The sequence below is a fragment of the Sapajus apella genome, unplaced genomic scaffold (genome assembly GCF_009761245.1).
Source record: "Sapajus apella isolate SASKATOON/1434 unplaced genomic scaffold, GSC_monkey_1.0 scaffold79, whole genome shotgun sequence".
NCBI classification, from domain to species: domain Eukaryota; kingdom Metazoa; phylum Chordata; class Mammalia; order Primates; family Cebidae; genus Sapajus; species Sapajus apella.
This window is the reverse complement of record NW_022437019.1, coordinates 8468367-8540455: the sequence shown is the minus strand read 5'-3', so window position 1 is coordinate 8540455 and position 72089 is coordinate 8468367. Positions and strand designations below refer to the sequence as shown.

At 34.5% G+C, this 72089-nt stretch overlaps 1 protein-coding gene across 3 annotated transcripts; it reads left to right on the top strand.

The window, feature by feature from the left end:
• The first annotated feature begins 14707 nt into the window (after window positions 1–14707).
• GABRA1 (gamma-aminobutyric acid type A receptor subunit alpha1) lies at window positions 14708–71284 on the top strand. 3 transcript variants are annotated; one of them, XM_032252718.1, is made up of 10 exons: window positions 14708–15335; window positions 17692–17780; window positions 21166–21278; window positions 35577–35644; window positions 42865–43085; window positions 45329–45411; window positions 52503–52646; window positions 62208–62360; window positions 66683–66885; window positions 68434–71267. In XM_032252718.1, the coding sequence occupies exons 2-10, from the start codon at window positions 17707–17709 to the stop codon at window positions 68743–68745; spliced, it is 1371 nt and encodes a 456-aa protein (XP_032108609.1). In that variant the 5' UTR covers window positions 14708–15335; window positions 17692–17706; the 3' UTR covers window positions 68746–71267. The 3 variants fall into 3 exon arrangements, with proteins under 3 accessions (XP_032108609.1, XP_032108608.1, XP_032108610.1); XM_032252717.1 differs by lacking the exon at window positions 14708–15335 and adding an exon at window positions 15421–15527 and having other exon boundaries at window positions 68434–71284; XM_032252719.1 differs by lacking the exon at window positions 14708–15335 and adding an exon at window positions 15504–15573.
• Window positions 71285–72089: the final 805 nt, after the last annotated feature.

The following is a 72089-nucleotide window of genomic DNA, read 5'->3' as shown; positions in this document are numbered from 1 at the left end:
AGTTGGTGGGAGTGTAAATTAGTTCAACCATTGTGGAAGACAGTGTGGCGATTTCTCAAGGATCTAGAAACAGAAATTTCATTTGACCCAGCAATCCCACTATTGGGTATATACCCAAAGAACTATAAATCGTTCTACTATAAAAACACATGCACAGTGTGTTCATTGCAGCCCTGTGTACAATAGCAAAGACCTGGAACCAACCCAAATACCCATCAATGATAGACTGGACAAAGAAAATATGGTACATATACACTATGGAATACTATGCAGCCATAAAAAACAATGAGTTCGTGTCCTTTGTAGGGACTTGGATGAATCTGGAAACCATCATTGTCAGCAAACTGACCCAAGAACAGAAATCCAAGTACCGTATGTTATCACTCATAGGTGGATGTTGAACAATGAGAACACATGGACTCAGGGAGAGGAGCATCACACACAGAGGACAGTTGACGGGGGGGTGGGGAGGGAAGAGAGGGTGGGGAGAGATAACATGAGGAGAAATGCCAGATATAGTATGCACCTAAAGTAAAAAAAAAAAAAAAAAATACTTCTGGGTCAGAGACAAAGGACTTTATTATTCATAAGACAGCAAAAAGCATGACATCATGTTTCCATCAGTGCCCTTTACCCCAATATCCACAGGGCAACGTGAAGAGGGCCAGATGACATCTACAGATGAAACTGGATGCATTACAGGAGACAAATCCTCAATTTAGGAAACCTACCTCTTTTACTATAAGAAGTAGGTTTCTCTCTCTGGAGAGAGCAAGGGGCAGATATGCTTACTTCTTATAGTAACTCTATCTTCCATGGTTATAAGGAAATCTGCTCTTTCTTCAGAAGCAGAGACATTATCTCTGTCTTCCAAGGCTGTTTACTACAGAGATATCCTTAAAAAGATAATCTGGAATAAAAGCAGTCAATGTGTTTGTTCAGAGAATATGCAGAAATGCTAGATACACAGAGAATTGTCTGTCAATAAGTCCCTCTAATTCTGATGCTTCAGCACAGAATCTATTTTGTACTTCAAGTTCAATCTTATGTATGACTTTTAGAAACCATTTGTTTTCTCTGAATACTCCCGACCCCCATGGAACTAATGGTCTTGTATTACTAAGTAAGAAAACCCAGATTCCCCAACTCCAAAAATGTATTCCCAGCCCCAACCCATCCTAGTGATCACAGCCTCGTAAGTAGTTTAAGTGCTGCCACTATTTCTCAGACCAATCTCCTGAGTAATGCAGACAGGAGGTAGTCAAGTCATATTTCCCAATGAAACTGGAAGACTGGTTAGCCTTTGAAGCATTTACAAATATTAAACCCAGCAGGAGAAATTAATGCATGATTGCTGTCAGAAAAATCTTCTCATGTGAATAATTATTGGTATTTGTAAAAAAATCCTTCTAATCAGCATGGCTTCAGTACTTTGGAGCTAGAAATGTGCTTCTCTTAGTTTGGAAAGCAGTCACAGTTTATATTTAGAGTCAGGACTCAAAAAGAAATATTTTTAGTTCACTATATACCTAAGCACCAGTACTTGAGCTATCAAATATTTGAAATTAGTCACTAAAAACTTTTTATTTTATCCATAATGAATGTATAAACTGATATATAGGGAAACGATGTTCTTGCTTAATTTCCGCGATAATAGACCTAATCATTAGTATTGAAAGAAGAAATAGAGAGTTACACAGAATTCACAAACATTCATAACATTAGCATATTATTTTTACCTACACAGAGATTCATGTATCCTAGCAGTAATCATGCATTCTAACTGTTATAATATTGGTGTTCCTATTACCTGGATATTTTTAAGCCTTTATGACTATAGAGTATGGTCTTTAAGATGGGGTTATCTAAAACCTATACTGACTGCTCATCCTAACATACATTGGCGTCATTTCTCCTAGAAGATCATTGTTAATTCATTTGTTTAACCCTAAGTTGTAAAGTGAGACAGGTGCTTCTTGATGTGTGGCATTTCCATGGCAATTTTGTAAATTTTCAAGTGACGGTGGCATAATGCATTCCTTAAAGAAAAACATTATGTTAGTGTTTCCAGTAATGGTACCTACAGTGATGCTTTCCTTGAATTACTAATTTCTAACCTTATGATAAATACAAAGTACTAACTTTAATCTATAAATTTAGAAACTGAGTCTCAGGTTTTTAATTATAATTTCATTAGAATGCACATTGTCAGTTAAGGTCTAAAACGTATTTATTGAACATGTATCATGTGCCAGAAACAGTTACTTTAGCTAAGTTATATAATTTAGACTTAATAAGAAAACATTTGAGATGACTATTAACACTTGATTTTCAGGTGAAATATCAGAAGTTAGATGGTTAAGTAGCTTGTCTTGGCTCAATAATTAGCTGAGCCATGTTTGCCTGAAACTGACCTATTGTAACTCCATCCAGACATTTCTTTCATTGTGTTTGTGTTGAATGAAAATCTCTCTGTTATCTTTATGCTCACCCTAGCCTGGAAATTTAGCACCTATCTCCATCCTCTACCCTCGTTTGATCTCAAGAGATGTAGAAAAATTGTCCACTTTACTGTACCATACTACAGGACTATCAAGTTAATCTTCACTACCTACTCTTCTGAAATGCAAACCTATGTAATCTGAGTGATAAACAAGATACACTATCTTTATCCACTGGGACTCAATAGTAAAATGTAAGGATCAAAGTTCTAACCTTAGAAGTGTTTCAATAAAATCTTAAAGAAATATTATTGATGATTTAACCTGATTTTTTTATCTGTTAGACAGAAACCTATGCTCTCAACTCACAGAACATATTTGTATATGTCCAAAATATATATTCATATATGGAAAAATTGTTGTCTTTCTTTTTAGAATGATGTAAAGAAGAGATACTTTTTTCTTGACCATGAAGTTAACCATTTATGTCTCCAGAAACACTGAATGGATGTGGTACACTATGTAGGGTTGAACACAAAGGAACTTGAGACATTTAAATTTATTCTCCATTTTAAAAGTTACTCTCCTTGCTGAGGCTATGTGGGACCAAATATTTGCAAATGAGAGAAAGAGTATCCTTGATGGAATTTTGGAGCTGTTTACTTACATAACTGTTGTGCAAAAATATACAGCCAAATGTAAATGTCCTTCAACACAGGGAATAAGAGGGGTTCATTTAACAATAAGGCTATGAGAATTACACTAGGGAAGAGTTTCAAAGTGCATAGATGGTGAAGTAGACTACGTACTCTGGCTCCTATAAATATGTTGTTAACATACTTAAACATATGTTCCCTAGAGTATGTAGCAAATGGAAAATGATTTCTCCCTGAAACAACAGCAACAACAACAAAAGAAGCAGAAGAAAAAGAAGATGCAAAGGCAGAGGCAGAGGCAGAGAGGCAGAGAGGCAGAGAGGCAGAGGCAGAGGCAGAGGCAGAGGCAAGGCAGAGGCAGTCTATAAGTCTCCATACAGGTAACATTGCAAAATGATTTGGCATTTAAATGTGCACTAGACAGTTTTTCTTACTCAAACATATCTCTTCAGTTGATTGACAGTTTCTATTTCCAATCATTTGTTGTTGAATTTACAGTAGACTTTTAAGCATGTCATTTGGAAAAATGCTTAATATTCTGAACTATCTTATTTCTGAAGAGAAGTGTTGCTTTTGGATGGCTATATAATTAGGAAGACAAAGAAAGTGAGTATGAGCTTCTAGCACTATTCTGTCACTTCCTTCTCAACTTCTAGAAGTGAATGAAATCACTTCTAGAACCCAACTCTTCTTGGGTGATAATTATAACAAACCTGTCTTTTGTAAACCTAGAGTTCAGACTTTGGGATTTTAAGTGAACTCTGGGTGGCACTGATTTTTGTCTTCTATGTCTAAAAATCTAAATCTCATTTTCTTTTTCTTTTGTTATTATTTTATAAAAAATTTTTACAAAAGATATACCCCCAAAAAAATCATGCCATATGAAAAGCATAAAATAAAAAGAAATAATTCATGTCAATAGTTTTATATATATTAAATGCATATCATTTTAGACTTATACTTTATCTTGTATATTACATATATTTTGTAAAATAGGAATAATATATTTCAATCTTTGCTCTTCGAATTAGCTATATGGTGAAAATATATTTTTGTGTCAATGGATAAAGATATACCTCATTTTTTTAAATGCTCATATAATTTCATGATGTAAACATCCCAACATTTATTCAACTATTTTCCTATTTTCATATATTTAATATAGCTCTAATTTTAAAGGCATTCACATTAATTCTCCATCAAACTTCCATATACTTATACCCTTCTATACTGGCATTCAAATATCTGTAGAATGGGTTTTTAAGACTAGGATAGTAATTTAAAATTTGCGTACAGTATATTTATCATTTGATAGCTACTAACAGTTTGCCATTTTTGCTACCAACAACTCAAATAAATACTGAAGACTATCATTTTTTTAAAAGGTTTTCATTAGTCTGATAACTGTGACATCAAGTTGTTTCAGTTTGTGTTTGTATGATCACAAATGCAATTGAATATCTCCACCCATGTTAATTGGCCACTAATGAAATTTCCTTATTGATTTATTATTTTGTCCTGTGCTCTCATTTTTATGTGCATTGCCTGATTTTTTAAATTAATTTCATTAATGCATGGGATATTTGTACGTTCCTTCTTTCACCAGTAAATCATTTTTATTTCTATTTGGGGGTGTGAATTTAATTTTAATATTTTTGTTCATTTGGTTTTTGTTTTATTTTATTGTAATGTCTGTAATCCTGTTCCATGTATTGAATAATAAATTACACTGTTTTGGAAAACTTCCTTTTCATATACAATTGCTGGAATATGCATGGGTCTTTTTCTGGATTCTTCATTGCGATTATAGCTGTACAAGTCTTTCTGTGCCAGAATTATTGAGTTTTATTTACTATGGCTTCATGTATAGTTTCTATCTGGTGGAATCTCTGTGCCTTGATTTGATGGTTTTGCTCACATTAACTCCTTCAGAGAACTTCTGGATTGATTCAATTAGTTCTAAAAGTAATCTGATTAGATTATTTGGTGCATTTTTAAAGATGTTGTATGAAATACATTTTGGAAACTCCAAGGCAGTAAACACATGTGTAGGTATAAATTCTTCAAATAGGCAGGAGAAAGTTGGCCTGAACAGGCATATCCTTTTAATATGGTGTGCCACTAAATGAGGAAATCTCAAATTTGGATTTAGATTTTAAAACTAGATAAAAACAATGATGAGCACAAACGACAGTTACTGAGACTTCTTCAAATAAAAATGTGATTAAGAAATAAATACTTATAGTTTCCAGGAGTCATGCTTATTAAACTGTTATGTAAAATTTTAGTTTTGCATGCTGAACTCTGAGAACTATATTTATTTTAATGTCTGCATTGATATGCTTTAATAGAGTGGCAACTTTAGAGTAACAATTATATTTCAAAAGAATGAGAACAATATTTGTGAATACAATTTCAAATTTTACAAACGCATTCTCTACCTGTACTCATACATTGTTGTAGTAGAGGAGTTACAGTGAAGTTTATAAAAATCTTATTCTAAAATGTTCTTTTTTTTTCTTTCTACATTTTTCTGGTACTTCACAAGCTCTTATCAAAGGAGATGTTAGTTCATCTGTTTTTGGTTTTTAATTTTCTTTTGTTTTTATGTGTTTCTCAGAGTAAATTACACATTGATTTTAGGAAATAAAAGAAGTGGCTCCATCTTGCAATGTTTGTTTGCTTTTGGAATTAAAAGGGACTTCCATGAGCATATATATGGGAAGCAGATGCTCTTCTATCTGAAAACAGTGCTTGTATTTGAGCCCTCTTTAAGACTTTGACAAAGGCTTTCTGAACCTTGACTAACCTTCCCCAACCATGTTCCTGCAAAGCCACAGGGTAATTCTACTGAATTTGCTGACTTGTTTGAGAGCCTGACAAAAATTTCTCCAGGCACTGAAATCATAATTTAAACATATGGCTGTCAGACTAACTTAGCACAGTTCAATCTGTGAAATAGCTAGTTTTCCTAGAGGTATCAAGTCTCCCAAGGTCATCAGAAGAGTAACTACAGTTTTTTAACATAGTTCACAGAGCTAATAATGAAGGATAAAAAGAGAACATTAGTATAGTTCTTAGTTTTCAGTCACTGTTTCTAAGTTTTGATTTTATTCCACATTGATAGTTTAGAAAAAGTATAAACAGAAGTTGATTTTTGTGTTTAGCGTGAATTTAGGAACATTGATAAGATTCACTTGATTCATAATAGAGTGAACTTGCCTGCTAGAATATTCTACAAAAATAAATAAAACAAAAACTATGATATAAAACAGAACCTCTATGATAGTATGCCCTGATTTTTTGTTTTTCTAGTAAAAGTTCCTTTTCATTTCTGAATTTGCTGAATCCAAACTACATGGCTTCTTTTTTGGTATTCCTTTCTGATGGTGTGTGCATTGTTTCTTGCTTCAGCAATATCTACTCCAGTTGTTAATAAACATGTAAAACATGGCAAGCATAAGTTAGTTTCCTTTCGTTTCTCATTTATTGTTTTTAATCTAATTTGTTTTGCATTCCATTTTATTTGATTTGCATTTTAAACACTTCCTTCCTTCTTTCCTTCTTTCTTTCTTTCCTTCTTTCTTTCTTCTTTCTTTCTTTCTCTTTGTTTCTTTTCTTTCTCTAAACCTTGTTGCCTTGTTAGTAAAAAGACTTCAGCAGAAGTTGGACAGAGAAAGAACATATTTTTTCCTGTTGTGGTGTTAAGGTTGAGTTTCACAATAGCTTGTGCCTTAAGCATTTTATGTCTTTGGTCTTACCATCTGCTGAGTTTAGTTTCTCTAAAATAATGAATTCACTCTCCTTGCAAATGTCAATGCTTCATTTCTTCAGGTCACAACTGTATGATGAAAAAAACCCTAATGATCAATCTGGTATGTGATAAATTTTGGCTGAGTTTGAGTGTGGTGGTTAAACTGCAAAGCCTCAGACAATTGGTTGCAATGTGCAAAATCTCAATTTCATTATTCAGAAAGTGAAGAATTATTCTAGGAAAAGTTACTTATCATGGACTGTTACACTGTAATGCCTGTGTTAACAATAACCATACCTACCAACTGTGGAGAACATTTTGTTAACTACTTTACAGGTATTATTTCATGAATATTCCATGTAAAATGAAATCATTAACACTCTATTACAAATAAACATACTAAAATTCAAAGAAGTGGCCCAACTTAGCTTCTGTAAATAATCAACCTAGAAAAGAGAAGAACAGTTTTGGTGCCAAATTTCTTTTTCAAATATTACATTACTTTGGGAGGCCGAGGCAGGCAGATCACGAGGTCAGGAGGTCAAGGCCATCCTGGCCAATATGATGAAACCACATCTCTACTAAAAAGTTCAAAAATTAGCTGGGCATGGTGGCACACGCCTGTAGTCCCAGCTACTTGGGAGGCTGAAGGCAGGAGAATTGCTTGAACCTGGGAGGTGGAGGTTGCAGTGAGCTGAGATCACGCCACTGCACTCTAGCCTGGTGCCTGGCAACAGAGCAAGACTCTGTCTCAAAAAAAAAAAAATTACATTAGACTGCTTTTCTAAACTAAATATTATTATTATTATTATTATTATTTTGAGACAGAGTTTCACTCTTGTTGCCCACACTGCAGTTCAATGGCACGATCTTGCCTCATTGCGTCCTCTGTCTCCCAGGTTTAAGTGATTCTCCTGGCTCAGCCTCCTGAGTAGCTGAGATTACAGGCACGTGCCACCATGCTCAGCTGATTTTTATATTTTTAGTAGAGGCGGGGTTTCACCATGTTGGCCAGGCTGGTCTTGAAATCCTGACCTCAAGTGATCCACTCAAACTTAGCCTCCCAAAGTGTTGGGATTACAGGTGTGAGCCACCATGCCTGGCCTAAATATTTAATTTTTAAAAATTCATAATAACTACATTTTATTGCTGCAGATTTTTGTGATCAGAAATAATATCACCAGCCTCTCATTACAGTTCTACTCCCAAGTTATGTGGAGGGATTTACCTTCACTGCTGTATAAACAGAAATTTTTGGAAGCCACAAAATCTATTCTTACATTCAAATGCAGATTCTGACTTATAAACCATGTATATTTAAGAACGTTCATTAATCTTGCTGAACATAGGTTCCCTAATCTGTGAACAGTATCTTTATAAGAATGCAATTACAAATGCTATGTGGGAAACAAACAACAACCACAAACAGCTAAGAGTGCCTGGCATATTATAGCTACTAAATAATAACTAAACTTTTTATGAGGAAGGGACTGATATTTGGGGGTTTATTCTTTTTCCCTTAAATAAAATTTAAGGATGGCCAACTTTATGTTGAAATTCCAACATTGAATGTGGTTAGTCAAAAGCAGTAAAAATCCACTCAATTTTATTTTTCTTCTTTTGAGATGGAGTCTTTCTTGTCCTGTTACCCAGGCTGGAGTGAAGTGATGTGATCTCAGCTCACTGCAATCTCTACCTCCAGGGTTCAAGCAGATTCTCCTGCCTCAGCCTCCCGAGCAGCTGGGATTAGCTGGCGCCAGCCACCACACCTGGCTAATTTTTGTATTTTTAATAGAGATAGGTTTTCACCATGTTGGCCAGGCTGGTCTTGCACATATATGTATTCATCTGGAGCATGCTACTGGGCCAAACCCCAAGTTTTCATAGGGATCAGTCTATGTTTCTGAGATTTGTATGAGCTTATCATTGTTTGATATATAATTACACAAAAGTGAATATCACTCATTTTAAAACTCTTGATTTCCCACTTCCCAAGTGGATAATCTCTCTCTCTCTCTCTCTCTATTGAGGTCGAGAGAGAGAGAGATAGGAGAGAAGTAAAGATATCAGTATCAGTTTGGAGGTCTAGATATCAATATTATTGACATAGAGATATAAATATAGATACCTGGTGGAGTGTTTTTATAGCTGTAGACACATAGGTATTTATATCCATATTTATGTATCTATATCTCTCCCTATGTATACATAGAGAGAGAGAAGGGATAGTCTATGAAATTTTCTTTACAGAGAAATCTTAGTGAATGTTATTATGAGTAAAATTGGAAATGGGTTAGGTTAAGGGAGATTATTTTATGTAGTTGTAAATTATAGTAAAAATATAATTACATCAGTTTTCTACATTTAACACAAGGGCACTAGTTATGTTTGGAGATATTTATGTAAAGCCATAATAAAAATGCATCTATATCCACAAATTTGTTTTCATTTCATTCCACACAATACAATTATTGTAAACATCAAGAATTGGGAGCTATTGAACAGATGGTGTATTAGTGTCTTAATTCTTGATCTTTATTCTAGTAAATCCTTCCGTTTCATATCCTTTCCACAAATCCCATGGCCACTCAGGGCATGATGAATGGTTTTATAAAATGCTGCTTTAATGTTGATGTCATTGTTTTGTGTTTTATGGTTTCAAACAAATGTGTAAATGCAGCTGTCCAACTGGATAATGAGACCACATTAAACTCTTCAAATATTGAAATTAGACATATCCTAACATACCAGCAGCTCCTGCTGGTATGCAGCTGAATGCAGTTTCTTGCTACCAACATGCCTAATGGTTTTTATTATTTTTTATATATAAGATCTCTAAGTTGATTCTCTAACTTAGAGCAATGTTTCTTTCTGCAAGATAGACACTTAATCATTGTTACTGATTGAATATGTATTCATTGTATTTAAAAAAGAAAAACATAAGTAAATATACATTCTTGTGGTTTAAAAAGAGTTTACACAAAGACTACATGTGTGCATATATTTATGCACTTTAATTTTACCAAAGGAAACACATAAACATCTTAAATGCCTGAATTTTGCTATAATTTTTTAAAAATGCATGTTTCCTCAATCCAGTTATATGGGATACAACATTTTAAAGTATTTAATCTAGAGAGTTGTGACAACATTTCAGTAAATAATATTTATTTTCTTACCTCCTTCCTGACTTATATTAGTCTTCAAGCTACCAACTGAATTTTCAGGGTCAAAAAATACTTGTTCAAAAATTTCAAAAATAATTTATATATTATTTGGACTTTTAAAATAAATAATTGTTTCTAATCATCAGCATATCATTTTTCCTAACTCTGAATAAATTTGCATATGCCTTCTTGGGTTGATGTGTTAGACATCTGTGAAAAGAAACGTCCTTGAAAGAAAATGGGTTACATGTGAGTTGCTCATAAACAGAAAACTGCCAACAGAGCAAAATTGGATAGTGCCCTACTTACATAACTGTTAAATAGTTTCTGATTCTCACATACATATTTTTATTCCTGATGAGTATTTGTTGCATCTTACAGAATAATAATATAAATGTGTCTTTTGGGGAGCCTATGGTTGATTGTACTAGCTGTGGTTTGAACATTTGCTGTGGTTGGTTATATCCTGAGTCATAGTCTCTTCAAATGTTCTGGTTTAACATGTATGTAAAATACTCTATGCCTAAGGCCTATGTAGTGAAAATCTCCTTCACTAAACACCTTAATGGGCCTAGAATTAAGATGGCACAGAGGCTAGCTTTTTCTACTACCTGTCTAAGTGATTGTTTCAATAGTATGCAAAATGTGAACAATATTATGTGTATTATTAGTTATTTAAACATGCTGTAAATAATGCACTAAAATGCCAAGAAAAGAATAATTTTATGGTGAGAAAAAAAGAGAGAGGAAAATGGGCATTCATTAGATGTATATTAGGTGTTACACAAGAGGGCTGTCTGATTCACATTTGCTTTCCCATGTAATGCCACCGCCAGCTTATAAGGTATCATTGCTTCATTTGAAAACTTCAGAAAAGTTCAGCAATGTGACCAGGGCCTTACAGCTATGAAACACCTGTGTCTTCAAGTATAGATTCATGCATAATCATTTACCATGGCATGCTAGCCTGGGTTCTACTTCTGTGAAGATCATGGAAAAAATTACATAAGCTTTGTGATTTGTCAAAGTGGTTGGAGGAAATGACCTCTAAGTTCCACTAGAGTGCCAAACACTTATGATGCAAATATAAATAAATTTTGTCTTTGCTATATTCATCATGTTTCTCAGTATGCTGAGATACCAAACCAGCCTTCCAGACTAAGAAAAATACTTTGTCTAAATAACCCAGATGACAAAGATGTCCAGATAAAGGTACAAAAAATACTGTATTCCTTAAGTCACATTTCTTTTCTTTTCCCCTGATTGAACTACTATTTCAATATCATTTATAGAAGAAGAGATATGCCTCTGGATATGCTAGCATAGTCATTTAAACATGGTGGTCTGTATAATGAACAGATGAATTAGAACAGTAGGACTACTTAAATGAGTGTAACGAAATATTCCATATAAATATTCATTTATATATACATAAATGTGGGTGAACTCATGTTCAAATGCAACCTGTACATATGTTGCTGCAGATTGGTAACCATGTTTCACAGTATAATGTTAAAACACACTTTTAGTGTATATATCTGAGCCATTCAAATACATTTTAAAAGATCAATTTGTTCTGAGTTTCAACTAAAGTTCATTTGATATTTTATTATTTTTATTTATTTATTCTCTTTCACCCTACATTATTTTGTAAATGATAAAAAGACACACTGAATAAAGGAGAACACTCTTGCTATTTTTTTTCTCATTTGGTTCACATTTAGTTGAAGAAAGTACAAACATTTTTCTGTTGAATAGAATCAGCACCACTTCATCAATTAGGTCACGGCTTCCTGCCATTTAAAATTGACAGGAAAGCAAAATGTACCACACTGCAGTATTAGAGATAGAGTTATTAGGCATCCCGAGAATCCCTGGTTCTAGATTTGACCTCAAATTCTTTCTGCCAAAAACTTGTAACTGTTAGAAGGGTCTTGGCCACTGGCCTCGTGAGACAAAAGAAAAATAGCTTAAATCTCTGAAATACTAAAGTAAGCCTGATTTTATGTTGCAGTTGGATGCACTGGATCATCAAAACAAAAGTCTTGCCATAAATAATTAATAATAAATATTCAAAGATTAGTTTTATGTGACTGATAGAAAGATGACAGCATAGACATAAAGAGAATGAAAAAGATTTTACTAAGGAAGCAAAGTAATGTAGAAGTGTGGTTGAAGAGGACAGGCTTTGAAGTCAGAACATATGGGTTTGCATTTTAGTATGGATACTCACTAGTTGTGTGACCTTAGCCAAGTCTTTTGATCTCTCTAGTCTGTAATTTATAGAATGATCTGTAAAACAGAAATATTAATACTATCTCTCAAAGGGACTCATTTTGAAAATTAAATTGAATTATTATGAAAATTAGTTTGCGCGTTAAGTTGCACCAAGTAAACACTCTAAGAATATTAAACACCATGGTAATTATCGTTTAGAAAACTGACATCATTAAATGCACACATAATTTGAAGTGCTTCTTTCTGGCTAAAGCAAAACACACAATATCGAAAAATATACAAAATATTTAATGTTAAAACACAATATAAAGTATTTTCTTATTAATTTATTTTATTGTATGGTAGTATGTGCATATATTGATGACATCATGATGGAAAATAATAAACAAACTCACAATTAGAGTGTCAGTTGTTTTGGAGAACTAAAATACAAATATTTTTAAATACAATTAATAACATATATGTATCAAAGCAAATTATATGCATGTGTGCATGAATACATACATGCATATATATATTACAAGCTGATAGTCACAGCAAATTACCTAGTAAAATCTACCTTGTGAGTATTGTATTTTAAAAAGAGAATAATAGTATAGGTATGTTCATTTCCATATACACACTATGGCCCCCAAATTATTTAATATTTATTTTTAAATGTATGAAAATGCTGTGCAATTGTATCCTGTTTCATAGACACATAAAAAAATTTAATCTGAAGCAGAATATAATTGGCATTGCTCTGAGACTATTGTTCACATGATTAAGCTTCAGTGACTTTGTTTGCAAAACCAAAATCAGTAGAGTGATTTGGTTGTGTTTCATTAATAAAGGATATAAAGTTATTTTCAATTTGTAGAAGATCATAAAATGAGGTGCAACAGTTTAGCCAGGAGAACACTAAAAAATCAGATGTTTATGACTGTTGATTTTCATTAAAACAGGATAAAACTGTGGAATTGCATTGTATATGAAGTAATATAATAATGTTTTCTAATTGTTAGCTTAAGATTTCGTGTTAATTATAAATCTCATTAAATTCAGTTTTATTCTCAAAACCACTCAATAAATTAATTAATTAATGGATAAGCAAACAAATATAAATTGGGTAATGTCACATAGGGAGGCTGTCATGTTTTTTCAGCGAATATCCTTAAGCATACATTGGCATTTATTATATCTGAAATTAATAGGCAATTAACTACTGCCCAGTAACACAGGTATCTTAAGATAATCTTTAAATATCTCTCCCAAAAGTTTATCTCTAAAATCATTTCCCAGTTGACAATCACAAAACTCAGAAGGTAGCAAAGCCCAACGCGAACGTGGTTTTCAATTTTATATTCCCTATTGTTGCAATCACCTTATTTAAGTTTTAATCATTAAGCTGATTGCATTGCTGCACAAGGTCAAGAAGCACTTGTAGAATCAGAAACCCCAAAGTGGTTATGGACTGGCTATTCAGGACTTTCCTTCACTTGCTTAAGCTCCGCCCCATCTGAAACGTCTTCTCTGCTAGGAGCTCACTAGGAGAAAATGACCAGTGCAAAGCTCAGACCTTATCCACCAGAAACCTTGCATGGGACACCTCACCTTTTCAGCACCTCCTGCCTTAACTGGACGAAAGTGCTCAAGGGACAGCTCCCAGTGATTTAGGTCTCAGCAAGCTCTCCCAGAAAGACAGCACCCATCCGCTCTCTGCTACGAACAGCCATTCACAAAATCGGAGGAGGAAACCACAGTCATCGCTGATTCCTTGGAAATTTAGTTAGACTGATGTTGAAACACCTGCCCTTTCCTAGTGTATAATTATTTGTGGGTGGAGAGCTGCCAGGGAGGGCAATAGAAGAGGCCAGAGAGGGGAGGAAAAAAAAAGTAGACGCGGATTTTGTCCTGACTTCTAAAAATTCCTCCTTTCCCTCTCCCATTTTCCTAATCCGAGAATCATGGAGCTCGAGGCAAAGATATGATTCCGAAAATGGAGATGGGACTCTCAAACCTGGAAATGATCGGGGTGATGTATTAGTTAAATATTCCTCGTCCAGGAACCCCGCACAATTCAGAGGTAACAGCGCCTGCGTTTTCTCCATGATAAAATAGACAAACAGTTGTCTCCAAAGATTGAAAAACAACAACAACCCGGATCGGGGGGTGTTTTGCTGTCCTCGAAGCTACAGAAGAAGGTGGGCTGGAAAGCGCTCCCATCCTGGGAAAGTGCGCAAGACTCTCTAAACCCAGTCCCAATTTCCTACCTGCCAGAACTCTCTCCTACCATCCGTCACCATTCGTGACTCTGCAAGACACGGGGACTTAGACATACGTGTGGGAGTGTGTGTGTGAGGGAGAGAGGCGAGACGAGTGCTCTCTCCACACGTGTAACCCTGCATCTCCCTGTTTCAGAGCTTGAGTTCATTCATATGCAGGCAGCGGTTTCATATCTGATCAAAGGCAGAATAGTTGCAGGGAACAGTTGTATTTTTAATGGGCTCATCTTAAAATCGGATGTTCGTAAATGGCAAGAGTGAAAAGACTCCAAGTGCAGTCTGTGTGTCTCTCACCCTTTCTACCCTTCCCTCCCCCATGGCCGCTCCCCGCAAGAAGGGAAAGCTTGCAGCAGATTGTAGAAGGATTTGAGCCTGCAGCTAGAGAGAAGGGGATTAGGGCCAGAGCGGTGCAAGTTAAATTGTGCTGCATATAAAAAATGGGCGGATTGGTCTCCAGATCCAGAGGCTGGTACCACCTTCCTTTCTAAAATAAAATCTCTCTGGCATGAAGTCACCGCCTATTTCACATCCGGTTTGCCCTGGGACGTATTACTACTGTCTTGGTAAAGAGAAATCTTTTGTTGTATAGCTGCAGATTGGATATTGGGAAGCAAATTTGGGTGTGAAATCTTCAGCAGAGGAGCACGCAGAGTCCATGATGGCTCAGACCGAGTGAGTGAGAGGCTGAGCTAGGACGCCCCTCGGATCCGGCGCGCCCGGACTCGCAGACTCGTGCCGGCTCCAGTCTCTCCACGATTTTCTCTCCCAGACTTTTCCCCGGTCTTGAGAGATCCTGTGTCCAGAGGGAGCCCGAGGTAAGTGCCACTTTGGACCACGATACACAGACAGAGCTTGGAACGTGGCTTTTCCTAGCTAGAGAGACAGGAATGTTATAGTTGCGGGGGGTGGAGATGGGGGTAGAGAGAGACAGAGAGAGAGAGAGAGAAGAGGGAGAGCGATCCAGCAAGCGACGGAGCGAGCAGGACAGGAGCCTGATCCCACAGCAGGTAGAAACAACGAAATGTTTTTCTTTCAGGGTGAAACCGCAGCAACATAAGAGCATTATTTTTCCGCTGTCTGTCTTCTTTTCCTCCCCGCTTTCTTAGGCGTATTTGACTGTATTCCGCAGGGTGGGTGGTGGCATGTTGTTTTGGTCTTTTTTTTTTTTTTTTTTTCCTGCAAGGGGGAGCTGGGGTGAGTTGGGGAGGGGCGTTGGGGGCCATCATCTAAAGTTAAGACGCTGAGACAGAAAACCTGTCTCCCTGTTCTATCCTAGGGAAGGCACTCTCAGGTCCTGGCTGCAAAATCTCTTTTCTCCTTTCCAGTGGCCGCCGGTGAAATGCCCTCTGGTATAGGGGGTCTCTCTCATTCACAACACGAAAACTCAACTTATTCTTTGATATGGGTGGCATGGGATGGTGATGTTTGGAGTGTGTGTCTGGGGCGGGGGGTGGGGGGGATGAAAGTAGAAAGTGATAAGACTGCAGCTTAGCCTTTCTTTTAAACTATTATGTTTGTATTTGCAAGAAACTTTCTTACTCAACAACTCAAGTGCCATGATAGGTTTGTTTTTCTCTTTTAAAAATGTCAGAGGAGGGCAAAATCTATGGTGACCTGTCTCAGCGTTTTGCTGTGTTTTGTTTAGCCCTTCGGATATTCAGTATTTTTAAAAAGATCAACAAAAATTAGTAGGACTAAGAGAAGCTGTTTTTCCCTCATAACAAATGCTAAATATTAGTAAGAGTGTAAATTAAAATTTTGCAATTAAGATGTAGTATTTAACATAATTATCCAAGATTTCTTGTCGTAGTCAACTTATCTGTTTCAAAACCAGTCACTAAATTACTAAATTGAGTGAAAGCTATGATGAGGCTCACAATTCTTATCTCTAAACCATTTTGCTCTAAACATATTATGTTTCATTGCTTACATGCCTGCTTGTAATGGTTTTTAGTGATTTAAATGATTCCCGAGAGTGTAGAAAGCATTTTATAGATGTGTTTAAAAGCATACCATGTTAAACTATAGAGTGTTTAATGAAAAAAAAAAAAAAAGCTTTAAAAGCCTTGCAATCTATTAATCACTTACCCCACTAAGGAGTATAGATTAAATACTTTTAACATTTCTCATATTATGATTGGAATTAATTACAGCACATTAAAATGTTACCATATCTGCTCCTTATGCAGGTAGTGCATTGAATTTTGAAAACGTACTCAACACATAGATTATATACAATTTTAATTCTCTAAGCTTTCTGTACTCCTCCAGTTCTCCAACATTCCACTACCAAGTCTAAATTCAACAATCAGATGGTGATTGATTGCACTTTACCTAAGAGGTAAAAAAGAACCCCTTATTCATGCAAAGCAAAGCACTCGAGCTTCCATCTGTTTGAGATGAAACATTTCTACCAGCAACCTGGCAGAATTTGAGAGGGCTTGAAAGATATGTGTGGGCATGTTTGTGTGGATTTGTGTGTGTGTGGTTCATATGTGAGAGAGATCAGCACATGGCTTGACTATAAAGTATGTCCTTTAGCCTCACAGAAACATTAGGAAGCATATTTAGCAGAGCAGTCACAGGCACAGAATACAAGCACGACTCCGGCATTCAACAGTGTGTTTCTTATGTTTTTAAATAGAGATAAATACAGTTGCTTCTGAAATCGAGGTACCTGCAGAATTAAAAGAGGAATTCAGCCATCACAACACGTTAACCTATCCCTATCCCTAAATAAATTCTTCCTGTTAGAGACACCAGCTTAAAAATTTTATTGTACAATTCACTGTGGAAACTTGAATCATAAAGGTTCAAATTTTCATATGATAAATAGCAAGAAGAGAATAAACTAAACTATATTCTAAATATAAAACCTAGAGATAAACAGCTCACAGTTTTCATGTTAAGCAATACTGTCACCTGAAAGCGTTTCAACTTGTATTCTTTTACAGGAGAATAAGGACACTGATATATTTCTGAATGGAGAAATGGAAGGGAGAGTGGAGAATGGATGGTCCAGGTTTCCATTGCTTCCAATGAGGTGTCATATCCCAGTGAGGTCATTTCCTGACTTCAAAGCATTCATCTAAACTGCCTCAGTCAGCCCCAGTGGTTATAACCTGATGTTTCTTGCTAGAGACATTGATCTCTACTTATTCTACTTTTCAGCTGCTCCAGCCCGCGATGAGGAAAAGTCCAGGTCTGTCTGACTATCTTTGGGCCTGGATCCTCCTTCTGAGCACATTGACTGGAAGAAGGTGGGGACATTTTTTTTTTTTTTAATCTGCATGAAAATTTCTGTAACTTTTCATTTATTTTTTCAGGGGGAAGAAAATTGTCCTCAGATGCATTTATGACTAAGGGAATTCAGAAAACTTAACTGCAATAATTTCCAGCTAAGAATAAAGAGGAGCAGTATGAAAAAAAAAATCATTATATTTGCATGTTAGTTAGAATACACCTAACAAGCCATTGTTAAGACACTTATTAATTCAACATTTAAGTCTTACATTGAACTTTTCACTGTTCAGCTGGAACTGAACAAAACATATGATTTCCTAATTCATAAAAAAAGTTACCCAATTAGTGGTTGCATACCGTGTAAGCTGATTATGCAGCAAGAAAATTTCTAGCCAGTTGCAAAGATCACAGAGTAATTTTTGTATATATAGAAATGGAAAGTTTTAAATAATATCTGCAATTTGAAAATCATGTCTCTATAAATGCATGTGCTTATCATGTTTTGAAATTGTTATCTATATAACCAGTAAAGGTGGACTACTTGAGACAAATATTTAAGAACTTTGGTAACATCGAATTTCCCCGTTTAAATGTACCTACTATGAAGACAAATTTTGAAAAACAATTACTAATTGTTTATTAAGCTTAACCATAGTCAAAATATTTTCTAATGAATCAATCAAGCATGGGAAATTAATATAGCAGAAACTATTTATATGACCGAGCTTTTCAGATTTTTCTTTATCTGATTTTGTATTTTTTTTGTGTAGCCTATTCCTGTGGCCCATAAGAAAGTCAGACGTAATATAAAAACATGAGTTTCTTCAAAATGCAATGGCAAGTGAACTCTAAAGAGTTAAAATAGGGAGATGCAATAGTCTAGAAACACATGTGCATTTAGAAAGATTTATTTTAATTCAAAAGTTGTCTGTTGTTGTTTTCCTGTTATTGTGTATGATAAACACTGACAAACATGCATTATTATCACATACCCTTAATGTGAGAAGTTAAATGTCTTTACTGCTTTTGAAAAATTATACGAAGTGTTACTATTGCAATGACCTGTAGATGGAGTTAGTGCACAGTGTTTTATTATATAGTGGTTCATATGGAATCAAAATCAGGTACTGAAACTGGCATTTCTCTTCAAAATATATATTCAGTTTAGGAAACACTACGTTGGCAGGAGAGTTTAATACCAAATGGATAACCATCTAATTCCTAGGGTTTTTCTCTTGCAATTACAACTTGACATAGTGAGTTAGAAGTAAAGATGGAGAATCACTAAAAAATTACGTAAAAGAAAGATTTCCACTTCAGTTGGGAAAGCAGAACTGGTTTTGGGCAAAAGACAGTGGTCTCTTTGGGCATTTGTATTCCAATGAAAACAATTGGTGAAAACATTTGTAAGATAAAACCAGGGAGAAAAGCATTTTCTGAATTTTATATAAGCTGTAAAAACTTACAGGGTTTAGATAAAGGTAATAAACACTCCATATTCTAAGGATTGTTTTAACAATTTAATTTTACTTCGTCATGTTACCCCATCTCATGTTTTCCTTCTTCTTATTGCATTGCTTCTTCCTTAGAGTTTCCGATCAGGCCCTCCTCATAACTTAGGGTGTTCTAACATTTCTTTTCCATTTTTATCAAGATGACCTTCCAGTATCCTTGAAAGATGCATGCATGACAATTGATTTTGTGACAATGAGATTTTTTTTTAATAAATAATTGCATTCATAAAACTATTGTTGACTTACTGCTGTCATCTGCCAATGAGACATACTGGAAGACACTTAGCTTGTTGGAAATTTGATTTAAAAACCAGCAAGATGCTTAATTTTGCCAAAAGAGAGTAAGCCCTCAATTTGCATGGCATGAATGTTGAAATTAGGGGGAATGAAAATTTGTTTCATAGAGGCATATTACATAGGATATCCAATATTATGGACAGCCTTTAGTTTTAGTAACTTTATCAAATTAAAACTTCATCAGAAAAATAGCTATTGCATTTTGTCGACAGAAAATTAATTACCTGCAAAACAGTGTTTGTTTTTGAAATGATACTTTGATCATATTTCTTGCTGCTGTCAAGTAAGTGAATTCTGGTTTCAAATGTTACTATTTTTCTTATATTTATCAATAACATGAGCACACAGAAGTGCAGCCCAAAGCGTATTAAGTAGAAAGTATGGAAGTGATAGATTTGTGGCAGTTTCTTAGTTTACACCCTATATTCATTTTTCTTTTGTATTCAAGGTCAGAACTATAATTGAAATATATCAGTAAATTTAATCCATCCTAAGATAGAAAACACTTCTCTCAAAGGATTTTGGAGTTGTCATGCTAATCATCACACCAAATATGATTCAAGGAGCATAGATAGCAATGTGATTGATGTAGGAAATACACGATTTTTGAAATGAGATCACTAGGTGGTTGAAACACAAAGACTAATAATGGTAAGGGATACAAACTACATCTCCAACTAGTAACATTTAAATATAAATAATTATTCCAATATAGAAGAAGGGAAATAAAATTTCTGACTAACATTTGAAGAAAGCTAGATTCTAGGTCAAGTTTTGCTCACAAATAGATATGCCTTCTTAAACAAAACCCTAAAACTGTACGACAGCTTAGTAAACCATAAATTAAGATTATTGAACTTGATCTTTCTAAAGGTTCTTTTTACATCTTAGACTAGAAATAATAAAAATTAATTAGTTGTGTGAATAGAAAAATTTTAATAATTGGGTCATGAATCTTAAGAGGAATGGAAATTTGCACACTGACGTAAAAATAGAATTATCTAAGAAATAAGTTTTATCTATGTTTCTCATCTAAATCTCTTACAAGAACATCAAAAAAGAAAAAAAAAAAAAAAAAAAAAAAAAAAAAACACCCTGCCAAAACACAGATCTATAAGAAGTGGATGAAAGAAGGGATGTTGGTAGGTAAAACCTTAGGCTTTTGCTACATGTTAAATTAAAACACACACACACACACACAATTATTTTGGTAACCTTTTTTTTTTAATTTGGAAAGTTTTCCAGGTTTTAAAAAAATGTGCATTAGCATTCTTACTTGCTTAGAGAAGACATGCATTACAACATAATATACATGTTGAGAATTCAAAATTAAACAGACAGAAGTCATTTCTTATAATTATCCATTCACATTTAATGAATAAAAATTTAAAATAGCTTATAAACCATGAAGATAAATATAACTAAATGCCCAGAGTTTAAAAATAACATTCTTTTTTTACCTTGTGAAAAATAATTTTCAAGTTAAGATTCAGTAGAAAGCAAGATAGAAAAACTGAGAAAGGTTTCATTTGGAAAGAGGCTTTAGTAGAAATGTATAATTTAGCTATTGCTTCTCTTTATGGTTTTTCAGCTATGGACAGCAGTCATTACAAGATGAACTTAAAGACAACACCACTGTCTTCACCAGGATTTTGGACAGACTCCTAGATGGCTATGACAATCGCCTGAGACCAGGATTGGGAGGTAGGTTGCATTTGTTGTATTTTTGTTTTAGAGGATAGCATGGAATCTTTACCATTACAGCCTAACTTTAATAGTCAAATAATAAGGATGGTAACATGTAATTTAATGACGAATCTATTTTTAATCGATCACTCAATGTTAATTCAAGTTACTATGTAGTTTCATATCCATATGTAGTAAAAGGCAGACACAAACTTCTCATAATGACACGAAGGAGTTGCTACATTTACGTGATAAGCACAGTACTTTCTGTGTAATGATTTTATTATGTAGGTAAAAACTGGGATAATATTCTCTCTTCCAGCACAAAGACTGCAGCTATCTCACCTGGTACTGCTATGTCTGCATTGAATTCCAACAGGGGTATCTTTGATTCTATTGGTTCAAACATTTATTTTGGAATATTACATATTGATCCACTATTATGTGTTAAATTGCCACCCCCTCTAGGATAATAGGGGAAGGAGATAGATGGTCGTGTTGTAGTTTAATTGTGCATTTGAACTTATACCCTAATTTTCTGCAGTACAATTTTATTTTTCTTGGTTTATACATTACTCGGTTATATTGATACATTTCTGCTTAGGAAGAATACAACATTTAATAACACAATATGTATAACAATAAGAGTAAATAGTTATAGGAATGGCACACATTTGAATAACACTTGAATAAGATAATCAAAGCATCTTATTTGTTAAACAAAGTCTAATGAAGCCAAATCAAAATATTGATCTCAGAGTAAAACAAGTGAAACAAGGAAATAAATTTTCGTTCAAAGTCACACAGAAAACCAAGGTTAAAATCCATGATTCTCAACTATAGCTGACACTGAACCTTTCCTAAAGCATTTCTAGAAACTATTTAATAGCAACATTTAAATAATAATTAAATGGCAATATTAAGAAGGCCACCTCTCCTTCATCTAGACAGCACAGATAAGCAAAGAATAAAAAGCTTACAAATTCAAGCAATGATTTTATGACTAAATGGTTGCATGGATTTACAGTCACTTTTTAAGAAATATTTTGCATAATGTAATGACATGAATGTGCATTATGGGCCTATTTTGAAGCTGCCAAATGTCATTAGTGTCTCAAAAGTTTAAGGGGGACTGCCTTGTGAAAGACACAACACAAATATATGTCAAGTGTCTTACCAGGTGTCCTTTCTAATCAATTTCAAACATTCATTTTAGGACATACTATACAAATTTCCTCAGGTTTGGACTTCAGCAAAAATTCATTTAAGTTTTTAGAAAAAAATTATTTAATTCTAAATAGAGTGGTCACAAAAGGGGAGCCTAATTGTATATATGATATGTCAAAATATTGCTTGTGTACCTTTAAACCTCTCAATTGGTTTCACAAGTTTTTCTTGATTTATAAAATTTGCAATAAATTACAAAACTAGCTAGATGAGGAACATACAAAAAGAAGAAATAGCCAGGCTAGTGTTATAAATTTTACATAGAAACACTTTTGAAAATATTGATTGGAATGATCTGATCACTTTACCGAATCTCCTCCTGCCCTGTGATATCATTCCCTAAAAAATCAGCAGAATTTTACAACATATTTTAATACTTTCTCTTCATTCTAGTTTAGAAAATTCTATTTAATATTTTGACATGTAAATATGAATATTATCTGACAGATTTGTGCATAGTCTTCAATTTATTAAATAATTTTACATACAAACTTTTAAAATCTACCCATGTGTATACATTATTGTTCAGAGAACAAGTAACAAGCTGTGAGTGTTCATTTCCAAATAATTGTATATAATAACTCTTTAATAAATGTACACATTAACCCTTTCATCAAATATCGTTTTAGCAAAAATCGCTTTAACTAATTTTTATATGCACTCCTAGACCCTGGAGAACCATAGAGCCTGAAAAGATATAGATTAGACTAAGAGTATATTGAAAAGCTAATTTTCAATACTAGTGATTTGCTTATAAGAATAACTATGTTAATTCATATTGCCACATTGCTATTTTTGTAGAATCTACTTTTATCATCTATTTAATCCCAGAAAAAATAGATATGTATTTAAAGAACAGAAATAGTAGTTTTCCAAGTATAGGCATGCCATCTTCCTTTTCGTGAAATGAACAATATGCTATAATAATCTCAGGACTTGAGAAAATTAACAGTGGATGTGCTTTAATCTTTAGTAAGATTTTTTTTTTGATATTTCTGATTTCTGGTAACAATAAGTTTTCAGATTATGATAGAAATTAAAGCAAACAAAAAAGTAGCTCAAATATTTTATCTATGTTTATTCTAAACATCCTGTTGGAATGTGGTACACTTAAATGTGATGAATTTGAGATTTATGAAAAAACTTTGATACTGACTAAAGTTATTTTTTTATATTCTTTTTTGGATTTTTTTTAATCCTTAAGGAATAAAATGGCATGTGTTTATTACGTATACCTACAGAATCATCAATATTTTAAAGTGCATTTAGAGACCGTATCTGAAATTAGAGAAGTATAGTTTAAAATACTAAGTATAGTTTTAAGACATCTTGAGAAATATAACCAGCTGTAGACTTAGAGAAACATGATAATACCATGAATGCTGGCTGCTATTAAGTTGACATTATTGTGTATTTTTAAAATTTTTACATATTCAAAGTATTTAAATTTCATTCCTTTACCATAAATTTTTGCTACTTTCAGTATGCTGTGCATTCCAGTAGATCTCTATTGCAAAACAGGCCCTCTCCTTTTATTTATTTTTTTACAGGAGCCATTTGCCTTCAGATGAAAAGACTATGTAAAGGAAATATGTGAGATTATCATTATCTTATAAGAGAGTAAACATTTTAGTAATTTTATGATCATAGCTAAGATAATTTCCTCTTGCAAGATAAAGGTGCCACTAGCTTCTTTCTATGACAAAAGTCTTGTTTTATAAAAGTAACAACATTATGCAAAAGGCAAGGATTTTGCTTCTGAATGTCGTCAGAAAATAGAAAAATGTGATAAGCTAAGACTTGAGACTAATACAAGAAACTCTTCTTTTGCAAATTCATCATGACCTGTTTTTAAAGAAACACACACTGCATCAGAAGGTGTAGCACTGTTCTTAGTAGATATATACCTTGGGTTCAATAACTAGAAATGAAAACTATAACTTGGTTAATCTAGATGACAGGAACCAGTTTGCAAATATTGTAAAACTATTTTAAAAGGCTGCCTTTTCAAGGATAAGATTAATCATGAGAAACTGCAAATAAAAAGATGACTAATAAAGAGAAATCTCTAGGAAGGTATTTTTAAAGGTAGGAGAGCTACAGAGGATTAGAATATGTGGAATTCTAAAAATTTAATAGCGTCTATTTGGGATGTAAAGAGAAAAATTAGTTAACTATGTTCATAATTTATGTACAATATCAGTGAAGAAACATTTAAATAGACTTGAGTTAAAGTAATCAGTATCCAGAAAATATAAATAAAAATTATTAGTAATTTCCAAATTCATTCTTGTCTATAATCTCTTTGGTGGCAAGATGTGGGGGGCTGCTTCTTTCTTGCAACTAGAAGCTGAGTAATCTTTTTGAAAGAACTCTTACCTAAAGCATGGTTAGTGTAGAATAATAAAATAAGGAAAAAAGGAAAAAAGTCAGAAAAATGGGAAAAGAGGAAAGAAAAAGTTAAAAAAAAGTAAAGGAAAGCAAAAGAGGATAGAAAATAGAGAACAGAGAGGAGTCAGAGGAATCGAGAAAGCGAAAGACAGCAACAAAGAGGAAATGATAAGGAGAGGAATTGATCTCATGAGCCTGGGAAGACTCAAGTGTCCCTTGATCAATTTATATGGCTCTTTTAGTTTTAAATCAGGATGAAACCAAGATTTTTCTAGGAAATTCATTTTCCCAAGTTTTTTCCTCTTTGCCTGTATTACAATAAATGAAGGAACCCTGAATGTTCTCCAGCTTCCTAAAAAATTAAATACTGCTCCTGCTGAACTGCACCCATCTGCATGAAATTTCAGTCATTTTCATATTGGCTTCCCCTGCACTTTGGGTGTGGGACAAAAATAATCCATAAACAGAGATATGAAGCTTAATTTTGAAGGAAGATAATCAGGCTTTTATGGATATTTAATACTCTTCAAGTGATATGTTTCTCCTCCCTTTTATCCCACCATATAAACAGGTTTCACTTTATTTATGATAAGCCAAAATCCCAGGTGAGCCCCACTGATGTACAGTTTATCACCAAGAGGCCATGCAACCAAGCTAAGGGTTTCTCCTCCTGTGCACATACTTATTTTCACCCATTTAACTTACAAAAGACATTTTATTCTATGAACACATTTACTTCGCTTCTTGGAAAACAAATTAGGGCAGATACTTCTTTAACTAGAACACAAACATGATACAGCTGAAGAAATGAGGTCTTAAATGAAAGAATTTCAGAAGAAAGAACTTTTCACCCTCTCTCTCCCTAACTACCATTAGGTAGTTCCTGGAAATATTGTTATAATGATCTACATCAGTCTTAAACTTAATATTCATGTATGATATCATGGATGATAAATACCTCTCAAAGGTTTTGTCATCAAACCACGTAGGTAAAGACAGCAAAGGAAACAGAGATGGATGTGTATTCCTAAAATGACAAAACCTGAGAGAAGAGTGGAGAGGTAGATGATAGAGAAATAAAATTGTAGCTAGAGAATAGACTATCTTTATTCCTGCTATACTTTATTAGAAATTTAGTTAACATATTCTTTTTTTTCTGTAAGTGTTGTAGGTTTGGATTTTTTGGTTTTGTGGGTTTTGTTTTGTTTTCATTTTTAGATTTTCTTCGACAGTATCAAGTAACAAAGCATTTGTAACTGGAGCTATGTCTGAATGTATTTAAATACCAACATATTATTTAAAAAATCATTTATGCCTCAAAGCAGACTTTCTTTTTATTATCATATTTTTTCTAATCTTGAATTATGTGTGCCAACAGAAAACCTTTAAGACTAACCTTTAGCCTAATTATTTCAAGAGATCTCAGCTTTAAGATGTAAGAATTCCCAACTCCTAATGCAAGGCAACTGGGTGGGAAATTCCCTACAGTTGGCAAGATATTTTTGGCTTGTTAGGGAATTGGCTTGGGTCTTGGGTTCCATTTCTTTACATAAAAATAAGAAAAAGTGGCAAGCTAACAGGGCTCTAAAAAGAACAAATTATTTTTTTTTGCCACTTTGTAAAGCTTAGAAGGCCCAAGGATAGGGAAAGCAGCATAGTTTAATTCTTTTAAAATTCAACTTCAATCTATCTCAAGATAAGAAGATGTCTGATATTCATGTGATCTTTTATATTTTTAATATGCTATGCAACATTGAGATTAGAGAGAATCATTTTGTTTATGTTCAACTAATGTTAAAATGCCTATTTTGTATTTATATTAAAAAATTTTAAAAAAAGAACAAAATAGTTTCTGTCACAATATGATAGCATTAGATAGAATAAAGAGTCTAAATTACTGACAACTTCCAGAAAAAAAATTCAAAGAAAGTTAGGTTTATCCAATCCCTTGCTGTTGTTATGTTTACTTTACCAGAGAATAGCCTTTAGTATTATGTTTTGAAATTCTACTCTGGAATCCTTCCTTTTGAATTTGCTGTCATTTTCCCTGTTGCTTTTAATGCCAGGTGTGGAGCAGATGCTTAGACTTTGGCAAAATGCAGTCCATTTCCACAGAAATGCTATATCTTAACAGTTCATAATTCAGCTAAATTTCAGAGAAAATATAGTTACCAAAATCCCAAGAGGAATTGTTAAAATGTACAGAGAATACCTTTTAACATTTACTGGCTGAGATCTACCCTCAGCTCATGGAGCCAGCTTGTCTATTGAATCTAACCTAAATACCCGAAAGAATGTTCTAGCATGTTTAGAAAACTTCATACTCTCATCTTTTCTGTTGTATGTAAACCATCTACCTGATCAGTGCCAATATTTTCCTGAGATAAAATGAAACCACTGCAGTGTTTGTCTTTCTGCGCCTGCCTTATTTCACTTAGCACAATCACTTCCAGTTGTACCCATGTTATAAGTTCTCACTTATTTATGTTATCTAAAATGAAAGCAATTAAACTCATGGAGACAGAGAGTAAAAGGAGTAAAAGGATGGTTATCAGACCCTGTAGGGTGATGGGGGGAGAGAAGTGGGGATGGTTAATGGGTACAAAAATCGGAAGAATGAGTAAGACCTAGTATTTAATAGCACAACACGGTAACTATGGTCAATAATAACATAACTGGACATTTAAAAATAACTAAAAAAGTATAATTAGATTGTTTTAACACAAAGAATAAATGCTGAGGGGATGGATATGATTATTCTGCATTGCATGCCTGTATCAAAACATCTCATGCACCACATAAAAATATACACCCACTATGTATCCACAAATATGAAAAATGAAAACATGTTTAAAAAGTCAACCACTGCAACTATGTCCAAATTATAAAGGGCACAGTATTAGTAAACAGCTATGGTTTATTTTTGTAGTGTAGCTACTCTTGACCCTTTTTATAGTTTCCATGTCCCATGTTGATTTTAGTACCAATGTGGGATTTTAAAAAATGTTGTCTATAGATCATTGCTCTTTTTTCTGGCAGAATCAGAATTCTAAATTTGAAAAATAATGTAGTGTTACTGAGATGAGAATCGTGTTTGCTATATGTCACCGATGGCCATTTTTGGAAAACTTAAGAGAAAGCAAGTCCCTAAGAAATGGCATATGTCTGTAAGATTGTTAATAGTATTATTTTAGTATAACTAAAATGCTACTCTGAGAGTGGGAAATAGGATTACTGACAGCTATTGCAGTTTGTACAATTTTGATCAAGACTTATACTGATTACACATTGCATGTTTGTGTCCAAACATCTCATGTACTCCACAAATGCATACACCTATTATGTACTCAAAAGAATTAAAAATTATAAAAATTTAAAAAAGACTTCTACTGGCCAGAGAAATCCATTTCTCCAACAGCAAAATGCACATTCTCTAAAGGTTAGCTCTCTCTCAATAGAAACTGCTCATATTACAGTATAAGGAGGGAATTTATCAGTGGAAATAAGATAAATAGTTCCTGCAACAATATTGACCTTTCTTCCTAGGAAATGTTTGTATCATTTGAGTTCTGGGAATCCCAAAACACCAAAAAATCAAGGATCGGTCAAACACCTTGAAATTTGAGGGTCTACCCCTATATCCAGATTCAGTAGCTGAAAACAGCCAAAGTTAAGCAGCTCTACATAACAACTAGGGGAAAAGTTCCCAGTTTTTCTGAGGCATTAATTGAATGGAGATGAAGGACAGGGGACGAAAATGGTGCTCAAATCACGGAGGTCAGCAGGGAGCTGGAATATTGCCATATCCAGGAGTATACATTGATGTTTATGTAGGAGCCCAGGATATTTTCAATTTCCAAACAGGACTTTTTAAAGTAGGGTTTTGAGATACATTTTATTATAATGACTAATGTCAGTCCATTTAGTCTCCATGTATTACCTACCTCTGTGAATCGATAGACACAACACAGCTTAAGTAAGGCAATAGGCCTCCTTCATCAGTATGAACCCATAAAACTGGGTCTAGTGAATATTACTCTGAGTTCCTCAGTAGACAGCATTTCCGGGAAAAATATGGCCAATGCCGTATTAAATAAACAGTTATGATAGCATTACTAATAAAATGCCACCTATAATTCTTCATTATTCATTCCTTCCTCCATTTTTTTATTACAGTCACTTTTGCAGTTCACTATTCACACAGCATCAGCTATCTTCTTAGATGGCAAGTAACATCATTTCATTTCATTACCCAGAGGCTTCCTACTGCATTAAAATAAAGGTCAACTGCAAGCTGAAATGCACAGGGCTGTTTAGATATTGTCCCATTTACCTCTAGATTGTCATCTTGTACCAAGATCATCAGCATTCCCAGGCTCCAGATATACTGGACTTTCTGTTTCTTAAACATAACACATTTATTTTCACCTCAGATCCTTTGCCTGCTTCTCTTTTTTTCCCCTTCTCCTTAATGTATTTCCCCGGGTCTGGATGTTACTAAGTTTTTCCCATCTTTAAAGTCTCAGTTCAAGTTTTATCTCTTCCAAAGACATTTTTTTTCAGAGCATTTATAATCACAATTTAAATAGCAGAATGTGTGTATATGTGTTTGTGCATAATTATATAGGCACTTACATATCTATCTATCTATCTATCTATCTCCTATTCTATCTAAAATATGTTTTTCCTAAAATCAGTGTGAGTTTTGCTACAGAGGAACAGAAGCATTTTCACTTTTACTCATCACTGTATTACCGTTACCTAGAATAGTGCCTAAGTGGCACATAGAAAATGTTTAATATTTATTGACTAAATTAATGTACCCAACAGATACCTCTCAAAGTGTTTTTGGCACCACGATGTTATTTGAACTTCACTCCAATGCTATGTAGTCATTTGAGCAGGTATTATTTCTTCATTCAAAATGTAGGAATAGAGACTCAGAGAGATTACAGGATTGTACCTAAAATCACACAGCTTGTTCTCGAGAAAAATCAGAGTTTAAATCTGAGTGTTTAGATGCTTAATCTAATGTGCTTACTGCTTATTTTACTACTCTGGTTTTCTCATTTTTGCCTCCACTACTAATCTTGTATTTTTGAATTACTGATTCAAAATGTATGTTATTTCAAAACTTATCAGCAGGTTATCAACATTGTAGAAAATTCCTAGGAAAAAACAGATTAACTGCTGTCTGGGAATTAGAGAATGCAATATAGTATTTATATATATGTTTATACATGTATAGTGTGTATATACATATGTATAAACACAAATGTATGTCTTACACATTGAAGGGTGTGCTTGTTTAAAGACTGAGTTTAATAGATTTATTACCAAATTCTTCACTTATGTTGATGTATTATTTTGAGATATCTCTAACTGCAGTAACAACCATCATCATCATGATTCTTTTTTAATAACTTCATTCAATGATTTTCCCTAGAAAACTTGCACAGGTATGTACATTTATCCTAAATAATATTTTAGGTTGGGGGCAGAGGTTCATGTCTGTAAACCCAGCACCCTTGGAAGCTGAGCCTGGAGGATAATTTGAGCCCAGGAGTTCAAGACCAGCCTGGGCAACATAAGGAGACTTGTCTCTATTTTTAAAAAGTAGCTGGGCATGGTGGTGTGTGCCTTTAGTCCTAGCTACTCAGGAAGATGAGGTGAAAGGATCACTTGAGCCCAGGAGGTTGAGGCTGCAGTGAGCCAGAAGTCACTGTACTATAGCCCAGGAAATAGAACAAGACCCTCTCTCAAAAACCAGAATGTTTGGACTTTCTTTTTTACATACGACATGGAAGAACTATTGTGAATAAAATATTCTTAAAACTCTTTGATTAATTATCTCTTTGAACATTTCTTCCAACCATGTTATTTTAATTGATTTTCATTTTCAGACAATTTCCTAGTTATATTGATAGCTCACTCATGTTTAGCTTTGAGTAGGTGTACAATAATTTTAGATAGACTTTCTTAGGAGTTTTTGACTTGTGTTGTATTCTCTTAGCTGAAGCATAAAAAATTTGTTGACCTTTCTTCATGTGATCTGCGGAAAGGCCTTAGGTACTTTCCAGTTATTTCTAATAGTATTTTAGAATATGGTGCTTAGTCAATAAATTCTGGTATTAGAGCACACGATTTAGATTCTAATGTTCCTCAAATAATAAATAATTATACTCTGTGGGATCTCATTGGGAAGAGGGGCTAAGATGGTTAAATTTTTTCAGAACTTGGAGAAAAAGAAGGTTCCTGAAGAATTCCCCTAGATCTCAGTCAACACACACACACACACGCACACACACACACACACTTTCCATTTGAGTCTGGTCATGGGGCTAAAGAGGTCATAATTTCAACCCACCTTTTCTTGAACAAAGAAAGAGAGTTAACTCTGTCTCTGTTTTTAACTTGGCTGAACTTGATTCGCAACAAGGCCCTATCTTAAGCCTTTGTACTTGGGATTATAAACCTTCTATCCTGAAGAAGAATGACTTCATAAACCACTTGGAGAATTCCTGGTGAACTATTGTGAAATATATAGTTTTAGTTTAGGAAAACTATCCCTTGTCATTGAAAACATGCTGGACTAAGTGAGGATGTGGTTTGAGGAAAATCATTAAGTATATATTTGAATAGAAAGTGGATGTGTTAGGCCATTCTTGAATTACTGTGGAGATATAACTGAGACTGGGGTAATTTATAAAGAAAACAGATTTTATTGGCTCACAATTCTGCAGGCTGTACAAGCATGGCACTGCATCTGCTTGTCTTTTGATGAGATCTTTAGGAAGTTCCAATCATGGCAGAAGGTGAAAGGGGAACAGATGTATCACATAGCAAAAGCCGGAGTAAGAGAGAGAGAGAGAGACAGAGGGTTGTGGCGGGTGTGGGGTGGTGTGTTGAAGGGATGCCACACACTTTAAAATGACCAGATTTCATGTGAACTCAGAGAGAGAGAGCTCACTTATCACCAAGAAGATGGTCAAAGCCATTCATGTGGATCCACCCCCAAAATCCAAACACCTTTCACCATCCCTCACCTCCAAAATTTGGGATTACAGGTCAGCATGAGATCTGGGCAGGACACATATCGAAACCATATCTCAGTAGATTTATGTGAATGGTGGCATTCCAGGGAATATCCCTTGTTTTCATATCTTTCTAAGTTTTCTAAACTTATATTTTGAAGGTTTTTTTCCTGAGAACATAATGTATTATATTGTTATGTAGCCTCAAGCACACCCTAAAGCTTTTGTAATATCTTAGAGCAGAAGTCTCAAATAATTTGGGGAAACAGGGTAAACAAGGTTGACCACATTTATTTAAGACATGATTTCTCAGAGACATTAGGATGTTAATGTTTTCAACAGTATTAGATAATTAAGCAGAGTTTTCCAGCCACATAAACTTTTTTTTCCACTGGACAGTTGCTAAAAGCTGATGACAAATCAAATTAAAGAGAATTTCTTGGGTATGTGGCAAAGGAGATATATTAGAGGGGGAAATATATGAAAAATGGTTGTTCCCCTTTTTAAATTATTCTGCTGCCCCAAGTTCTAGTTAGTATGCAGAATATCATTACTCTCTGCTTCTTCCTCTTCTTATGTCTTCACTCCCCTCTCCCATTTAGTATTTGGTCACTGCAATCTCCCACAGGCAAATTTCAGTATTGAGGTATGCTTGAGGTGTATATAATAATATAATACATTATGTTGTTAGAAAAAAAAACCTGCAAAATATAAGTTTAGAAAACTCAGAAAGATATGAAAACAAGGAAAATTCCCTGGAATGCCACAAATCTTGCAACATAAAGCCTAGGTATTGAGAATATGTTTGGAGCAGAAAAATAATAAATAGAGAGTGAAAATCAGGAACTCCTGAAGGACACATGTAAGGCTAGCACTCATGGTGAGAAGGTCCTTCAAGAGACTCATGTGGGGACACCCAGTCAGGGTACTTGTCTAGTGATGTTGGAATGGTGATTATTGGGACGTCTCAGAGGCAAGTGTCTAGTACAAAATAAGATAAAATAACTGAAGATGGTGAACTGGTATGGTAAATAAGTTTAGGAGAAATGATAAATGAAATATTAAAGAAATAGACTCTCAACATGTGGTTTTAGTCATGTATGTGAATTTATTTCTATTTTTGCCTTACCTTTAAATGGCACAGTAACAATTATACATGGCTATATATGGTTGTAAATTGAACTATGTCTTGTACTGCATTTTATTGGCACAATAATCTTTATAAACACACTTTTAAGCCTTTTAATTCGTTTATTATCCAGCATGGTAATCTACTAGCAATCTTAAAATAACAGAGAGAAAGGCCCATACATTTGCCAAGTGCTCACCTTTCTCCTTCAGGGCTTTTTTATCATGCTAAATAATACAGTTTGATGGCTCCTAACACCTTTGGTAAATCAATTTTGTAAAGCTAGGGACTTTGTGGAATTACCTTAAAGTGTAGATATTATGCTCTTCCCATACTTAAGAATTACATAATAGTGGTAAATGACTCCCGGAGAACTGACCTTGGCTGCTGAGTACGTGCAAGTGTGCAGACAAGGATTGACAGATATTCCCTAAATGAACATGCATCTCAAAAATAAAAGTAATTATATATTAATAAAAATTAACATTTTGATTTCATATATTTCTAAGTTTCATATAATATTCATTGTAATTCTTAAACTTTGTTATATAAGTAGAAACAAAGTTGAACCTTGGAAACAAAGAGAAGTTGAGTCAACAAATTAGAAAAAAGACAGTGTAACAGGAATATCTGACCATATCAAGATTTATGTATAAAGATAATTTAGATTTTGATTCCCTCGATCACCCAGCCTGGAAAACACCTAATTGCAATAAGTTTATCTGTGAGTAATAAGAAATAAAATTAATACAATAAGTAAGGTACACAAATAATTTAGGGTGAAAATATGCTCAAGGGTCTGTCATCTTGTCTCTTGTACTTTCTTCATGATAATAAAGGTGTATTTTATGATAGCAAAGAAAATTCAACTGATGGTAACTTTATTTGATCCAGAAAGGGAAATACTGAAAAAAAAAAAAGCAGAGAAAAATGTGAGCTCATTTACTATGATAAATTCTTACTTTTGTGAACATATAACATAAATTTTGTTTATTATTGTTTTTGTTTGAAAGACAGTCCTGACTTCTAATAAAGAATGAGCTCTTGATGGAGCCTTGAGAAATAACAGATGTTTTAACTAAGAAAGAGAAATAATCTAGTAAAAATATATGTGGAAAGAATGTGTGTAACATATACCAGAGAAATGATGCTAGAACAAATGAGAATGGGGGCATCAGAAGAGGAGTATGGTTGAGGCAGCTGGAACAGCGCTGACAATTGTGCCTCTCGTGCTACACAAAGTTGCTGCAGTGTGATAAAGCTACAGTTGGAAGTGATTTCTAAAACCACAACACTTTATTTTCATTGTCATAAGCTATGTTCTCATTTTGAACTTTTAAAAGGGTAAATTGCAGATAATTTCTACATCAAGAGGCTCATTTAAGCATTTGGAGCCAATTAACAATTTTTTTTTTTTTTTTTTTTTTTGCAGAAAACGTTGTATTGGTTATTGAAGGGAACATCCCCGATTCCAAATTATTCTTTTAATTGAGTTATACATTACATGTAGTGTATAACATGACCTTCTTGAGATGAATTTATACTGAAAGTCTTAACTCTTCACAAGTAAATTGCTAAGGGAAAAGGCCAGCTCCTGATTTCTAAAGGAAATTATCATTTTATAAATTCAAAGGAATTTATAAAAGGTGAATTACCTATTTAGAGATACCAATACGCTGATAAATAAACTACCTAAGATACTGGACTGCATTTTTTAGAGCTAAAGGTGAAAATTACAAACTCGTATTTTTCATTCTTACCATTCAACAAATTGTTTTCTTTTCTGAAAGCATTGTTTTCCTATCTCTTGGGGAATGGCAGTATTTCTCCGGAAAATGACTGTGTTGTCACAGCACTATAATAAATATGCTTTATTGCTTGATACATGTGCCATTAGAGGACAATACAATAAAATCACATGGAATACAAAACAGAATCTATTAAGTGAACTTTTTCTGTGCCATCATATGTTCTTCTCATCCTGAAAATTGAAGATACTTACATAGGTTGTCATATTTTTCCCAGGGAGTAATTTGGATAACTCAGTTATGATTTAGTGCAAGAAAGCAAACATTTATAAAACATACTCTTGAGTCCTTGAAGAGTTAATAATGCTTGCTAAACTACACTACAAACTTCCTAAGAATAGCTTAAATACCTGGAGGATCTGTCTTGCCATGTAAAAATATTTAAGTTTAAGCCATACAAATATGCTAATATGTTTTCATTACAATGTGAAGCAGTTTAGTATTATTTAGGCAAGTATGTCCATTCTTGAAGAATTCATTAGGCAGCCGCTGAGTTTTCCATAAAGTCTGCCTCCCAAAGTGGCATATTTAGGCTTCATTCTCCATAGAAAATATTAACTGTGAATTTTTATGTGTAAGCAGTAAATTATCAGGACTACACAGTGGACCAATTTTAGAAATAGCTAATCAAAGCCAATGAATTTCCAATTTGGGTGTGTGTATATGGTGGTGAGATCTAATAAGGACTGTTACAGACACTTACTTGCCCAATTTCCTGCTTCATCAGAGCGTGTAACTGAAGTGAAGACTGATATCTTCGTTACCAGTTTTGGACCCGTTTCAGACCATGATATGGTAAGTGGACACTGTATCTTTGGATTTCTTGGAGAATTTTTAAAATTTAACTTGTCAAGGAAAATTATAAATTAAGTTTATAGGAGGCAACCTGAAAAGTCTTGGCTATACCTTTGTGTCTTTCTGTATGTAATGTATAATATGTAATATAATATTTATACAATAGAAAAATATTTATTTGCTTCCTGTATCAGACCTATTTCCATGGTTTTCAACCAGTACAGACATGGGTTTTTTTTTAGTATCTAAAATGATTGCTTTGCCTTGGTTAATATCCTGCAAGCCATATAGTACAAGTTACCTTTCATTTTAGTTAGTAGTCCATGATGATTCAAGGATGCTAGTTTTCAGGTAATCAGAACTGTTATAGAATGGCTGTAAACATCATGATTTCTAAATTATTTTTGGCTATTAAAAGGAAATGAGTGTAAAAGTTGACCATAATTAGACAAAATAGTTAAAATACCACTAGGAAACCCTCTGCTTCACTGCAAAAATCATTCATTAAATTATTACCAACAATGGAAATATAATGAATCTATATCTGCTCTTTTTCCGGTCCAAATAAATTAACATGAATTTCTCTTCTATCTAATGGGAGTTAATAGAGCTCTACAGAAATTATATAATATTCCTGAACTAATAACAGCCCAGATTCTATATAAGCAAAACATCATAAAGTGGCCATGAAGACAACCATTATAAATATTTCAAAGACATATTAATTGAATACTATTTTTGAAATGCCTCATGTTAGCACCAACTTACTATAAAAGTATTTTGATTTCAAAATAGCTCAGAGAGATTTAGAATAAAACTTACAATATGAATGGCAGAGTAAAAGCTCTGACAAGTTCTGAGGAAAAAAAAAAACCTGCTTGTTTATATTTAATCTGGTGTTTGTGCAGTTGGATTTGTTCAAGGCCTTTTTTTGTCATTTGACCCCTGTTTACATTCTGTAGAATTAATATTCTGTGAATTTAACATTGGGAAATTCTGGCCCAGAGGATAATTAGATATTTTCGATTTTAAGACAAGCTTTGAAATATACCAATGGACAAAGAAAAATAGGTGGAGTATATGAGAGGTAACAGAGTGGTAACTAAGAATGCAGATTTCAGAACAAGATTGCCTGGGTTTATAATTCCAGCTACTTCACACAGAAGGGCATATCCTTGGGGAAGTTACTTAATATCTCTCTAGATCAGTTTCTTCATGTATAAAGTGGGATTAATAATACCATTGAACAAATTTTAGCCATTACTAATATGCAAGAAATATATAAAAGTCAATCACGATTGTGAATTTATGCATCTGACAATTCATTTGGTAGTTATATTCAGTCTGTAGACCACTTTATTGAAATATCATGTGATGCAATGTATTTTACAAAATTGACCACTCTCTGAGGACCCATTGTGATTCTCCCATGTTGGAACTCAGTCTTCCACGCTATTCTCTCATGATGCTTTCATAATTAAGAACATTTATTAGCTGCCAGTCATGTTTAAGGTCAAATACAAACTCTTCTGCCTGTATTCCATACAATCCATAAATGATTTTGCCACTCTTTGTCACTCGTTCCCAATATTATTTGTTTTAGTTCTGCTTTCCGTGAGGCAGTACAGTGTGGGGGCTAGAAGGGCTGGCTTGGGGATTCAAACTGGCTGAATTCAAATCTCACCATCAGCAGCAGCATGACCTTGAACAAACTGCTTAAGCTTATATTATTATAGTTGCCTATTCCTGCAACATTTTTATACATTTTAAATGAGATGTGTAAATAAAGTGTCTATCGATAGTGCTCAATAAATAATAGCTATCATTATTTTTACCTCTGAGCTCCTTATCGTGCCATGCAGACCTAATGGAAATTTCTTCTTCTCTCTACCCATCTAAATCCTACACTTCCTCAGAGGCCCAAATCAAGATCCAAATGCTTGATGAAATTATTTTGATTAGCCCAATAACAAATTGACTTTCCATTTTGTATTCTAATCACATGTATTGACTATAAAATACATTTTAGCTTTCGGCCACATACCCAGTACTGCTTTGTAAAGTTATTTCTCTTATTTATAAATAAATATCTTATTTTCTTAAATTGTTGCCAAAAATGTAAAGACTGATGTGTTTCACATCTCTGACAGTATTAGTTCATTGTTACTTTAGAGTTAATTTTAAATAGGCATTTTCTTGATGATAGGTTTAGGGGTCTATAACATTTTTAAAAAATGAATTCTTGTGGGACCTAATAAGTTATATGCTCTTTCCTGTCTGAGTTCTGAAACTATGAGATATAAGACAATAGAGTAGGAGGCATGGGGAATGAAAATATCATATGTATTACTAATAATGATGATACTGTAGAATGTAACTTATATATCTGTAGACAAATGGGTTTGCAGAGAGTAGGCACAAGAATCAACCAGAATAACCCACCCAGTCATAGGCAGTGTTGGCTTTCCTTTGCTGGGGTGTAGATTATGCTTGTAAAACTTCCAGCATGGAAGAGCACAGCAGGCTTTTTCACTCTTAAAGGCAGCCAGCATCCAAATGGAAGAGACAAGAGAAAAGGACAAAATAGGTAAAATTGATTTGTTTTTCCAAATTCACCTATCAAATTCACTTTTTCCTTTCTTTTCGCCAGTAGAAGAGTATGAAGGAATAGGGAGCATGCAGAAGTTTTACACTAGCAAAGCACTCTTTTCTCATTGATGAAAGCATCAGAGAGGGCATGAAACATTCAGAACATCACACGCTGATGGAAATACTCATTTTACTACTTATAATAATGTAAAACTTTTAATAGCCATTCTATCTCAGTCTCTGGCACCTGGCATGGTGCCTAACAGAGTCAGTGTCCAATACGAGTTGTTAAAGGACAATGCCCCAATGAAGCCACAGGCGAACAAAAGCTTTTCCCTCTTCTTAAAAAAAAATAAGTGGCATGCCTTTGAGTTATTGGTTCAGACTAACTGTGATTTAATAATGCAATTCTGGAGTTTTTTAAATCTTAGAATAGGCTTTTTGATATACCTTTATCCCTGTGATTATCATGATCTACATTTTATATATTACATTTGGTCAAATATCAGATAGGAATAATGAACAGAGTGTTCAACCAACAATATTCCCTATTGCCTAAAACCTCTCAACAAGACAATGTTTCACTTGCTCTGTTGAAGCATCAAATTAGCCATAGGTCTGCCACTGGTTTGCTAGTAGCTGGTAGAAATTGTACATGACCACCTTGCTTTGGAAGATTAATTATTTAAATTCTATTATGGGAAACTTTATGTACAAGAAGAAGCAGTGCGATTTAGAGACAATCAAAATCAGAAGACCGAAAGACAAAGCTATTTTTCAAAATGGGAAAAGCTTTGTAGTTTTTAAAGTGAGAACTAATAAATTAATCTATATTAATAACATAACAAGATTGAATGTTTACAACACATTAGGCAACATATGCTTTCTAGATAATATTTCATCTAATCCTCACACCAAGCCTTTTAGCTAAGTGTTGTTCTTATCTACATTTCCCAGAGAAGGAAAGTGACCTGCTTAGCTAAGTGTAGCAACTTGAACCCAGGCTATTTAGCCCTAGAGACTCCATCGCTCCCAAGGCATCTGACTTCATCTGGAATAGAAAACAAAATTAGGACAACTCTCTAACTTTATTTTAAAAACCATTAATTGGCAATCAAACAGAACATTCCCAGGGCATTAGGTTCTGACAGAAATATCCAGGCAGTACAAACATAGGGCCTTGTTTTCCGTAGTGCTTAAAATGTATTAAGTCAAAGTACACACAGATGGTAATAAATGGCACAGGCAGGAACACTTCAATACAATATTTATTTAGGAACATAGAGGATGTTTTGTCCCAGATCTTCAGACTAAGACTCACATTCTCCAGGGACCTACTCTATTGAACAGAGCAACTCAGATTTTTCAGTTGAGTAGTGGGGGCTGGAGCCTGGAAACTTGAGCAAATTATTTAGTAGAGCTTCTCCTTGGTCTAGTCTCTCTTTCATGAAGTCCCCTCTTTTGCATTGTTTTTACTGAACTTAGTAAGTAAAAACTTGGTAACTTAACTTTTGACCACCTTACTTTCCTCGGATTTTCTTCTCTACAATCCTTCTATGGAAATAGCACATTTTCATGACTGACTACATAAAAACCCAATATAAATTTGTGTTGATAAAATAATAAAATGGGAGACAGATAAGAATTTCTAACTTTTACTAAGAGCTTCCTATGTTCTAGGCACTCTTAAGAGATTTTCTCACAAGTATCAACTCACTTCTCAAAATCACAGAGTGCATTATCCCACTTTATAGATTAAGAAACTGGGGCCTTAGCAAAGATGAAATAATTACCTAAGGCCACTATGCAGGCAAGTTCAGAACTTACATTCATAACAATTATGCTATAGTTCTGCTGCTTCCCTCCCTCTCATTCCAGCTTCTTTAAGAGGGGGCTTTGGCCGGGGAAAGTGGCTCACGCCTATAATCCTAGCAATTTGGGAGGCTGAGGCTGGTGGATCACCTGAGGTCAGGAGTTCGAGACCAGACTGACCAACATGGTGAAACCCTGTCTCTACTAAAAATACAAAATTAGCCTGGCGTGGTGGCATATGCCTGTAATCTGAGCTACTAGGGAGGCTGGGGCAGGAGAATCGCTTGAACCCAGGAGACTGAGATTACAGTGAGCCGAGATTGTGCCATTGCACTCTGGCCTGGGCAACAAAGAGTGAAACTCCATCTCAAAAAAGAAAACAACAGAAAAAGAGGGGGCTTTGGCCAATCTTCATCCAGATGCCCATTCTTGGTCTAATGACCTGTACCCACGGGGGCAAAGTCATCTTATAGAACTAGATTTCGAGAACTACCTGCTGCTACCACAGCAATCATACAGGAGAGTTGTCAGAAATGGGAGACCAAATATTTACACTCTTGGTTAGGCAGAAGCTAACTTTCATCCACTGATTTTATTTCACTTTGTATTTCAACTTCTAGCAGTGCAGAAAATAGAAATAAAGATTACTCAGTGAGTGTTGCTATGTGTGTATGTGTGTGTGTGTGTGTGTCTGTGTTTGTGTGTGTGTGTGTGTGTGCACGTGACTGGTCTAATATTTGAAGGAAAATGTCCTAAAGGAATTTGAGGATTCCATTGTCTGTAATTAGCACAGATAAATAATAAAGCTGGCGTCAAACATGATAAACAGGATTTTGGCAAGTTTTGACATAATTTTTTGAAATCATTGCCTTTGGGATATATTTTATCAAAGACTTGATAATAAATCTAATTTAAGTTTATATTTACCATTTATTTTCAAAAAACATCCTTGGAGCAAGCAAACAAGTGAACCAAATGTTCTGGATTGATGGGAACGTGGTCATGTTAGGCATCTTGGAACTTTGATTTGCAGGTGCCATTCATTTCTCTACTGTTAACCAATCTAAAGTTATTCAGTTGGATAGAAACTAGAGCTTTTATGGCTAAGTCCTGAGTAAGAGAAAAATTAATCACATATTATATCCCTACCTCACAAGCTTGTCTGTCATCCAGAGAGGAAAACGTGCACACCCTGAGGTTGATCCATCCACCCGGTTTACCTAATAGGCATTGCCACATTATATCACTTGCTGATATAATCCAGCCTCCCTTCCCATTTCCCTCCTCATGGAAAATACTATTTTATGCCCATCCTACTCTTTCACGAGTTTTTCTTACAGTGCCCAAGCCTAAACAGTTCTCTTTTGCTGAATTTACCAAGTCCTTAAGAAATGTTTGTTGGTGAGTAAATTCCTTTCATGTATTTAGCACAGTGCCTTTCATCTGACACTTCCAGATGCAATTCCTAACCAACAAACAAGGTAACACGTCTTGTCTACAAAGACAGTCTGGCATCATAGTACACTTCCTTGTTTCTATCTCTATCAGCAATTAGTACTATATCTGGTGCATTATAATACATTCAATAATAATAGTTAATTACTTGATGAGTAAGGGCTCAGTAATGCCAAACAAGTGCCAGAGAACACACCTTCATTCAGTCTTTGCCCACTATTGCTTAAACTCTTAGAAGAGACATGTAGTTGAGTTCACACTCAAAATTCCCAAACACAAACATTGTTTATTTTGTAGGTCCTAAAGATAATATGTATAAGATTTAAAAAACTGCTTTTTGATATATCAGGGCTTAGGAAAATGTAGCATGATGCTTTCAAGTTAGTCTTCCTTCTGGTTTGGAGTATGCTAAGATTAATGGAGAATGTGGTAATCTCTACTTCAAACCATTGAGCTCCAAATTTAGTGCCAGTGTAGCAAGCACTGCACGAAAGATGGATATTACCCTTTTCAATTTTAGGAGCTGGTAAGTCACATTGCTTGTTTTCAGATTAGCAGATGTTTGTCTCTGGGATTGCCATAAGGAATGCTGTGCTTATTCAAATAAATAGATTCCTTGACTGTGAATGATGATGAGCTTCGAACATTTCTCATGTGGCTTATACACATGTACAATCACAAACACATACACACACACCAGCACACTCTGCATTCTTTCTTGTTCTTTTTCTTTTTGAAAAAAGATCCAAATTACCAGTAGAAGCAGAGTCTTTGTGTTCATAATCTTCTTTAATGTGTAGGAGAATTGAAAATCTATATACATTATCTGTGAAAAAAAAAGTTTATTTCGCAAAAAAAGAAGTTGGAATTTTTACGCCCATATTGGCATCATAATTTACTTGGGTGTGGGCATGAGGTTTTCAGAGACCATGAGAGGGCCCCCAAAACATTATGCTTTATCTTTGTGGCTGGAATTGTCTAATTTAGACATTTCTTTCTGGGCATAATACGTTCTAACATGAGTTTGTTTTAAAATTGTGATATATTCTATTTCTTCTAGTGCTGCTGTGATAGGGTGGAGGTGGGGTGTTACTTTCCTTTTGCATATCTGAGCAGATAATTGGAAAAATTTTTCTGACCAAAAATTATGTCAGGCATTTTAGGTATTTTTTAAAAAATAATTTCACCAACCAGTGATTCACCTGACATCAACATGTATATGCTATCACACGTTTACTTCTAAAAACATCACCTAGCTAACATGATACTTCCAAAATTGCAAAAATTATGCACTGTCTGTGTTAGATATTTGCATTGCAAAATACAGCACAGTGAACTCTTCGTCATTTTCCAAAATTACCTAGGAATATACGATAGATGTATTTTTCCGTCAAAGCTGGAAGGATGAAAGGTTAAAATTTAAAGGACCCATGACAGTCCTACGGTTAAATAACCTAATGGCAAGTAAAATCTGGACTCCGGACACGTTTTTTCACAATGGAAAGAAGTCAGTGGCACACAACATGACCATGCCCAATAAACTCCTGCGGATCACAGAGGATGGCACCTTGCTGTACACCATGAGGTAAGGATGGCTGCACTGCCATTCATGAATGTTTCTGTACTTCATTCCCTTCCATTTGTAGGCAGTCATCAGGCTTATGAGCCATGGTGGAACATTGCTTCCTTGTTTTTCAACCTTAATAATTTTAAACATCTCTCCAACCCATTCTAATTCCCTCAATCAAGGATGAATTAGTATTTATGCAAGTCTTTATGTGCTTACATTTAGTTTTATTCTTAAATAATTTTATGTAGCCAGGTGGATTCAATATAAGGAACTTCCTCTTTCTACTATAAAACTCATATATTCCTGCATCCCAGTAAGATCTAGATTAAATTTCTAGAAGCTGTCTAAGATGCATATCTGCAACGTTTCTACTAAAAATGAAGTAATAAAAGACAGAAAATATGGACAGTTACAAAATTTATAAATCACAGATTCATGTAGACATTGGTATTTGAAGAGGTATTTGAATTCACAATGGCACTGATGGTTAGAATGAGAATATAGATACTCTTAATTTTGCTCAAACTAAAGACTATGTATACATTTCTGTTTATAAACATTTCCCCATCTTTAAGATTGCTACAGAGATTAACATCTATTAGGTGCTCAATACCTTATGACAGAATGAAAGAAATATGAATCAAATAAGGTTTTTGAATTTTATAAAGAAAAAAAGAGATGTTTAAAATATTCCTCATTTATGAGAAATTAAGAACTGTTCCAAACTCATTCTTGAGAGCAGCAGTAATTTATTCCCAGATGACTTGTTAGATATAAGTTTTTTACATTTGATCAACACTTTGTAATTCAGATTTTTTTTCACTTATTTCTTCAGTACAAAAAGGTAATAAAGGCAAAAATCATCAATTTAGTGGATTGTATGCAAACACAGTAATATTTTGCCTTTGAAGAAAGCTGTCAGAATGCCTAGCTTTTCAAACATAAACATCCAAAAGAAAAAATGCCTCAAAAGACACTTTATATATTGAGGCAGCTAATTAAAATGTCATAAGACTTACTTAAAAAAATCTAAAAGATAGAAATAGAGAACTAATGAACACATGTGTTGAGAATTTTCTAGATTATCTAAACAGGACCTATTTGTATTTGAAATGTTCTCCCCTGATGAAACACCATACACTTGGCTTTGAGCCTAAATCCAGTATTCATTCCTCGTAGAAGGCAATTTTCTGAGGAGAGATTTGCATATCCTAAGTAGTTTATTGATTAATGTTTTCTCATGTATGCAATGTTCTTCATCATTATCTAGCCTATATCTTTCATCTCCTAAAATTTTCCTTTGCTAATGTGTTTTTACTTTCTTCAATCATTTAAGAATGCAATTTAATCATTAATTTACACTTTGTATATTTGCTTTAGTTGGTATTCTAGTCACTTAGTGACTTATTGGCTATAAATCAATCTTACCACATTTCTTGAGCTTATTAATAATATGGGTAAATATACTTGCTAAAAATCATATGAATGACATAAATATAAATTTGCTTATACTTCTACAAACTGAAAGCAAATATATTTCAGTGAACTTTTTTCTTAGCAGTCAAAAAAAAAAAAACAAAAACAAACAAACAAACAAAAACAAGAATAGATTTCACACCCGCATAACATCCTGGGGACTAGAGAGAAGCACAGCAGAGTCCTAGCTTCATTAGATGGTGAGTTTGTAACTAAAATCAACTGGTTGGCAAGTAGTGAGATCCTAGATGGAGATGTCACATTAATCGTAATTTCTCAAAGCCTGAGGGCACATTCCCCTTTACCTTTGCCTTCCTTCTTTTATGCATTTGGTGCTATTTTAGGGAAGAAAGCAGAGAGAGATGCACTTACAGCAGGTGAAATTATCTTCTCCTCCATGCTATCCATGTCTTCCTTTCAACCAAGGATAAACTAGTATTTATGCAACTGTTTATTTGTTTACATCTAGTTTTATGTCAAAAAATTTGCTGTAGCTGGATGGATTAGTTAACAGTTGCTTTGGAAAATATTAGCAAGTCTTGCCCATTGTACAATATCAGGAGTTGCCTATCTTCTTAAAGCAAAGAAACAAAAGGATAGAATCAACTCATTATTGTAAATATGTATTTTTAGATCATTGGATTATTAACAGCTCGGCATAACTCTGCAATTTACACCTGCTTTGTTAATATATTTGCTTCAGCTAATAACATTCCACTTGTAATTATCAAGAAGTACGTAATCTATATGGCTGTTGTTTGTATTCTATGTATTCCCTTAAGGCTGACAGTGAGAGCTGAATGTCCAATGCATTTGGAGGACTTTCCTATGGATGCCCATGCTTGCCCACTAAAATTTGGAAGCTGTGAGTAAATTTATAGTAATTTTTCTTCATTGTAAGTCATTAATCAAGAGATCTCTAACTAGTTATATCTGTGAGAAAAACACATATAAGAGAATCAAGAAAATTTAAAGAGTAATATGCTACATGGGCTTTCCATAAGTGGCGTTCCTTGACTTTACTTTTTAATGTGGCTTCGGGAGACAGGTTATTTTCTATCTACTGAACTAGAAAGCACGGATTAAACTAGTTGGTGAAATAATTCTATTTATGGTGCAGTTGTGTTTATAGAAAAAGAAGTGAAGTATGGATGCTTCTACCTCGTGATTATATTTTTCTCTCAATTAATGGAGATCATTGTGTCAATTTTATATCTTTACTGACACTTCTTTGATCTTAAAAATCATTATAAGTTTGTTTACCAAATTCAAATGTTGGTAGGTGGCAAAGGGCAATAAGTGTTTCTTAATAATGAAGCTTACACCTACCTGATGTTGCAAAAAACACAAATACCCCAATTATAGTCTTAAAAAACTACCTGATATATCTGTATACCTCATGACATTCATGTATATATGCATTAGTGCTCTTGAAAGTATCCTAGATAAATGCCCTTTATAATAACTTTCTGGGTTTCAGCTGTTTGAAAATATTCAGAAACACCTTGGAGGAGCCAAGAGAAAACGGCTGTGAGAGTCAGGTTCTCCGATCTTTTTCTTTACCCTTCTGCTTTCGACTGGTTTACATGCAGGGAGTGAGTGGGAATAATGTATTCTTGGTTTTCTGCAGGGGAGTTATGTACAAGGACTGAGTCAACTCCTGGACTACCTAACTGATTCTCTGTTCTCACTAGACAGGCAGTCTAAATGATTATTTTGGTGAAGATATGATTCATAGAAGAATAACAGTGATAGTGTAGGAAGACAGAAAGTAAAGAAAATAGCAAAGGGCCTTCGGGCTCCTAGCAGCATCAGTCCTGGAGAGAAAATTTTATTTATAAATCCCATTTTGTACTGAAACTCAAAGATAAACTATTTCAAAAACTATAGCCTTAACTGGCATTTGGTGATAACTCCCTTCTCCCTGCTTTTTCCCCAATTTAATATGCATTCTTTAATATGAACTATTATGTTTCCTCCTGAATAACAGATCCATTTTTAATAATGATATATGCATTATTGGTTACTTGCACGTCAGACAGTATATTAAATATTTGTACATTGATAAGTTCATTTAAACCACAATATAACCTTAGAGATAGGAAGGTTATACATCAAATCATAGTTTGCCTGGGACAGTACTGGTTTATGCTTAATATACTGGTGTTATTATTATTATTATTATTGAGATGGAGTTTCCCTCTTGTTGCTCAGGCTGGAGTGCAATGGCGTGATCTTGGCTCACCACAACCTCTGCCTCCTGGATTCAAGTAATTCTCCTGCCTCAGTCTCCCGAGTAGCTGGGATTATAGGCATGTGCCACCACAACCAGCTTATTTTGTACTTTTAGTAGAGACAGGATTTCTCTATGTTGATCAGGCTGGTCTCGAACTCCTGACGTCAGGTGATCCACCTGCCTTGGCCTCCCAAAGTGCTGGGATTACAGGCATAAGCCATTGTGCCCAGCCTCGTATAATTTTTTTTTTTTTTTAAGAGACAAGGTCTTGCTCTGTTTCTATCGCTGTAGTGCAGTAGCACAATCATGGCTCACTGCAGGCTTGACCTCCTGGGCTCAAGAAATCCATCTGCTTTAGGCTCCTGAGTCCCTAGTACTACAGACATGTACCACCATGCCTGACTTATTTGTAACTTTTTTGTATGGTTGTTGTAGAAACAGGGTCCAGCTATGTTGCCCACTCTGTCTCATATATCTGGTCTCAAGCAAACTGTCCACCTTGGCCTCCCTAATTGCTGGGCGTGTAGGCATAAGCTACAGTGCCTGGCCTGGTATAAATACTAATAACCCCCCTTTTATCTTAAAAATGTCCTAATTTGAAAAATGAAAGACATATTTTTAAAAATTAGTCAGGAATGCTTTCAGCAGTGAGAATAGCTGAAAAAAGGAAAGTTTATCATTTTATATAAGATGTGTGAAAGTGTTGATAGATTTCTGATTAGTTCAGTATCTTAAAAACTCTTAAGATGTCTTTAGATTTTCTTTCTTATCACAAGATGGCTGCTCTAACTCCAACCATTGCATCTCCAATCACAATAAAAGGCAATAGTAAAAGAAAGGAGTAGTATATAATAAACATAAAAGCTTTCCCTAAAATCCTAATAGAAATCTACTCACACATCTCATTAATCAAACATATCTCACACTGCCAATGATATTTGCAAAGAAGGCTGGAGGTAAATATTTGTCAACCTGAAGAATACTGGAGGTATTTTAAGAAGAGGTAAATGTATAGTGAGTAGAAAACAGTGTCTCATATAAGAAAATTGAAGCTAAAGAAAAATAAGCAAGCTGTTTTCCACCTCAGAGCCATATGCTCTTTTCTCTGCCTGGATTACCCTTCCCTTGGTTCTTAACATGGCTGGCTTCTTCTATCTCTGCACATGTCAGCATAAATATCACCTCCTAGGGCCTTCCCTGATGATCTTATCGAAATTTGCTTACAGTCCCACCAGTCTTGTTGATCACAATGCACATTTATTTTATACCATTTATCACAGCAATAATGATTCATTTTATTTATTGGTTAACTTTTTTATTGTGTGGAAACTGTAACCTCATGAGAGAAGGACATATTTTGTCCAGCATTTCCTAGCACAAAGGCTAATACAATGTAGGTTCTCAATAAATATTTATTGAATGGATAAAGGTTACAAGACTCAGGATTTAAATGCCTCTTCACTATATAAGCTCCAGAAAAGAGGGTTTAAGACCTTCAGGAAATGAAACAGAACAGACTAGGCGTTGGATTTCAGGCTCTGATGGTCATGCTTAGTGGAAGAAAACAGCATGGCTTGTTACCACTGACTGGCACTGGCATGAGAAGAGGCTGGGGCAATCCATTTGTAGTCAAGTCATTTCTCTGACCTGGTCTGATTAGCATATTTCAAAGGTCAAGAAACTGAGGCAAGAGTAGGCTAAAAATATTTTGACTCATTTTTTGGAGTAAACATCTTGCCAAAATATCAGAAAAAAGAATAGGCAAGAGGAGTTTTCAATAATTTAGTGGAACAGTGTGTAATAAATGTTTATGAATATTCTGAACCAACCTGATTCATATGGTGATAAAATGTAAAAAGTTGAGAAGCAGTTTTCCTTACCATTCTCTATTAGAACCTGCTTTTAAAGGCTAACTTAAACTTTTTGCTGGTTATGGATAAATCTCTCTTTATAAGGCCAGCTAACCCGAGGACCATATGCATAATATAGCTGTCATCGTTTCACTGCTTTTGAGAAATACACCAAATAAGGCTTTGAGTCCAAAAAAAAGGAGATTTGAGTTATGGATTCTGACATAAAGACCTAGACAAAAGCTGAATCTAGCAAGGCCTTAATATATGATTGTTTCTTGACTAATTATCAAAAACAAAGCATTGTAAACACAGAGAGAGGAATAGGTCAAAATTTGAATGAATTCTGAACAATATGCAACTTTAGAAATCATTTAGTTCACGTGGCTCATACAAATGGAAACACATAGACTCATAAAAGTGAAATGATAGTGTCAATCAGAAGATCTCTGATACCAAATAATATCCATTCCCAGTGTTTACCACCACAAAGTTCTTTCATAACACCAACCAAAACCTTGTTGTCTTTTTAAATTTTATTAATTAATTTTTTTGAGACATGGTCTCGCTCTGTTGCCCAGGCTGGAGTGCGGTGGCACAATCATGGCTTATGGCTAGCTTGAACTCTTGGGCTCAAGTAATCCTTACACTTCAGCCTCCTGAGTACCTGGGGTTACAAGCGCATGCCACCACATGTGGCTAATTTTTGAAGAAATTTTTGTAGAGACAGAGTTTTGCCATTTTTCCCACACTGGTCTTGAACTCCTAGGCTCTATAAGTCTGCCCGTGTCAGCCTTACAAAGTGCTGTGACTACAGAAATGAGCCACCGTGTCTGACCACCTTGTTGTCTTATTTTTAAAACTTTTCTGGGGTAATATAATTTATTTGAAATTATAACTTAAAATTTTTGACTAATTAGCTGAAGAATCTTTTTAACCTCACTTTTCTTATGCTAATGTCTCCAATCAAATATGTTTTCATAGGAACTACTTTCTGGTTACTAAAATTTAAGGAAACAGTAGGATATATCATCTTTGCTAAGATTTTAAGTATATCTGTATTCTCCATCTTAAAATTCCAACTTGCTTCATGTGAATCTACCCTTCATTTTGGAAGATTTCCACGGAGAGACATGGATAATGAGTCATCTGCACCTTCACAATGATGTCATGTTTGTAGTAGATGGTCTACACATTTTCATATACAACGATGCATCTATGAAACTGCAAGAAATGAGACACCAAAATTATATAAAATGGAAAGTCAGTGGTAACACATTTTTCCCCCTCTACAACTCTATTAGCAGTCCAGTAACAACACGTGACAAAGGATAAAAAGACAGGGTGCAGACACTGTTGCTAACAGCAGTGCAATATACAAGCAAGGGTTTTAGTTTGTTGTGAAATGACACAAGATTTAGACCTGGTTTCATCGCTAATTGCATGACCACCAAGTGTTTTTGCTTAGCTTATGAGAATCTATCTAATTTTCAGTTTTGCCTAGAAAAATGCTCATAAACCACAATAAAGTCAAATGAATAGTATCCTAATTTTTTATCTCGGTTTTCCCAGAAATTAGTGATGGGCCCTTAAACAAGTCATTTTTTGCCTCAGTTTACCATCTGTAAAATGCACTTAGACTCTATGACTTTTGAGGCATTTGGAAACTGATCATTTAATCATTCCATGTTACCATAAACTCATTATGTCTTCTTAGATAAGACATTTTCATTAAAAAATAATATTTTATCATATTTTTAAAAATTACTGAATGTGGTTCTCTACAAATTGCAAACGATAGGGTCCTTCTCAAACTACTGTGCTCTGTCTTCTTCTAAGAGGTTTTCTTTTTTTTGAGATGGGGTCTTGCTTGCTCTGTTGCCCAGGCTGCAGTGCAGTGGCACGATCTCAGCTCACTGCAGTGTCCACCTCCCTGGTTCAAGTGATTCTCCTGCCTCAGCCTCCCGAGTAGCTGGGACTACAGGTGTGTACCACCATGCCTGACTAATTTTTGTATTTTTAGTACAGACGGGATTTCACCATGTTGACCAGGCTGGTCTTGAACTCCTGACCTCGTGATCCACCCACCTCAGCACCCAAAGTGCTGGGATTACAGGTGTGAGCCACCACACCCAGCCATTCTAAGAGATTTTTAAATTACATTTTACAGCCCTTCTAATAGACACAGTACTCCTAATATATACATTGCTGAAATGCTTTCATTTTTTAAGACTATGAGGATAACCACAATTAAAAAGGAAAAACAAAGATAAATTCAAAATTACCAATTTTTTACTTCTACATGTCTCATGAACCACTAAATTAAGTTTTAGCTCATTCTCTTAAACTTATGGAAAATTTTGTTTTTTAAAAACATCTGATTATAAACCGACACAGAAATGATACTGAAACTGGCAGGCTACCCTTGTAAAATCAGGGAACATTGGCTACATTTTTCTGCATCACTCACCTCCATGAAAAGTAATCACTTTAGAAGCTTTGTTTTAGGGACTGAGAGTCATGGCTCACATCTTTTTTCATGCAGCCTCATTTTCATGTAAAAAAGCAATCGTAGTTTTACACCTCATAATATTTTATCTGGGGCAAATATGTATTGGACACCACACAAACTCCTGGTCATTTGAGTGAGGATTGGGCCAAACAGAGATGCATTATGACGTTTATGGGCCTTAAACATTTTTGTCTTTGGAGGCCATTCCTCCAAGGAGAAAATTAAAATTATTTTATGACTATGTTGCTACTACAAAGATGAATATAATCCAGATTAGATTATATTCACCTTATCTTTTGATTTCAAAAAACCTTGCAATATTTTTGTGGCCTCCTAAAAGCATTGAGGACCTTTGGCCCTGCAACAAATGTGCCTAATGGAGAAGTTGGCTGTTGGCCAATGAGTCAAGCTCTTATCATAGGCCAACTTTTGCTGTAATGCTTTCCCCTCAAAAACACTGGAAACAGCTTGCTTTTTCTATTGTGATATTTCCTTAAATTTTTAACCTCATTCTGCATCTAAACAGAGGAGAGTATGTACTGTTATTTCAACCTATGTGAAGTGGGTGTTATAGGACTATAAATCATAAAAGCAATGGAATTCCTTCTCCTCTTTCTCTCTCAGGCTACACACTCTCCTCCTCCAACCTGTGGAAATTATCTATAAGAATTATGACTTAATCTCTCATTAGGAGATGGCCAAGTTCAAAGTGACATGGCAAATGAAAATGATTGAGATGAAGAGCTATAGAATTTAGCTCATCATCATGGAAAATATCCAAAAGAAGGATAATCAATAACAGAGGAGAGTAAACTCAGACATGCTAATATCCCCAGCATAATATTTTGTCCTTTGTAGGTGCTTATAAACATTTGCTGGAAGAAAGAATAAATGACTTAAAAAATAGAAAATGTCACTTTGGGAGGCCGAGGCGGGTGGATCACGAGGTCAAGAGGTCAAGACCATCCTGGTCAACATGGGGAAACCCTGTCTCTACTAAAAATACAAAAAATTAGCTGGGCATGGTGACGTGTGCCTGTAATCCCAGCTACTCAGGAGGCTGAGGCAGGAGAATTGCCAGAATTGCCTGAACCCAAGAGGCTGAGGTTGCGGTGAGCTGAGATTGCACCATTACACTCCAGCCTGGGTAACAAGAGCGAAACTCCATCTCAAAAAAAAAAAATAGAAAATGTGTTTTAATTTTCCTAAATTCCTAAATTAAGGGATGTGCACTCTGCTTTCTTAGCCTGCCCTCTGGAACCATGATATAGAACATATGAAGCTGATAGAAGGTATCGACTAAATAAGGGAAGTGAAGTAGTAAAATATATGGATAATTTTCTACTGTTTCCTTTTAGATGCTTATACAAGAGCAGAAGTTGTTTATGAATGGACCAGAGAGCCAGCACGCTCAGTGGTTGTAGCAGAAGACGGATCACGTCTAAACCAGTATGATCTTCTTGGACAAACAGTAGACTCTGGAATTGTCCAGTCAAGCACAGGTAAGTGCCATTTTGTTACTTCAAACATGGAGGAAGAAATGGAAAAGTATTTTTTGAGAACTCCATGAGTCCTTCAGTAATACAAGTCTAAGAAAGAGAACATTTCACTAAACTGGGCATCAGTTGAGCTGGGAACTAATGTGAACTCAGTAGACCTGTGACCTTGGACATGTCATTTAATGCCTCTCGGCCTCTGTTTTTGTTTTTTGTTTGCAAATTGAGAAACTGGTTCTATGTGATCACTGTAGCATAGCAGTTAGCTTTGTGAACTCTTAGAGATGGACATCTGAGTTAAATCCTTACTCCCAGACCTCATCAGTTGTTTGTAGTTCCATTACATGTAATGTAATGGAAGAAATACATTAAATTCATAAAGAGTACTTATCATGATTCCTGACACATTAAAAGCTTTTCATAAATAACTATTATTATATACACTAGGCTACGTTTATTACCATAAGTTAATGAATTTTGCTGAATTTGTAGTAGTGATTATTATATGTGGGGCATCAAAAAACCAATTCCTTCTACAAATTCATTTCTGTCTCTACCCAAGCATTTTCCACACCTAAAGCTAAAGCTGAGAGAGACATGACCATATCATTGATCACTCCATGTTGGAATTAAAAGTAGGTAGCATGCCATCCATTTTAGTATACCGACTGATTTACTAATCCTATACTCAGAACTAGATCAGATACTCTGAAAAAGCTGGACCCACATCTTTAAAGTTGTTTCAAACCATAAGATAAAAGTTTTATTATTCAAGTATCCATTTTGTACTGTCTGAAATGTGATCATCAGACTAGATAATTATAGATAAAAGTTGGACTGCAACAATTAGAAAACATATGCCCCACAAACCCCAATATTCTTTAAGGTTCAATTACTGAAAGCTTTAACAAGGATCAACAATTATTTTTATGAATGTCTTTCAAAATTTAAGTTGATCTTATTCACTGTTATTTGTGATTTCTAAGGAAACATGATTTTGCAATAAACAAGAAGAGTGGTGGTGTTTTTCTCAGAACAAACTTCTTCCTCAGATTTCAGGCTTTATAATGGGAACCTCACAAGCATAACACACTCAGATAATAGGTCAACCTCTCTTATTATGATTGTTGGATAAGTTCTGATTAATAGGATCTGTCTTTTGCTTGCTATGTTTATGTGTTTTATTTTTTTTAAAATAGAGACTGTGTCTCTGTTTTTCTCTTATTTCAAATCCAAGTGGCATAGTGGAAAGGTCATCGGCTTTGTAGTGAGGAAGATGTGAATGCAAGTCCTGCTCCTGTCGCTTAGAAGCCTTGTGACTTTGAGCAAGTCTTTTGTTTATTTGGAAACTCTAGTCTTGCCTAAGGAGTGATAATCCTGTATTTTTGTATTAAAGATGAAATAATATTAAATATTACAGTGTATTATATAGTAGATACTCAAAATGTTAAGTAATACCTATTACTGTAGTGCTGAAATATTCCAAAACATGAAAAATGCTCAAGATTTTTCCTTCTTATAACACAATATGTTGGAAAAGATACTAAAATAAGCTTTGTTTACTTTTTTTAAAACAACTTGAATGCCGTTATTAAGCTGGGTATAATGACAGACACTAAAGATTAAATGATAGACAAGCTCAGATTTTGCTGTCATGGAATTTGAAGTCTAAGAGAAATTGAACACATAAATAATAATTATCAAAATCAGTAGTAAGTGCTGTGATTAACATTTTAGTGATGGCAGAGACCACGTCTGTCTTCTGTACCTCTATTATTTTCTGTAGTAGCTGAGACATAGGAGGCATGGAACAAATATTTTGAATTAATAAATAAAAAAATGAATCCAGCCTAAGATGATCTAGGAGGGATTGTTGCAGAGGTTGAGTTTTCATTTTATTAGTCTGAATATATTAGGGGATAAATAATCACTGTTCTTGGCTCCAGGTGTACCAAATACTGCACACATAATTTTTCGTCAAGGAAGTCTCCATCTCTTTTTGTTAGAAAGGAAGTTGGAGAATATTAAGGAAACAATTCAAATGCCGTAGTATGCAGGCCACAGTGCAAATATATATGAAGCCTCAAAGGTTGCTTAGAGAAGAGGATGTTCCTACTCTAGTTTTCTCTTTAACAACCTTAATCATGTCACTATAACCCTCTTTATGCCCAAGATCCCTTATGTTCAAAATGAGAGGCTTAGTCAAAATAATGGAGGCCTTCTTCACCTTTGGCTTCCAAAGGTTTTAACCTACCTACATTCTGGATACCCAAAAAAAAAACAAAAAAACCTTCAATCTTTCAATAAAATGAGAGACAGTGGTCCAACCCATTGCCACATATGAGGGTAGACCTCATGGGTTGGGTCCATTAGAAGTAATCATTCTGTGCTAGAGCAGTAAGTTCACCTACATAAAATAAAAGCTTTTTCCTGTCACCACAAAGTGAATACTGGGGGGCAAGGAGAATAATGAGCGAATTCTCAAATGGGAGCTCAGTTTGATATATGTTTCAACTCCACAATAACACACTGAATTATACTTCCTCTGGGTCCACTTTAGCTCACCAAGTATCCAAATTGATAGATTTCGGTAGAAAGAAACAGAACTTTGTGTAAGGTCTGCAATGCTGTATTTTACATCTCTTTGTGGAGCCCTGAAAACATCAAGATAAATGACCTTGAGTACAATTACCTCCCTGTTTCTACCGGTAGACTAGAGAATGATGGTGAGAGAGAATGCATACATTGAGAAGGATGAAATAAAGAGCAGCTTCTTCTATTTTAAAATTCTCCCTGGGGAGATAATTATTCAAATCCCCTTGGAAGTTTAGAAAGTGCTGTTATACTTGCCTGCCACCAACACACATATGAAAACATAAACACACAATCATACTGACCTCTTTCAGGTAAAAATATTTTCTAAATCACTTCATTAATGTAAGAGGGGAAAAGATTGAAATCCTAACACAATATTTGAATTTCTAGTTCAGTACAAATGCATTAGAGGTACAGTTCCTTCCATGGAGTCTGCCATTAAATTTAGGGAAAGAATATTTAGTTAGAGTCTTACTTTTAAGTACATTTATTCACTTGGCAGAAAAATACCATTTGCAGAGTATGTGGCAGAGAAATAGGCAAATGGGAAGGATGATCCATTTGGTTTTCAAATCCAAAGTAAATCTTTATTATTCATTTGTTTATCCATGTATTCCTTAAATCGCTTGTTCACTTGCTGTATCTGACACTGTGATTGGGCTTGAAGAACAGAGATGAAAGACACATGACCCCTGCCCTTCAGAAGCTCTTAGTTGAGTGAGATAAATAGTTAACATGCACTGACCACTGTTCTGTTCTTCACATCTGATACTCACAAAATCCTAGGATTCAGGTAATATTATTATCCCCATTTTACAGATGGGATATATGGGGGCCCAGAGAAGTTTAAACATTATTCCAAGGTCACACAGCTGGGAAGTGGCAGAGCTGGGATTTGAACCTGGGTTGCCGACCTGCAGGGTATGTACTCTTAACTACATGTCATACCAATAACAGGCAACAGAGACATGTAAGATGTGAAAACATAGTTGTTAAGAGTATGAACCCTGAGGTTATACCACAAGGGTTTAAATGTTGGTTTTACAAATTATTTACTGTGTGACTTTTGACGAGTTTTAAATTTTTGTTGTTATTTTTTGTTGTTGTTGTTTTTTTGGTATCTGTCTTTTTCATGAGCTATTGTAAGATGGAAATAAGAAAATGCATGTAAACTACCTAGAAGAGTATCTGGTTTGTAAAATGTATGTAATAAGTGTCCAATGTTACTATTAATAATAAGAGTAAGCTGGTGCATTGATTCATCCTATCATCTCAGCATTTGGGAGTCAGAGACAGGCAGTCACTTGAGCCCAGGTGTTGGAGAGCAGCCTGGGCAACATGGAGAAGCCCCATATCTACAAAAAATATAAAAATTAGCTGAACATGGTGATACATGTCTGTAGTCCCAGCCACTTGGGAGGTTAAGGTGGAAGGATCACCTGAACCCAGAAAAGTAGAAGCTTCATTGAGCTGAGATTATGCCACTGCACTGCAACCTGGGTGACAGAGTGAGACCCTGCCTCAAAATAATAATAATAATAATAATAATAATAAAAAATAGTAAAGCCAGTATAAGGGAACTACATGATGGCATAGAGGAGGAAGAGGTCATTTCTACCTGATGTGTCAGGGATAGCATAACCCGTTGTCTCTTCTCACCCTCACCACATTATACTTTCTAAGTGATTATTTAAGGAGAGCCCATGCAAAAGTTACTACAATGATTTAAGGGCATAAAATATAACTTATAAAGAAAAATAAAATAATTAAATTTATCATTAGGCATAATAATAATATCAGTGTCCAGAAAGCAATAATAATGTAATACCATGTAATGTTTTAAAAACACATACTGATGACTAAGTTCTCCATATTTACCTAAATAAATTTGATCTTAAGAAAATTTGACTAGTTTGGTGAATAAGAAAGTTTCTTCTGAATGACTATTGTTAATCCTCTTTTTTTTTTTCTTTTTGAGATGAACTCTGCTGCCCAGGCTGGGTGCAGTGGCAAGATCTCGGCTCACTGCAACCTCCACCTCCTGGGTTCAAGCAATTCTTTGCCTTAGCCTCTGCAGTAGCTGGGATTACAGGCACCCACCATCATGCCTGGCTAATTTTTTGTATATTTAATGGTGATGGGGTTTCACCATCTTGGCCAGGCTGGTCTCGAACTCCTGACGTTGTGATCCACCCACCTTGGCCTTCCAAAGTGCTGGGATTACTGGCATGGGTCAGCACACCCAGCCAACTATTGCTAATCCTTAAAGGAGATGACTAAGAAACATCGTAGGATTCTCTTTTTTAGATTCAGAGTCCTCTCTGCATGAGTTGATGTACTGATGACTCTGAAGGGTGAAGATAATAAGAAAAGCAGCTATCTTCTTTGACTATGGAGTAACAATGGTGATCAACATTCATTCAAAGAGCCTAGGTGTTCCCATTTATAAAGCCTAGTACATGATTTCCAGAGAAATCATTATAACCATAGAACATAAGTTCTGGGGATGGGGGGAAAAGACTTAGTGGTCATTTGGTCAAACCATTTATATTTCAAATGAGGACATGGCCCCAGAGAGGCTAAATGATCTAGAACTGTAATCAGTGCTCCCTTATCTCTATTTAGAATCTCTGAAGCAATTAAAAAATGTAACTACCACTTTCTCAATAACATTTTTGATAGAAAATTCCTTTTGCAATATTAGTATCTGTAGAAAACACCAAGTTTAGAATACTTGGAAGGAAAACGACAGTTTAACAAGCAACCAGTGTTCAACACAATTTTGTTGAATGACCAAGTGATTGATTCTATGAGCTAAAGAGAGAATACATGTCTGTGATTTTAATCTTTACACTGTAAATCTCCATAGAACTTGAATTTTTAAAAAGTACTTTCATGCATATTAATTTTATCTTCACATCATCCTAGGAGACAGTTAAATACTATTATATTAATTGGACAAATCATGAAACTAAAGCCAAATGAACCCAAGCAAGGTATTTACCTTCAAGTAACTAATATTTGAGAAAGCAAAGGTTGAAAGCCAGATCTAAACAAATCTTTAGCACTGTTCTGGAAAATTATATCAGTTTCTTTTCTTTCACTCTCCTTACTTTTGTATTGCAATATATCAGAAATATTGTCACATCTAATTTACAAGCTTCCTTCAGGGTTCAAGTTCAAGAATATTTGAATTAGAGTTCTCCTAGACTGTTGAATTAGAGGAAAATAATTTGGCATGCTTAGTACATAAGCACTTGATGTCTAGACATGTTATTTCAGTCCAATTTAGGTGACTGGGTTTTTTGTTTTTGTTGTGTTTTTCTTTCATTTTAAAGCTATTACAACAAAATTTTGACAATTGTTGCCCTTTTCTTCCTTATTTAAAAGTTTTGTGCCAACACTCTTAAAATTGTATTCATTTAGAAAAACGTTTCAAAACATTGGAATTCCTTCTATTTTTTCCGTATTCTGTTAGGAAAAAGTTATTTGTAAAACAAATATAATGTTAAATAATAGCTCTTCAGATTGCCCAAAATTATATTCTTTTCAGGATCTTTGCAAAAATGTCATGTTGAGAACAACAAGAGATAATGGAATGTATACAGACACTCATTTTTCTGACATTATATGAAGCTGGATTGTTCTTCTTTGAGCTGGTGACATTTTGCAGGCTGCAATGGAATGAATTGTTAGAAATAATAATCCATGTCCCAGAGATGGTGAAGTGTAGTATGGGTATGTCCACACAAGACTATATTTTAGCAGAGTTTTGGGAATATTGTTTTTCTACATTTTTCTCAAATTTGTATCACTTCTTTCTTTTCCAATGACCTTAAATATATCACTAGAGGAATACTCAGAAAATAATAAGAAATTAATCTGTTAGCATTTCATTTGTCCTTTAAAAGAAAGATGCTTGTTAACTTTGTTTTGATTGAGTGACCACAAGCCTCATGCATCCATTTTCATTATAGGAAGGTATTAAATACTGAGGATATGGCCAGTCATGCTACATAACCAAATAACTATTCTTCTCTTTAGTTTTCAGTTTGTTGGGAGGGATATGTGTAGTTAAATAACCAAAATGCAGAGTATGAGATTTTATCGTAAATATAAGCAAGAGCTATAAAGTTGAACACAGTAAGTGTGCAGTAAAGGGCAGGTACTATTATCAATGGCAATTAATAATGAAAGCAGGCATAAGTGCATAGATAATTTTTTTGCTAAAGAAAACAGGATGTGTTATTCTACTAACATTTCTATGAATTCTTTTGTTTTTTTTTTCCCATTATGAATTCTTATTGAGAAGAAGTGTGAAGAAATGGAGAAACAAACTAAAATTTAACATTTTAACATGATTAAATAATATCATCTAAATTAGAGCCATTATTCTTTATTGTTTCTATATTGTACTTCTGACTATTTTGTAGACAAGAAAACTAAGGATAAGGGAGTTCAAGTGAGTTGCCAAAGTCTACAAAGCAAGAAAATAGGAGATCTGGGTTTTGAAATCAAATTCATTTTCTTCCAAAGCTAATACATTATTCTATAGGACAATTATTTCTGTTCCACTGAGGACTTGATATTTGGGCTGGAACCAACCTATAGATGAGGAAAATATTCAGCTGCAGAAGATGTTAAGTAGAGTTTTGTGGGCCGAGATACTAAGATGTTGAAGTGTTTGGAGAGACAAGAGAATTCAGTGCCTATTAGAGCTATCTATGATATATATAGTCTTAAACACAGATTAGAAAGTTTGCTTGTTACTTTGTAGAACTGGAGTCAATTTATACTGTCACACAAGGGAGGGGCAACTGTTTGCTACTGGCATCTAGTGAGTAGACTGCTAAACATTCTATAATGTGTAGGACAGCCACCTTCAATAAATGATCATCTGGTCAAAAATGTCAATAGTGTTGAGGCTGAGAAAGCCTAATGTTATTAATTGGACTCCATTGATGTGTTTTAAGTTAAAAAAAAAAAGGTGGCAGAATCACACTTTTTTTTAAAAAAACAAAAGGTGAAAAATCACGCTGCATCAAAATTTAGGAAAAATTGGAGTTAGGATGTGACTAGAGCCAAACAAGAAACAAATAAGGCACAAAGGACTGGAGACAAACAAGACACAATCTACGAAGGAAATGTACACGGTGACCATGAGATAAGAAGAGATAGAAGCAGCAAAGATGCCCAAGTGAAATTTAAATTGTGGTGATCAACTGACTCCTTCCTCTCTCTTTCCACAGCACTATCTAACAAATAAGGATTAATTCTGGGTTTTTAGCTTAAGTGAACAGACAGATGATAGTGCCATTTATTAAGAAAGGATCCCAGTGAAGAAGCAGAATTGCTGTGTGTTGGTCATTCTTTTGTGGAAAAAGTTAGCTGTGAGAGTTTTGAACAAATATAATTGGTGGTATCAGTGAAAAATCAGTATCTGTGGGATGCGATGTTGTCTAGTATAGATTTGGGAATACACCATAACAGTTATTTTGAAGATGTGGTCACTTACAGATGTAACTTTTTCAGCCATCTGGACATCTAGGTAAAGATGACACTACAAGCAGGGGTGAGATGAAGAACTCCTTGTTAGAGACAAGAGAAAGTAAGAAAAAGAGCTGAGGGCAGAATTATACCTCATTTTCTTTAGGAATCCTACCTTTACTTTGAAGAAAAATGAAGAGTAGTGTGAAAAATATAAAGAATTTAATAATTCATTGAAATAATAAGTGAGCAAAATAAATAAAAAATGAGATAAAAAATGAAAATAGAAATCAAGAGTTTGCTATAAATAAGGTAAGGACAGGCATTACTTAAAACTGTGAAGAAGGTGTGTAGTCAGCTCCAGCACCAAGACTGAAAAAAGGGTTTTGGTTATCAAGATTAAGAGGTTCTGAACAGGGGTAGTCACATTATAGGGGCTGAGGTCTGAGGTACATAGGCTGAGATAAAAATGTTAGGTCAAGTAGGGAGAAATTTGGAGAAGAAAAGAAGGAGAAAGGTGTGTTCTAAAGTGAATGACGCTTTCTAAGCCATAACACATCTGTTTCTCTCCTATCCATCCACAGATAGTTAACCCTATATTCTGAGTGAATAAGGCTAAACAATTCTAAAATTTTTAACTGAGAAAGTATAAAGCTAAAAGAAAAAATAAGACCACCCTGCAATTTGGATTGTGTGTCTACTGCTTCATACCTCTGACTGAAGTCAGAATTGGTAGTATTTAAGGACCATGGAGAGCACCTAACTAGCCCACTGTTTCCCAGACCAATCTAGGAATTGGGACAAACTCAAAAGCTGGTTATAAATACAGATTTTCCTGGCAATTCAAAGAAAAGTTTGTGAATCTAGGTGGGATTTGAAGAAATGTATTCTTCAAAAGTTTCCCAGGAAATCATGGAAAATAAATTTTGAGAAACAATAGATTCTAGCCCACTCTCCTTGTTTTGTAGATCAGGCCATGCTAAATTATTCATCTGAGGTCAAAGAGATACTTAATGTAGTGCTGTAGCTAAAATTAAACTGTCCTGACGTACACACTAAAGTTTCTTCAGTAGATATTGTGGATCTGCTCCATAATGAACACACTGGAGATCTGATCTGTTTCTGACCCATTGGTGAATGTCACAGGGTTTAGCATATTACCTTCTCGGTCAATTTAAGGATTGAAAAGCAAATCCTTAAATATAAGCTCAGATTAGCTCCTTCAATATGTGATGTATTTGAATTAAGAGATGAGAATACCTTTAGAGACTCTGGCACCTCAGTCTCATCCTCAGAGTCATTTTTACTGTCTGTTAAGAATGTTTATTTTATTTTCTGGATAAAAACTTTCTTCTCCAAGAACTGGATGTCACATGGAGAAAGGATGTGTTTAACTCCCAGGTCTTTGGTACTCACAGTAAATCTCAGAGATAACTTTTTTCCAATTTCAAATTGCTCAAATTTCTTGTCTATTTTACTTCTCAGGAGAATATGTCGTTATGACCACTCATTTTCACTTGAAGAGAAAGATTGGCTACTTTGTTATTCAAACATACCTGCCATGCATAATGACAGTGATTCTCTCACAAGTCTCATTCTGGCTGAACAGAGAGTCTGTACCAGCAAGAACTGTCTTTGGTAAGTGCCAGTCAAGATACACACACAAGATAGAGGACAAGTGATATCATATCTGTGGCATTTCAAAGAGAAATTTAAAAAATCATTATACACTCAAATATGAAGTTCATACAACAGAAAAGTTCAAGGAATTGCCACTCTTGTTATGGTATATTTTGAAAAAAACTTTATTTAAATAGCATGCTGTTTTAGTATATATAAATAGATGATATTAATGAACATTTGCTTTGATATTTTAAGATAAAAATCAGGGACACAGGCACAAAATGCATCATATTAAAAACACATGAATAAAAACTGAATACTTAAATAATATATTTAGAATACATAACATGAATCACTGCATTGCTTGAGAAGCATAGAAAATATCAGGAGAACTACTTATTTACATTCATAAAAAGCAGGGTTTCTTTAAGTAGGGAAACCTAATTAATGACCATCATGTCAGTATAGGAATACTTCACTTTACCTGATGTGTGCACTTCTGTAGAGTTACCTGCACTCACTTTTTTCTATTACAATATTTGTAATGACCTACATGTTTCAAGTTAAGAAACCTAATGGAGTATTGTTTAAAGGGTAAACAACTTTTTACTAATAGGAAAACTTCTTTCCTAATGTATTATTTTAGAGTGTGCATATAAAAAGGTATTTCCTGCCTATATCCTAGCATATTATCTCAACTGTATTTTTAAGGATGATAAAAATAAAAGATTCCACTACAATACCTTCTAGACACAAAATACAGTGGCAAACTGAACATAGACCACCACTCTCCTTATGAAAATTGCATTCTGAAGCTTAAAATTGAGTAATCATAAAATCATAGATAATACTCATCAAATGCTTTTATACTAGGCACTATTCTATACAATTAGCCTGTATTATTTAACGGTAAAACAAATTCTATCTACTATCATTATTTCCATTTTATAAAAGTGAAAGCTAAGGAACAAGAGATTAAGCAATCTGCCCCTAGTCAGAAGCTATTAGATGGAGTCAGGACTAAGACCCTAGCATTTAGCTCTGGAGTCTGTTCGCCTAATGACAATGCCATATCATCATCTCTGAGCTATCCTGCTGCAATGAAAACAAATGAAATGGCAGTATTGTGGTCAACATCATTTGTAAATCACAAATACATATTTATTGGTGAAAGGTACAATTATCAAGGTTCATTCCACAAATATCAACTAGGTACCTGCTGTTTTTAAGAGGATAGGCTAAAGGATAAAAGCCTGTAGAAGCTTATAGTCTAAACTGAGGATTATTCATGTTAGGATATTCCTATCATATCATATTTCAATAATACGTAGGGTAGGAAAATTCAGTTATCTCAGAAAAAAAGGAAGACTCTGCTACAAGTACCAGATACATGTATTTTCTTCCCAGCTTGGCAATATGCTTCAAGATTGGCAAACACCTAGTCTTTGCTCTGATAACAACCTAAACATATAGCTTAATTAATATTCAAAATAATTGCAGCTACAGACCAAAAGAGCAGTTCATTACATACTCATTCTTTCCCATTACCACATGTCAATATTAACTAGCAATGCAGTCACTAAAGACTAACTCTTGTTAAGATGCTTATCTCTGTATGAGTATGCCTTTTCTCGCTAGTAAATTAGAAGAAAATTAAACACAGGACATATTTATGTTTTGTTTTATTTTATTTTTATAGTATGAGTACACTATATTGAAAAAGGTTCTTTCAAAGGTAATTTTCCCCCTCCCACTCCAACAAATTGTACCCTTTTGATTTGAAAATTCTTTACAGCATTTTAAATGGTACATAAATCAAAAAACATTGCTATTAACATTTTCAGCAATCTTATATCTCAGCTGATTCATGGCCTTTGGTGAACAGAACTATATGTCTGTAAACTCAATAAACTTAGTTGTGACAAGTATTTTTGTGTTTCAAGTTATTGTATGTTGCCAATATTTTAAGTTCACTGGAATCACAAATATAATTTTCTGAACTTTTAACCTTTTAACATTTGTGTTGTACACATGTGTCTATGCCTTTTAGTTTGTATTCAGCACATTTTTCTGAGCTCTGTGAGATGTCTAAGAGGATCGTGGAGATTAAAAAAAAAAAGAACAAAACAAATAAACAAAAGTTGTGCTTCATAACCATTTATTAAAAGACATCCAGAATGAAGCAAAGTCAAAGTTTATGTTATGCCTTAAAAGATCATATTCTTGGTTTTCCATGTTGTCTCTCATTTGGAGGCAATGTGGTCACTTAAATTTGCTGCCAAATACATCCAAGATTGAGATTCAGTCTTACCACCTACCAGCTGTATGGCATCGGCAAATTTACTTCATTTTGCGGAGCTTCAGTTGTCTATAAAATAAGAGTATAAGGAAACGAAAGTAATGCTGTTTTTTAAAAAGTGAGACGAATAAAATAAAATACATACATTGTCAGGTTCGGTACTTGGAACTTCAAAGTTGTTCAACAAATCTGTGCTCTTTTCTCTTTTCCTATAACAAGAATTGTGTTTTCCTATGGTACAAAGTGTATCTTTATGTTATTCTTCTTAACTGCTCTTAATTTATGGACACATTTGGTTTGAGAATACTCATTCCCAAATTACTTCTGACAGCTGCCTACATAAACCAAAATTTGAAAAAAATTGGAATGTATTATATTAGGGATTTATCAAAAAGGACTGAAGTTGTCAATTGTAATTAGTTTTGCCCTTATTATCAGGCTAAGTGCTAAACACTTCATTGCATTACTTTATTTAATATTCATAATAACCCTCTAAGTTAAACTTATTAAAATCAACTTACAAGAAAAAAAATTATAAACCCCAGAAGCTCAGGATTTTAAGGCAATTTTCTCAAGGTCATCCAGCAGTTATAGAATAGGAATTTGAAACTGGGTTGCCCTGGACTTTTAATTACCCTAATATTTTCTTAAGTTAATATTGACATGTAAATTCAGGAGACTGAATTTTGCTGCCAAATATATCCTCATGATAGTCTTGTAAGTGACTGGGCATTTAATCCTCATGATGGTCTTATGAGTGGCTGGGCAAAAATGTCCTTCTCATAGAATTTCAACAATAGTATAGACAGTGGAGAGAATGAAAGACAAGTCATCCCTTTTACAGATATTGGGACAGAGGTCCCTACAAGTTAAATCACTTAGCAGAGGCCATAGAGCTAGTAAGTGGTAGGGCTGAGACTAGTCATTGGAAGAGTTCAAAATTGTTTCTACAATATGTAGCCTGATCCACCCCGAATGGGTTACTGTGAACTGTTTTTTAAACATTTTCAAATAGTTTAAAGGGAACCTGACAGTATTATACTTTTGTACTGAGTACAGCGTATTACATATAGTAGGTTGACAGTGTTTGGTAAACGAACATTAGAGGGTATCATCTCTCCCATACTAGCTTATATAATCATACAAGTAAGCTAAAATGGGCCAACTTGAAAACTTCTTTGAATAGAGGACATTTTAATCACTAGGGATGAATTTGCAGAGTAAAAAAGATGAAGCAGGCTTATCAGAAAGAAAAAAGATGTAACATTTGAATCGGAAAAACTGGTGTTCAAATGTTTTGGTACTGCTAATTCTTAGCTATGTGATCTCTAGCAAGCACCATAAAATGTAGATTTATATATATGTGTGTGTGTGTGTGTGTGTTTGTGTCTCTATATGTGTATGTGTGTGTGTATATATATATGTGTGTGTGTGTATATTATATATAATATACACACACACACATACATGTCTGTCAGTTTTAGGAATTTTTTAAAAAGTAGCTATTTTTGAATCAGGAAAAGTAGTATAAATGCATGAGCCAATAATGTGGCAATTATCCCAAGATTGTTCAATTATCTATCAATTATCAATCTTCATTGGTTGCCTTGTTTATATATTTGGGGGGCATAGAATATTAAACAGAGCTGAGCATCTAGAATTTTCTTGTAGATTACAGGTGGTGAAGATTTGTGATGTCTATATGAAGAACTAGGTACAGTAAGGAATGTTATTTACTGTCTTACCCAGGACACTGTGTTCAAACTGCCCATTTAAAGGAGGTTACTGTCTTCTTAACAGCTCTTCAAGAGCAGAGCAATTTATTCCTACAAGATATCCTCCTCAATACTGCCATTCCACGAATCACAGACTACCCTGCAGTTAAATTAAGACTCATCAATTCCAAACCAAAATGGGATGATTTAGAAACCACATCCTGTCACGATACTGTTGACTTCCTTCTGTTCAAGTAGGCTGTCGTCTTGTGATGAAATTTCATAGTATAAACTGACATCACTCATTTTTTTTTTCTTTACAGGAGTAACAACTGTGCTCACCATGACAACGTTGAGTATCAGTGCCAGAAACTCCCTCCCTAAGGTGGCTTATGCAACAGCTATGGATTGGTTTATTGCAGTGTGCTATGCCTTTGTGTTCTCAGCTCTGATCGAGTTTGCCACAGTAAACTATTTCACCAAGAGAGGTTATGCATGGGATGGCAAAAGTGTGGTTCCAGAAAAGGTAAATGCAATACATCACTATTAAGTCTCTTTAAACCTACAATTGAGATGTTTGGACCTGTGGTACTGGATGGAGTTTGCAGAATAATAAGGATTCTTTTTTTTTATGTGATAAACAATTAAGTGCCACGATAATTTTATTATCGCTAAAGGGAGAGGCCAGTTAGGTGAATAGATGTGCAAAGTGGAGGAGATAAAGGAGAGACAGGAAGGTGAACACTTCTGGTCAAATATATTTTCCTATGGTTTCTATTGATTTGAGAACAGTTTTAACAAAGATGATAGGAGCAAATAAAATTGCTCAAATTCTTTTTTTACCAAGTGTATTTTAATTTTGTAACTTGAAAAGCATATTCTTTTTTTTTTTTTTTTTTTTTTCTTTTATTTTTTTGAGAAGGAGTTTCGCTCTTGTTACCCAGGCTGGAGTGCAATGGCGCGATCTCGGCTCACCGCAACCTCCGCCTCCTGGGTTCAGGCAATTCTCCTGCCTCAGCCTCCTGAGTAGCTGGGATTACAGGCACACACCACCATGCCCAGCTAATTTTTGTATTTTTAGTAGAGACGGGGTTTCACTATGTTGACCAGGATGGTCTCGATTTCTTGACCTCGTGATCCACCCGCCTCGGCCTCCCAAAGTGCTGGGATTACAGGCGTGAGCCACCGCGCCCGGCCAAGCATATTCTTTTGGTTGTTTTCTGAGCCTAAGCATTTGGTCGTAAATGTATAACCATAATGCCTCAATTAAATTGAGTTTGCAACATGAACCATCCCCAGTTTTCGGCGAAGTCAAGAGCAAGCACGTTTTTTTTCTTTCCAAAATAACCACACGCTTTAGGGATCATAACACACAGAAATTACCAAGAAATGCCTCATGGTAGAAAATGTTCAAGTTACATTAATAACTACTTCTCTCAATTAGAAACTATTACAGAGTGTGGGCTTTATGTTACAGCTTGGGAGGAAAGCTCTATTTACCGGGTTTGAAGAAAATGCATGTCAAAATGCAAGTGAACTTTGGAATGCTGCGATGAAGAGCGGAGACAGAGACAGATTTTAAGATGTTTAGAAATAATCTAGAAGGACTTACTTGTCAGCAGCTTTTCTGAAACTTTATTCTACAGAATATTAGTGTTTTAAGATACTCCCTGAAAGTTTAGTTCTGTGGTGAGGCCCACTTGAATATTGCTGCATACTGTATTTCCTGGTCACAGTATAGTAAGGAAGCTTAGAAGTTCTATAGTAAAGAAATTGGTTTAACTCTGTTTATCCCGTAATTAACACAAATGCATTAAATTAAAAAATCCTCTGTAGTGGTAACAACTACCATAATTAATAAAAATCTAAGGTGCTCCACTTCTTGATGGCAAAAGGCTATTAAATACTGTCTGCATTTAAAATGTATTATAATAAAACAGGCATAAATTATGTTTTTAAAATTTTTAATAAAGCACAGATTTAGGTTCCAAAATAAGGACTATCTTGCTCAGCAACTTATAATTTTGCTTCTGACCGTTTACTAAACAAAATGTTTTACTCTTTCTTTCTACAGCCAAAGAAAGTAAAGGATCCTCTTATTAAGAAAAACAACACTTACGCTCCAACAGCAACCAGCTACACCCCTAATTTGGCCAGGGGTGACCCAGGCTTAGCCACCATTGCTAAAAGTGCAACCATAGAACCCAAAGAGGTCAAGCCCGAAACAAAACCACCAGAACCCAAGAAAACCTTTAACAGTGTCAGCAAAATTGACCGACTGTCAAGAATAGCCTTCCCGCTGCTATTTGGAATCTTTAACTTAGTCTACTGGGCTACGTATTTAAACAGAGAGCCTCAGCTAAAAGCCCCTACACCACATCAATAGATCTTTTACTCACATTCTGTTGTTCAGTCCTCTGCACTGGGAATTTCTTTATGTTCTCAACGCAGTAATTCCCATCTGCTTTATTGCCTCTGTCTTAAAGAATTTGAAAGTTTCCTTATTTTCATAATTCATTTAAGAACAAGAGACCCCTGTCTGGCAGTCTGGAGCAAAGCAGACTATGCAGCTTGGAGACAGGATTCTGAGAGAGCAAGTGAAAGAGCAAAGTCATGTCAGAAGGAGACAGAATGAGAGAGAAAAGGGGGGAAGATTGTTCAAAGATACAAGGAAAAGTAGAAAAAAATTAGCACTTAACTATAACCCCTAAGTCATTTGTAGATACATATTTCCAAATATTCTAAAAAGATACTGTATATGTCAAAAATATTTTTCTGTGAAGGTGTTTAAAAGGATAAATTATAAATGTTTCATGAAGAAAAATTTAATGATCTGTGTCTTTATTACACAAACTATGTTGTGCTTATGTTTTTGTTTTGATTTTTAAACTGATGTATAGCTTTAACATTTTGTTTCCAAAGCTGAAGATCCCTATTCTTTCTCTTTGAAAAAAAAATGCCTAATGCATTATTTTGTCATAAAATGCTATTTTAAAATTCATGGAACTTTCATAGGCAAAGGTGCAGTTGCTCATTGTAGAGCACATTTAGTCCAATGAAGACAAATGCTTTAAATAGGCTACTTCACTTTCATCTGAGCTTTTACCACCAGACTCAAGGAAGAATAATTTTAACCAGCAGGTATACTCAATAGAAACTAAACTAAAATAATTTAAAAATATTCCCTTTTTCACCCTATTTTCAGATAGCACATGAGCCCAATACTCACTTAGTTCTCATTATGAAGATGTTTTTAGAAGGGCAAAAATATTTTGCAAGCTCTGGAATTGTTGAATGTATTCTTTTATATAACTACATTAAAAGCTTTAGATTGAAATTTATGACTAGCAAACAAAAATAGAATATATAAACGATATATGTAAATATACCAGCATGAGATTGTACATTTTTTACTTTTTTAAAATTGTGTTCTTAAAATATTGTGTAAGAATCACTGCTCTTAGCTGTTAGAATGTTGTTAAATGCTATGGAAATACATTTAGGGCCCGCATTTAAGAACAGAACAGCAAGTAGGAACCACATGGAACTTAAAACATGAAGTCCACTTATGTAGACAAAATTTATAATTTCCAAACTGTTGTCTAGTATACAGTGATCAGTTGCTATCTGTTCAAGTCATGCCACACATTTCCCTATTTTAGGCTATTGTATTATAGAAAGAAAATGGAAAGCATTAGTTGGAGCTAGAAAATGAACTATATATTATTGCTATATTTGCTAATACCAACTATTTCAATAAGTGTTGTACCATATGTAGCATTAAATATAAAATACATAAAAGAATGTACAGAAAATAGCTTTTATTGAGTAATATTATTACATTTCATTTATACTGTAGCAATATATTTGTAGGCATACTATGTAAGGGCTTTAAATAAAAGAGGTCCATTAATACTTCCTTATAAAAATTCTAGTCTGTTTCGTTACTGCCCAGATGTTTTAGAGATAAATATTTATGCAGAAGGTATTTTTAAAGTCTCCTTTTGTCTGATAGAGTTTAACAGATATTTAAATTTAGTGTTCAGAATCCACAAGTCATGGTCTAAACACACTTAGAATACTACAGCATAAACCTGTTAGCATAATTGCCAAATAAGACAGTTGGGATCCAAACCCAAGTTTTGAGCAATGTTTTTCTCAAAAAGCTGCTATCCAATGATGTAGGAAAATACATTGTGTTTTCCTAAACACACTTTTCTTTTTAAATGTGCTTCATTGTTTGATTTGGTCCTGCCTAAATTTCACAAGCTAGGCCAATGAAGACTGAATCAAGGACATTTCATCCACTGATATCATGTGTAGATATTATGTATAGAAAATAAAATAAATTATGGCTCTAACTTCTGTGTTGCTGTTTATCTTGTTATTTTTCGGCGTTATCCTAATGTGTTAATTGAGAGCAGTTTACCTTCCAGACTTCTCATGGCTAACTTTTGGTCTGTATTTTGCTCATTAGATGTGAATATTTCTTATTAGTCTGCTTTCTGCTATGCAATGACTGCATTTCTATCATTTCTTAGTTTGTTAGTATATGTGGATAGTACTTTACTGTATAAATGATTGCAAAGTTTATCAAAAACAAATTATTCTATGTAGCTTTTTTACAGTGCTTTGCTAAACCATGTAATAGTAGTTAAGTCTTCCTTGAAAATAAAGATACACTCTTATAGGGGACAGTTCCTGTTTACTCCCAGGAAATTTTTAAAAAAGATGACACTGAATGTTTATTGCACTTTAGTGCAGTGAAGTGGCAATAAAACCTAACATGAATCAAGGTTGTTTATGGCAGATGCATGTGTTGCTTTACAGAGTTTAGCAAAAGCTCTTAATTTTATGTCATACTGTATTCTACTACAATAATAAAGCTAACATTATTCAATAATAAAATGGAATACTTGACTCTCTTTTCATGGTTTCAAAAGGACTTTTCATTGCCCTGTTTTAACGCGTTTTTACATTAGAAGCACCAAAAAGTTCCAAGTGCTAGCAGGAATCTAGGCCACTAGAGAGATATTTAAAAATATGTCAATAGTATGACCCTAAACTATGATTTTAAAAAATTATTTATAATATAAGAATGTATTAAACACCTGGTTTCTGGTATTACTAGTAGTACTTTGAAATTTATGAAACATAAACATAACAGAATGAACATACTGAAATAATGATAGTGGAATTTGTTCATATTTATTGACAGTATAGGAAATTCATTTTATTTTCTATCATGAGATTCTGATTTAATTGTTTTGAGGTGGCATCTGAACACTGTAGTTTTATAAGCTATCCTGGTAACTTTCACTATGTAGCCAAAGTTGTTAAATTATTAGTACTTTTCATTTTAACTTAAATTCCTTAAGGTTTCTATAACCAAACAGTCAGATCAAGGTAAAAAAATTATAATCACATGAAAGACAATAGAAAAATCATTTCAATGATAGGCATAAAACCATAATTGGTTTCTACACACCAGACCACATGAAACAAAATTTCTGTTTTAGATGATGGTCTTGCCAGGACAAAGTAAATTGTATCTTAACAAATAAAACCTACATATTCCCTAATGACTGACAACTGATAAAAACTCACAATTAAAAATTCTGCAATAAAATGATTTATTAAAATAAAACTGCCAATATAAACTAGCTGAACCATCACATTTGTTGATTTCTGGGTTCTCATAAAAAAGAATGCAGTGAATGATGACTATTT

Excerpts from the sequence above, each read along its gene's own strand:
- GABRA1 (XM_032252717.1), top strand. The coding sequence starts at position 15,432 with ATGGGGGTAGAGAGAGACAGAGAGAGAGAGAGAGAAGAGGGAGAGCGA. Across the intron at positions 17,781-21,165 it reads AGCACATTGACTGGAAGAAG|CTATGGACAGCAGTCATTAC; the intron begins GTGGGGACATTT and ends ATGGTTTTTCAG. Across the intron at positions 62,361-66,682 it reads ACCAGCAAGAACTGTCTTTG|GAGTAACAACTGTGCTCACC; the intron begins GTAAGTGCCAGT and ends TTTTCTTTACAG.